The 65,944-nt window shown below is 37.2% G+C and overlaps 2 protein-coding genes across 6 annotated transcripts in view; one reads left to right on the top strand and one right to left on the bottom strand.

Moving 5' to 3' along the window:
- COMMD6 (COMM domain containing 6) overlaps positions 1-3,139 on the bottom strand; it is a 17,617-nt gene extending 14,478 nt beyond the window's left edge. The window contains exons 1-3 of one of the 2 annotated variants that reach the window (XM_080799244.1): positions 3,015-3,139; positions 2,739-2,871; positions 2,638-2,649 (exon numbers count right to left, since the gene is read on the bottom strand). In XM_080799244.1, coding sequence (XP_080655370.1) covers positions 2,638-2,649; positions 2,739-2,780 — 54 coding nt within the window. In that variant the 5' untranslated portion in view covers positions 2,781-2,871; positions 3,015-3,139. Of the gene's footprint in view, positions 1-801; positions 917-2,637; positions 2,650-2,738; positions 2,872-3,014 lie in introns of those variants that run through there. The other variant, XM_080799245.1, reaches the window with a different exon arrangement.
- A 12,431-nt stretch (positions 3,140-15,570) lies between these two features.
- On the top strand, positions 15,571-62,603 carry UCHL3 (ubiquitin C-terminal hydrolase L3). 4 transcript variants are annotated; one of them, XM_080799133.1, is made up of 9 exons: positions 15,621-15,957; positions 24,647-24,775; positions 27,477-27,633; positions 27,985-28,070; positions 30,066-30,113; positions 50,479-50,670; positions 54,925-55,000; positions 61,722-61,780; positions 62,386-62,603. In XM_080799133.1, exons 1-9 carry the CDS (start codon positions 15,907-15,909, stop codon positions 62,467-62,469), a joined length of 882 nt encoding a protein of 293 aa, XP_080655259.1. In that variant the 5' UTR covers positions 15,621-15,906; the 3' UTR covers positions 62,470-62,603. The 4 variants fall into 4 exon arrangements, with proteins under 4 accessions (XP_080655261.1, XP_080655259.1, XP_080655262.1 ...); XM_080799134.1 differs by having other exon boundaries at positions 15,847-15,948; XM_080799135.1 differs by lacking the exon at positions 50,479-50,670 and having other exon boundaries at positions 15,571-15,957.
- The last annotated feature ends 3,341 nt before the right edge of the window (positions 62,604-65,944 follow it).

Here is a 65,944-nt window from a genome sequence, read left to right as displayed (position 1 = left end):
GAACCAGAAGAGGAGTCAGGGATGAGGAATCAGTTTTTGAAGGGCCTTGCAGCCCATGTCTATGACTTTTTTCTAGTGTGACAGGAATCACTTAAAAAAGACTCTGAGCAGGAGAAAGACATGGTCTAACTTAGACTTGCAAATGGCTCATCCAAATTGCTGGACAGAGCATTAAGTTTAAGAAGAAAAGCAAGGAGACCCAATTGAGTGCCCACTGCAAAGCATTGTAGACAAGAGGATGGAGGGTTGGTGGTGGTAGCAAGGCAAGATGAATTTAGAATATAGTTTAAAGGTGGAGAAAACAGTTGGTATGCTGATGGGTAGTATGGGGGGTTGTGAACTCTCACTGGAGCTATCGTCTCAATTAACTTGGCTAATTCATACACTCATGAGAAATATTTAAAGACAGAAGGTGTTACAGGTCAAGCCTAAACACTAGTTTTATCTGGAGCATTTTAAAGAGCATATACTGCAAACATAATGACTTGAAGTTGGGTAATGGATTTTTTTCCCCTCAACAATGTTCTTGAATAATCATTTTTTTCCCAGCAGCACATTTAAAACTGCATCGTGAACTATGAATAAAAATGTTCCACTTAGGAGTTCCTGGTGGTAAAACTCATGGAAGCGTGCAGGTGCTTCCCACCCTTTCTCCCCCAGTGACTAGGTCCTTGAGGTTTTCACTCTCAGACTTATCCACAGTTCCTCTAAGCACTTTATCAATTATAGTTTAGGTTTTCCTACCCTGGCACTGGTTTCCACAGATTTCTATTCTCGTGACTTGTAATTCTCTGTATTCACCTCTGTCTCTCCAATTTGAAGGCAGCAGTTTGCCTTGGGACCTCACTTCTCTGATGGATCCGAGAGTTGTTAGCTCTTCAGTTTGTTCAGCTTTTTACTTGTTTTTATGATGAAGTGATGTCTTCCACATTCCAAGCTCCTTATATGTCAGACTGGAAACCAGACGTCTAAAACTCATTGTCATTTTCCTCATAAAGGCGTTGAACAATCTTGTTAGATGACTGCAAGGTTTATAACTTACGTTGTAAATGATGTCTTTTACAAAAATATTCTTCAGCCTCGTGTCTGAATTAGATAAACAACTGAATGAATCACCTTGCTAAAGTCTCATACATTCTAATGTTTTTAAATTATCTTGGGCTTTTTTTTTTTGGTCTTAGCTTCTTCTGTGTAAATAATCCTATAACCTGTGAATGATTCCATGGAAGGAATGGGTAGTTGGCTCAAAACAGCTCCCCTTTCACCCAACCAAATGTCCACATTCCAACCCCTGAAATCTGTGAATATGTTATATGACAAAAGAGACTTTGTAGATTCGATTAAATTAAGGATCTTAAGGTTGGAAGATTTTTCCTGATTTATCCAGGTAGGTCCAACATAATGAGGGTCCTTATCAGGAGGCAAAAGGTTCAGAGTCACAGAAAGAGTTGTGGTGATCGTAACAGAACAAGAAGTGATGATGTGATGATAGAAGCAAATGTTGGAATGCTGTGCTTTGAAGAAAGAAGTAGAAGCCACAAGCCAAGGAATGCAAACAGCCTCTACAAGCTGAAAAGAACAGGAAATAAAATCTTCCCTAGAGCTTCCAGAAGGAACATAGCCTGGGCAACACTCTGATTTGAGTCCCACAAAACTGATTTTGGACTTCCAACCTTCAGAACAGAGATAATAAATCTGTGCTGTTTTAAACACTGCCCCTCCCAAAACAGGCTCAATTTTTAAAAGCCTATAATCAACATAATTCAGTTTCAGGACATCTTGCTGAAATAAACATATTACTTAGTGTAAGTGAATAGATCAAAATGATTTGAGAGATTCAATCAAAGTGTACTATCAATAACTCTGAGCAAAGCCAGGTAAGGGGGTTGATTAATCTATTTTAGTTCCCCCTACCTCCCAGGAATCCTCAAAAGCAACAGCAGCTGGAGACAGTTGACAGGGAGCAGCCAATGGGCTCTCCATTGTACTCCTGTTTATTTATCTCAGCCCTTTCTTGTGTTTTGTTTGGACTTGGGAATCTCCTAACCTAAAATGCTCTAGTTTTCGTACTCTTCTTCTGGGAAATGTGTCATTAAGTTGTTCGTCTGAAAATAAGTTATTACCTGAAACAGGGCAGGAACACTTAGAACAAAGAGGCATAAAACATACTTAAAAATTCAAACTCTCTTTTTCTCGCGTAAAATATGTAGTCATTGAAAGGTTCAAGAGGTATACTTTCCTTCTTCAAAATAACTTTTTTAAAGGCTAAGGAAATGTTTGCGGTGCTATCTTTGTAGATTTTTAAAAATTTCTTCTATTTATCACATTCTAGAATACCGTGTACCTAGTTTTGAATAAACGGTCACCAAGAATAAGAATTGCTCGGTACTCTTCGTGCTGGAGTGGATGGAAGAGGTTCCACTACAACGGCAGCGGCTACTGTAGCAGGTGCAAAGTGGAAGGAGCAATGCAGGACGGCGGGATGAAAGAGACTCGGAGACACAGGCATTGGATTGCGGGATTGCTGGGGAAGGCTCACCGCGGCATCGTCCCCCCGCAGCAGGGGGCGGGCCAGGTGCTACCGCCCGCCCCTTGCCAAGCTGTCGCTCGCTGAGGGCGGGGCGGCCATTCACTCACCTGGTTGGTGACCTGAAATGAAGGCAGGAAACACAATTTAGGGAAACATCCCTCCAGCTCCAGAGCCCCGCTGCCCCGGATCCTCTCAGGCCCGGACTTACCTCGGACTTAGCATCCAGTCGCGGCTCGCTGCAGCCCTCCATGGCAGGGGACGAGGGCTCGGACACCGACTGACCAGGTGGCCTGCCCCCCCGGCCGCCAACACTTCCGCTTCCTTCTCCCGCCCCTCGCGGCCTGGCGCACGCAGCGGAAGTGGGGGGAGCGGAAACAAACATATTTGTGTAACTCACCCTTACTGTCAATTAAACATCAGTTTCAAGGAGATATTCATCAGTAAGACATCTATGTGGGGAAAGGTCCGAAGGTTATGGAGATACCTTGTGAGGGGAAGGACCGATTAACTTCAGGATGTCATCTTCCCCTTCTAACCTGTAGACGTGGACTCTTCCCGTCTGCGCTCCGCCACTCACCCCCCGGCGCTTTCTGCGCTCGGGCGCAGACTGGCGGCCGCTGGAGGAATTGGTCCCCACCAAGTTTAAAAACAGCTGGAGACCACGCCTCTTTCGCCGTAGAAGTCGTTGGGCTGGAAGATGCCGTTGGAAACTATAGTTGTGTGATTGGCTTTTGTCCCTCGGATTACTTCACTGGCCTAGCTGCGGGTGGGGTGGGGATGCTTTCCTTTATCACGCTGCCACTGACCAACGCCGGCTCTCAGCGTGACTACGGGATCCTTCTCATCTGGTCTTCCTTCTTTCCCCCTCCGCACCTCACATGCCTTCTCCGCAGTATCTAAAGCGATTTTTTTTTTCCTCGCCAACTTTTTATTTTGAAAAACTTGAAATTTTTTGGAGAAAAGTTGCAAAAGTAGTTCAATGAACATCCGTGTACCCTTCATCTAGATTCATCAACTTAACATTTTATCCATTTGCTTTACCTCTAGCTACATATACGGTAATGACGGCACTTCATCTCTAAATACTTGAGCATATAGCGCCTAAAAACAAAGACATTTCCTAAATTAATCACAATACTATGGCTACACTCAGGAGATTTAACATTGACAAAAAACTATGATCTATCACGTGGGCCAAATTCAAATATCCCCAGTGGTCTCAATATTCTTCAGAACTGTTCCCCATGTTAACCCACCGCCAGAATCTAATCAAGAACTACCCGTTGAATTTGGTTATCGTTTCTGCTCCGTCTCTTCCAATCCAGAACTGCACCGGCGAAATGTCCTTGGGACTGCATTGGTTCTTTGTTGGAGGCTCTCCGGGAGGATCCGGTTTCTGCTTGTTGCCAGAACTCAGTTCTATGCAGGTCCCACTTCCTTGCTGGCTTTTGGATGTGGTGTTCTTTGTGTCGGAGGACATCAGCATTCCTTGTGGTCCTCTTCATCTTCAAAACCATTAATAGCAGGTTAAATCCTCCTCAAACTTTGAATCTCTGATCTCCCCCTCTGCTTCATCTCTCCTCTGCTGTCTTCTCACCACTCTCTGAGTCCAGCTTGAGAATGTTCTGTTCTTAAGGTCTTAAATCATTATATCGAGCATTCTCAGATAATCCAGGATAATCTTTACCTCTTAAGGTCCATAATCATAATTTTACCTGCAAAATCATTGCAGAGAAGTACCCAGATTAGTACTTGATTAAATAATCAGTGGATGAGACTCTTGGGGGGAGGAGCATCTTTAAAATTCTGCCTGAACACAACCTCACAGGATTGTTGGAGAACTACATTGTTCTAATGCATGTAAAACTTCTAGAACCATGCCTGGCATGTAACACTGAGAATCTGTGCCAAAAAGCCACTGACTCGAGGTTATTGGACATAATTAAAAGTACTAACTGGCTTGGGAACATAGTCTCTGAATTAATCCAGTGATTTCTTTCTTATGAAAGAAAGTCTGGAGAGATAGAACACTGTGATGCATCCCACTGGTATGTCAATTCCATTTGTCAGGGATTATTTCTCTGAAGCTCTTGGTTGCCATCAGATTATGCTCCCTTGGCGGCATTATGTTCCATACAGGGCTGTGCACGAGCGCGCGCACACCCACCCCTTAATTACATAAAAATGTTTCTGAAAGGTGAAAAGATGACATATATTAAAAAGTTAATTATTGGGGCGCCTGGGTGGCTCAGTGGGTTAAGCCTCTGCCTTCGGCTCAGGTCGTGATCTCAGGGTCCTGGGATCAAGCTCCGCATCAGGCTCTCTGCTCAGCAGGGAGCCTGCTTCCCCCACCCTCTTGCCTCTCTGCCTACTTGTGGTCTCTGTCTGTCAAATAAATAAATAAAATCTTAAAAAAAAAAGTTAATTATTTTGTTTTTCTGTATCTTTCCTGCATTCCTTTTATTTTTTTTAAAGGTTTTTAAAATTTATTAATTTGACAGAGAGAGAGAGCATGCACAAGCAGGGGGGAGTGGGAGAGTAAGAGGCAAGCTCCCTACTGAGCAGGGAGCCCAATGTGCAGCTTGATCCCAGGACCCTGGGATCATGACCTGAGCTGAAGGCCCATGCTTAATGGAGTGAGCCACCCAGGCTCCCCTTTCATGAATTTCTTTTAGAACTGTTTTTTGGTTTTTTTCCTTAGACATTAGTGCCCCTTTTCAAAAATTGAAAAATTTGGGGAGAGTAAAATGTCTATAATGTTTAGGCCAATGTCTGCCAGTTGTTAATCTTGTATTGTGCTCCTGACACTTCAGCACATATGATCAACTGTTTACTTTTAAGACCTCCGGGACGCCTGGGTGGCTCAGTGGGTTAGGCCTCTGCCTTCGGCTCAGGTCGTGATCTCAGGGTCCTGGGATCAGGCCCCGCGTCGGGCTCTCTGCTCAGCAGGGAGCCTGCTTCTCTCTCTCTGCCTGCTGCTCTGCCTGCTTGTAATCTCTCTCTCTCTCTCTCTGTCAAATAAATAAATAAAATCTTTAAAAAAAAAAAAAAAAAGACCTCCATCTTATTCAAGATCAGAACTTATGCAAGTTTCAGACTTGGAAAACACAGATTTTATGAATAGAGTCAAAAATGCTAAAATTCAAGATGTATAGCCATACTTCTGTTTTATTTATATTTATTTTTTGTGATTACATGTTAAGTAGGACCTATGAGTAAGAAAACATGTTTTGGAGCTCCTAGCCAAACAAACAAAACCAGCACTGACAGATGTGTTGGAGGATGTCCCCAAAACTATGGCATGAACTCTGACCTCTGTATGTGTAATGGTGAAAACAAAACTGATACACATGAAGCAAGCAGTACTTCAATCAAAGCTTTTTTATTTTAGGGCTCTTCCGTGCCAAGTGACATTAACCCAGCTCAAACTAGCCTGAGCAAAATAGCAAAATCATCCTGTCACAGGGGTGACCTCTGAAATGCAGGGGTGGAGCCAAGTGCAGGAATCTCACAGAATTGTGAGATTTTAATAGCAAAAGGGCCCAATCTCTGTTTCTCAGCTGTGGTCTGACTCAGTTTGTCTGTCTGTTGGCTTATTCTCTTGGGTTTCTCCATATGTTGTAGAAGAGAGTATCTGCCCGTAGATATATGACTGCTAGCACCACTGAGGTCATAGCCTGTGTCTCATGATCCAAAGGGAAAGAGGAAGCTGCTCTTCTGTCTCAATTTTTTTTAAGATTTTATTTTATTTTATAGTGAGAGCACACATGCACACATGTGCAAGGGAGGAGGTGCAAGGCACACAGAGGAGGAGGGAAAAGCAGTGGGGGAAGACTCTCCAGCACACACACCCCCATACTGGGCTCAATCTCACAACCCTGGATCATGACCCGAGCCAAAACCAAGAGTCAGAAACTTAAGTGACAGAGCCACCCGGGCACCCCTTTCATCTCAATTTTTTTTTTAAATATAATGTATTATTTGTCCCAGGAGTACAGGTCTGTGACTCATCAGGCTTACACATTTCACAGCACTCACCATAGCACATGCCCTCCCCAATGTCCATAACCCAGGCACCCTAACCCTACCTCCCCACACCCCAGCAACCCTCAGTTTGTTTCATGAGATTAAGAGTCTCTTATGGTTTGTCTCCCTCCCAATCCCATCTTGTTTCATTTTTTTCCCTCCCTAACCCCATGACCTCCCACCCTGCTTCTCAAGTTCCTCATATCAGAGAGTCCATCTCAATTCTTAAAGGAAGACTTTGATTTGCCTATTTGGGTCGTATGCCCACCCCTTGGACCAATACTGTGTCTAGGGTGATGCATTACTATTTTTCCCCTCTGCCCCCTATTGTGGCCACGAGAGGTAGAATTGTGTAACTGGTGGTCAGTAGCAACAAAAGGGTTAAGAACACCTACCCTTTAGGAGACAGAGGTGAGGATGATGCAACAAAACTTAGATGAAAAGGTACTGAAGGAACAGAAACAATAGATGTCCACTAAATACATTTACTAATGCTATACTATACAATCGGTACATATGGTAGGCAAAATAATGCCCCCCAAAGATGTGTTAAAAGATAAACTAAGGGGGCGCCTGGGTGGCTCAGTGGGTTAAGCCTCTCCTTTCAGCTCAGGTCATGATCTCAGGGTCCTGGGATCGAGCCCCGCATAGGGCTCTCTGCTCAGAAGGGAGCATGCTTCCCCTCTCTCTCTGCCTGCCTCTCTGCCTACTTGTGATCTCTCTCTGTGTCAAATAAATAAATAAAATCTTCAAAAAAAAATAAAAGATAAACTAAGGCCTGTTAAAAATTTTTAGAGTTTATTTGAACAAAAAAATTGATTCCTATCAGGCAGTGCCAAACCAGAAATGGTTAGGAAGGCTCCGCTCACAGGAACTCAAGAGGAGATTTCATAGAGAAATGGGGGAAGCAAAGTAAGGAAGATATTGATTGGCAATGGCTTAAAGCCTAGTTGGCTGTGCGTGATTTGATTGTCCTTAGCGTTTTGACCTTGTAAACTTGAGGCATTTAGAGGTGTAGATTTTGGTTTGCTTCACAGAGGCCACCACAACATTAGAGCCATCCCAGTCAAATGGCCTCGTTGTTTAATTAACAAATAGTCACTTCCCAAACCCCAGAATTTATGAATATAGTATGTTACATAGCAAGGAAGGATTAAATTTACAGTTGGAATTAAGTTTGCTAATCCCCAAATCTTAAAATCAGAAGGTGTTCCTGGATTGCTGAGATGGGCCCTCTGTCATCACAGGGTCCTAATATGTGGAAGATGGTGACAAAGGAGTTAGAGTCACAAAGAAAGCGTCAGTGGTGGAGGACAACAGCTAAGGAAAGCAGGCAGCTTCTAGAAGCTGGAAAAGGAACGGACATGGATTATCCTATCCAAGAGCACAACCCCGCTGCCACCTTGATTTTAGCCCAGTACAACCCATTTTGGATTTCTGACCTTTGGACTGTAAGATAACAAGTTTACATTGTTTTAAGCCACAAAGTTTGTGGTCCTTTGTTACAGCAGCAGTGGGAAACTAGGACAGCACCAGAGGCTTTAGAGTTACATAGGCCTAAATCTAAATCTGTCTTCTACCACTCAGCTGTGTGACTTCAGTAAAGGCAGTCTTCCTGAACAACAGCTTTCTAATTCGTAAAAATGAGGCTATTCATATTTGACTTAGATGGTTTTTACTAACTCTTAAATGAGATCACAACATAGTGAAGCCCCTGAACATGGTTAAGTACTCAATAAACACTGGTTCCTATTATAACCATCATGATATTCAATCCTCAAAAGAAGACTGTAAGTGATCTTTAGCATACATTGTTTCCATTTTAAAGATGAGAAAACTAAAGTTCACAGGGCGCCTAAGTGGTTCAGTGCGTTGACCATCCGACTCCTGATTTCAGCTCAGGTCATGACTTCAGGGTCATGAGACAGAGCCCCACGTTGGGGCTCTGCATTCAGTGGGGAGCCTGCTAGGGATTCTCTCTCTTCCTCTCCTCCTGCTCCTTTCCCCCAGCCTCCTACTCTCTCTCCCTCTCCCTCCCTCTCAAATGAATAAATAAAATTTAAAAAGAAGAAAACTAAAGCTTTAGAATGTTCGTCAACATCACCTAGCTATTAGGGAAAACTCCAAACTCTGGTATTAATTTACAGTCTGCAGTCTAATCTCAGAGAACTCTAGAGGGATTCAGAACTCCCAGAGTATGTACTGAAATCCTTCTCAGCTGCCTTGTGCTAACGGAATGTTCGACTTGTACTCCAGGCTGTTCAAGAACATGAGAGATTGTGTGTGTGTCTGTGTGTTTTGGTGCAGGAGTGGAGGCCGTGGAAGATAGCAGTAGTACTGGATGGGCAACATAAGCAAAGAGGCAGGACGGGGAATAAGCCATGATCACTGATCCTAGACTCATAGTAGGTTTTAGAGCTTATAGCGGATTATACGAATTCTTAGCCTTTGGGCCAAACCTGGCCTACCCACATATTTAAAACCAAACAAAGAAAATAAGATGAGCTACATCAAAAACTGAGTCAGAATGCATTTAGACAGGTTTTATGTTTTCCAGTTTGTCACTATCCCTGCATTCTACTTTTCAATTCACCTGGCCAATTCGCATGTTTATCTGAAACCTGCAGGATACAGGCTTCAACTTTGGCTTAAAGGGACCTTGTAGAGTCTCTTATTTAAAAGGAGACCTAAGTCAGTTAAGTGCCTGGTTTATAGAAACACGGCTGGATTATGGTAGTCATGACTTCTGATCAAGTGGGGAGACGTATTAAGCTATCACACAGGCAGATGAGGTCAAATTATGTAAGGTTTGGATATGTTCTTTTCATTTAAAAAAATATTTATTTATTTGAGAGAGAGAGACAGAGAGAGAGAGTGTGTGCGCATAGGGAGGGAAGCAACAGGAGAGGGAGAAGCAGACTCCCCACTGAGCAGGGAGCTGATGATACAGAGCTTCATCCCAAGACCCTGGGATCATGATCTGAGTTGAAGGCAGCTACCCAAGGGACTGAGCCACCCAGGCACCCTGGATATGTTCTTAAGCATTGCAGAAAGCCTGTTTTTTGGGATGATGGTTTGGCAATGCAATGCAGGCTCAAGGGAGATGATGACAATACAGACACATACAGTAGGAAGACAACTAGACATATTCCTATAAAGACAAATGGTATAAGACAGTGAGTAGTCATGGTGGTGCACCACAAATGAGTTACAGGTGTATAGAGAAATTGATCCCCATAGCTCCAGGGAAAACTGGGTGGGCCTGAGCCTGGAAGATTCCCTGAGCTGGTTGACACTGTGAGGACAACCTTATTGGATTGTTAGGTGTTATACAAACACTGCATAACAATAACAACCATTGTTAGATTCTTATTTCTTTTCACATTTAACATCTCAGCAATTGCCCTGCTTATGGTGACAGGCAGCCAGACAGAGTTGTGACTCGGTTGTTTTTTCAAGTGCATGCATGAACTTGGTCATAGCCGATCAACACTTCTATTGAGTTATGGGTATTGTTGGCTGTATATTTACTATGTTTAACTGCCACTTCAGATGTCTTTAAAAAGATTAGGCTTTATTTAGCATTAAGTTACTAGGTATGGAAATAGAACAACTACTTGGCAAAAAGTTACTAGGTATGGAAATAGAACAATGGGTGTAAACTTGTATCAGTAAGGCAAATATGGCTTATTAGAGTAATGACCAAAAATCTATGTTTTCTCACAAAACAGCCAAATAATTTATTGCTCCTTTAAAAAGTAGATAGTCTTGAGTAGATAAAACAAAAAGGTAGCTTATTCTAGTTCAAGGTTGGATAAATTACCAAATCCCTCAGAGTATAAGAAAGAAATTTATGAGGATGAGAGAGCGCAGTTTTGAGAAGAAAATACTTTTGTTAAGACTTCAAACACCAGTTTGTTAGAAATATACTGCTGTTTTTGAATAAAAGCTGTTGAATTTTCATTAGTGGGTGAGAAAATGATACCATGAGTTTAGACAAGTAGGAAATGGCGACAAACCTTGATATTCTTTGACAACTCCCAAAATCAATCTGTTGGTGTTAAAGTCAATAAAAGGACATGAAATACATTGTCAATAAAAGGACATGAAATACATTGTTTATCTGTGGTGTATCACGTTGGGAAGCACTGGAATAGATAATAAATGCTACAGGAGCTTTAAGAAAGAACTTTAGGATAGATCCAAGATGAAAAGATGTGAAGTTATAACCCATAACAACTTGAAAAATGTCCAAACTCATTCACCAGCAGTGAAAATAAAATTAAATACCCTGACATCCACTAAGTTCTAGGATTTTTTCTCCCTTATAAGGCCCCTCTCTCAAGCTCCTCACTTACCTCCTTTTTTTATCCCCTCCTTTTCATCCTCTCTCTCTCTCCTTCTTCCTTCCCCACCTTCTCTAACCCTCCTCAGACTCTCCTCTCATGAAGAAAGGTGTAATAATGACTTTCTGTTGCTTGTACTCCTGCTGAAGTGGATGTCCTTGGGGCTCAGTCTCCAACCCAAGTGGTTCGTCAATGGTGTGAAACTTTTCTGAAGAGACAGTGCAGAGGGATTCTGGCACCTCCTGTTGCAACATACTTTTTATCTTCCTCCAATCCCCAGCTTATCTTCTGAGGACACTTCCCTGGCTTGTCAACAGCTTCACTGCTCCTGCCTCCTTCCTGCTTTGAAAAGAATTCTCGATCTGCTGCAGGAAATCTAGGTTGAAGTCTCATTCTGCCACTTGTGCAACCATGGGAAACAACACACTCTCCAAGCCATAGCTACCGTGTTTGTAATACGGTGACACCCTTATCTCACCTGCCTACTTGACAGACTGTGGTGAGGATTCAACGAACATATGAGAAATGTCAAAGTTTCTATTAAGAGTAAAGTCTGGGGACACCTGGGTGGCTCAGTTCTTGGTTGTCTGCCTTTGGCTCGGGTCATGATCCTGGGGTCCTGGGATCAAGCCCCGCATGGGGTTCCCTGCTCGGCAAGGAGCCTGCTTCTCTCTCTCCCACTCCCCCTGCTTGTGCTCCCTTTCTTGCTGTGTCTCTCTCTCTGGCAAATAAATAAATAAAATCTTAAAAAAAAAAAAAAGCGAAGCCTGAATCAAGTCTGAATACATATCACTGCTTCATTGCTAACATAACATCTCACTTAGTTAACATAGTTCAATAGTTCATTAATAAATTAAAGTTGCATTACCATATACATTTTTTTTTAATTTCTGGAGGTAAAACTTCAAATTTTACTTGGCTCTTAGAATTTGGGGCAAGTGTATCAATTACCTGGCTATTCCTTTTAACTTGATTATTTGAAGTTTTGGCAGGCATAGCAATTAGCTGATGCTATGTAAAAACAAACTAATGCCCCCTCCCCAACACACACAAATTCCCAATGTCCTGCTACAAGCAAACATTAGTCTAGCTTACAATTCTCAAGGGTTAGCAATGTGTTGGCTAGTCTAGCCTGAGCCTAGGTGAGGTGGTTCTGCTGTGCTCTTGGTATCTTTTACTGTGTTTCTGGGACCAGCATGCTAGCCCAAGCACATTCTTCTCAAGGCAACAGTAGAAGTGCAAGACAGCAAGCAGAAACACAAGCTTGTTAAGGCCTACACTTGGAACAGGCACACCATTATTTCTGCACTACTTTATTGACCAGAACAAGTTACATGGCTGAACTCAGTGTCAAGGAGTGGGGAAATACACAGTTGATTCTCATTATTTGTGATAGTTATGCTCTACAAAGTCACCATGAATACTGCATTACTAAATACAGAACCACTGCTCCCAGGAGAAATAGAGGTTCGGTTCCTGTGAGCCTCTGATCACATTTTCAACAGATCAATACATAGCGTTGTTTAATGTGTTTCTGTTTAGAGACACCTCACTTAATATATATTGTTGACTCATTAACATTAAGCTTCTGACCAACAATACCATAACTCATGCTTGAAGGAACTTACCTAACACATGCATTTTCTGTGTAAGGCACATCACAAGCTTCTTGTGTTTGGAACGCCAGACAGAACATTTGCACAATGCTTGGGGCCATACGTACTCTGAAATCATCAACAGGCAAAAATGCAAAAACAAAATGTCTCATTAAAAAATTGCAAAAAGGACATTTGTTTCTAGTATGAGACCTGAAACAAGAAGGAAGAATATTGCCTGCTCAACCTCAGCTGGGAACTCAAGTTTTTTTTTGCCACTGTGCATGTCTGCAAATGACGGCGGAAGTGACGTGAGTATGAATTGGGGGGGTTACAAATAATGTTAGCAAGTAGGCAAATTCAAAATGCAGAATCCATGAAAAACAAGAATCAACACTACTTTGCCCCTTACTGGGGAAAAAGTTCAAAGTTATATGGCAAAAGAGGTAGGTAAAAGGAGGGTTAAAAAAGTTGGGACCAATAATGCAGAATCTGGAGTTCCATCTCAGACTTACTGAATCAAAATCTGAATTTCAGATTCCCCAGATGTTTGTATGCACATTCAAGTTTGAAAAGTGCTGCCTTCAATAGGATGATGGGTACATTCATGTCAGAGTGTGGAAGTTAAACCCTACAGAGATTAGGGGCCTACTACATAATATTTGTATGAGTATTTATGAGTCTGGGGGCATACTGGGACAGCCTCTCTAAGGTGAGGAATAATTTACTTCATTTTGCAATTCCTATTAATAGGGAAGAGGCAGAGGACTTGAGCCTCTCTGGCTTTCTGAGAGCAGCATATGCCACACTTGAAAATATAGCTGCAACACATTTATTGGGCAACATGGATGGCTGCCAGTTTGAGTGGGTCCCTGAGCAAAATAGTGCTCTGTAGCAAGTCTATGCTGAAATGCAAGCTGCTCGCTGTTTGGCCCTATGTCTCAGCAGATCCGATGGTACTAGAGAGGTCCACGGTCAGTAAGGATGCTATGTGGAGTGTTAGGTAATCCTAACAAGAGAATCACAGTGCAGAACCTCAAGGTTCTGGAGCAAGACCATTCGCTGACAGTCCGTCATTTGAAAAGCAGCCCCTGGCACACTGCTGAAAGCCTGACCATACAACTCAGTATTATGCAACAATGACTGCTTATCATTAGCTGGACATTTCAGATTTACCAAGTGACTTATGGGTAGGTATAACAGCAATCTATCAGATAGATAAGGAGAGAAAGGAGTCAAAAGATTGAAAATTCCTTGGAAGTCAAAAAACACTGGCCAGAAGAACATGAATGGGAGAGTTGGAAGTTCTTCAAGAAAGACAAACTCAGTATAATAAAATTACCTTTTTCCCACCTTTTTTTTTTTCTGACATTTTATTTATTTATTTGTCAGAGAAAGAGAGAGAACCCAAGCAAGCAGGCAGGGAGAGCAAGTAGAAAAGGCAGAGGGAGAAACAGGCTCCCCACTGAGCAAGGAGCCTGACGCCGGACTCAATTCCAGGACCCAGAATCATGACCTGAGCCAAAGGCAGTCACTTAACTGACTGAGCCACCCAGGCGTCCCTCTTTTTCTCATTTCTAAATTCTCCTCTCCTGGAATGCCCTCTACTGGGTGCAGATTTGACCCCAGGTCAAATCTATGGAGTTACCATTGACAATTCCTGCTCATCAAAGGGATACCTCCCTAAAGCAGTTTCTCTTTAATCTGTGCCTCCCTCTCCATCTCCATGGTTATTGCCTTAATTCTCTCATCATTTCACTCTTACACATATCCTACATTACTGACAAATTATATTTCAGCATATCTGATGATTCTATTCGTTCCTCAAGTATTTATTGAGCATCTACTATGTATCAGACACTGGGCGAGGCTTTAGGGAAACAATGTGAAGAATTTAAAAAGACACTCCTGCAGACCTCATGGAATTTACAGATTGGTGGAGGAGAGAGATGAAAATCCTGTGTAAAACCCTTCCATGGTTCCCTGCTGTTTTCAGAATGAAGCCCCGATGTCTGGATGGGCTTGCTCCTTCTTACCTCTGCAGCATCACCTCTAACCTCAGCCCGTCAGTCTTTCTGGGTCTACAGCCACAGTGCATACTTTCCTTTCTTCAGAGCATCCTCCTTTCTGCCTGGCTAAAGTCTTAAGAGTTCACTATGTCTTTTTTTTTTTTTTTTAAGATTTTTATTTATTTATTTGACAGACAGAGATCACAAGTAGGCAGAGAAGGAGGCAGAGAGAGAAGAGGAAGCAGGCTCCCCGCCGAGCAGAAAGCCGGATGCGATGCGGGGTTGGATCCCAGGAGCCTGGGATCATGACCTGGGCCTAAGGCAGAGGCTTTAACCCACTGAGCCACCCAGGCGCCCCAAGAGTTCACTGTGCCTTAAGAGTTCACTCCAGGGGCGCCTGGGTGGCTCAGTGGGTTAAGCCTCTGCCTTCGGCTCAGGTCATGATCTCAGGGTCCTGGGATCCAACCCAGCACTGGGCTCTCTGCTCGGCGGGGAGCCTGCTTCCCCCCTCCCCCCTCTGCCTGACTCGCTGCCTACTTGTGATCTCTGTCTGTCAAATAAATAAATAAAATCTTTTAAAAAAAAGTTCACTCCATCTGTTTACCTTCTGCTGGAAGCCTCTGGACACACCCTCCCCCATTTAGCTGCACATCTCTGCAGTTCTACGCCTCACTCTACCACTATCACATATGTATCATACTTCACTGTGATTTTTCATTCTTCTGTCCACTTCTTCTACCCTGTGGTGAATGCAGAGTCTGATTCTTAACTGATGCTTGGCTTTTTTTTTTTCAGACGTAACTGAATAGGTATACAGAGGGCACCCTCCCCTCCCCTCCCGTCCCTTACCCCCGCCCCATTCTACAACATTAGAAAAGGCCAATATATCAACTGCACCGTGACAAAAGAGCTTTTGGGACACGACTCCTGGGCATCCTGGCCTTCAGTGGTCTTGATGTGTGGGTGGCTGTCCCGTCTCACCTCTCGGGCGCCCCCTAGCGCCTCCAGATGAAGTTGCAGGAATGGGAGGGCGCGGGCGAACATGCGGTCCCCGGCCCTTGCATGGCGCATGCGTAGCGCGCGAGCGCCTGCCTTGGATAGGAACAGTCCAAGTGAGAGGGGAGCCGGCTGTGGATTCAGGTTCTTTTTCCTTGTGCAGGAGGGAGGTGGCTTCTCTTCTCCTCTCCGATTGTATCTTAATTTGTAAGACTTGAGTGTGGCTCTGCAGAGAGCAACAAACGGGCTAGAATGTTGTCAAGCTCTGCTTCGTTCTTCAGCCCCCCTCCCGGGGTGGGGGCGGAGGGTTAGACGGTCCCAGGTCAAGAAGCGCGGGGGCGGAAGCGGCGGCTGCTGCGACGGCGGCTGCTGTCAGACCTGGAGAGGGGCCGGGCGGAGCGGCGATGGAGGGTCAGCGCTGGCTGCCGCTGGAGGCCAATCCCGAGGTGAGCGCGGCTTGGATCTGGGCCTGAGGCCGCGGGCAGGGGTCGAGAGAAGCGGGCTGCCGCGGCTAGTCGAGAGCGGTTTGTTTCTATAAATTGTGTTCTCTGTTTCGTTTTCAGGTCACCAACCAGGTGAGTGAGGTGTCTGTCGCTCGCGACCCCGGAGCCCTCCCTGCCCGCCTGCATCTGTGCGCTCACTAGGAATCTGGAATTAGATTCCGTGAGGGCCCCTCTTGCTCTGCTTCTGACGGGTGTGCCCCTTTACGGCCGTGTGCCTCCCACCTGGCTCCTGGAGATGCTCCCAGCTGTCTCAGAACCCTCCTCTGGTCCCATTGCCCAGTCATCGCGTTTCCTGGGGTCTCCGGGTCTGAGGCTTGTGGCGTGTTGATCCTGTATTCCCATACCTCTTCCCTCTTCGTTTTACTAGTGCCGATTCCATAATTTCCCAACCCTTGGACCTTCTGGGTGACTAATTTGTCTACACTACCTGACTCCAAGCTTTGTAAACTCGCCCACCCAGTCCTTGTAATTTCATCCACCGCCTGCACTATGAAATCACCTTCCAATCATCTTCTCTTGCTCCATCAAGTCACTTCTCTTCCCCGCCACGCCCCCTTTCTCTTCCAGTCTCTTAAAACTGGAATTCAGCTTTGCTTTGATACCATAGAAAGCGCACTAATAGAAACCCACGCCATTCTTTGCCCACCTACCAACACTTACAGTCCTCTGGGTATGGGAGGTTCAGGTTTGGGGAGGGAAAAGGGAACATCTCCCAGCCGCTCTTTAAAAGAACGGTAAGTGCTACCAGGTATAAACTTTTGATTTACTCAGGTGTATTTTGTCTTAACCTGTTTTTCATTCTCAACAGCTCATTGACTTTTTACTGCCCTCTTACATTATTATATGATATACTCCCCCCCCCCATAATCTTCCTTTTCATCACCAAAGAATAATGATTCATCATGTATTTAATTGATTTTTCGTTTTCAGACCTTGTAGAAAATTTCTTATATACCGAAAGTGGATAGAAATGCTTTATCTTAATGTTGACAGCAAATCCTTCACCTTATGCCGTTTATTTTATGCTTTCCGAATGACTCCAAACTCTTGTCTTTTCAGTAACCTAGAAACATACAAAACTGAAAACCAGCATATATCTTTTATATTACTCTTTAGGTGGCATTCCCTGCCCATTATCATGTACATTTTCTTTTGTTTTCCACCTTTGAAATTTGCTGTTCATTTTTTCCTTAAAACATTTTGACCCTTTTGTAAAAAGAGAAAAAAAAAATTGAGGGGCTGAAAAAAATCAGTATTTGCAACTTCTGATTTAGTGCTAGAGGAATGAGGTATTTTTCTCAGGCTTAATCCAAAATGATATTTACACCTTTTGTGAAAAATTAATTTACCATGCATGTAGACTCTGTAATTTTCCATTTATCTGTGTGTCTGTTCTTTTCTCAATACCACACTGTTTTGATTACTGTAGTTTTGTAGTAAATCTTGAACTTAAATGGCGTGGATCCTCCTACTTTGTTCATTTTTGAAATTGTTTTAGGTTATTTTAGTTCCTTTGCCTTAGCGTATAAATTTTAGAATCACCTTGTCAAGTCCTACCAAAAAATCGTTATTTTGATGGTGAATGTGTGTCTAAGTATATAGATTTAATTTGGAGAAAATTAACATCCTAAAAATATTGAGTCTTGTAATCCATTAAGATGGTATATATCTCATCATTTACTTGGGTCTTTGATTTCATTCAACAGTGTTTTATAGTTTTAGCATTTAAGTCTTGCATATATTTTATTAGATATATACTTGAATATTAATGATTTTCAGTACTGTTGTAAATGATGCTGTTTTAAAATTTTAATTTCTAACTGTCCATTGTTATGTATAGAGATGCGGTTGATTTATGTATGTTGACTTATATCCTACTACCTTGCTAAATTCATTTATTCTGGTGGCTTTTTTATGAATGTTTTGGGGCATTCTATATAGACCATCATATTCTCTGTGAATAGACTTTTTAATTTCTTCCTTTTCAGTCTGAGTGCTTTAATATTTCTTATTCCTCTGGTTGGGACCTTCAATACAAAGTTGAATAGAATGGAAAGAGAGGACATCCTTGTCTTGTACCAGACCTTGGGTGGAAAACGTTTGATTTTTCATCATTTGATATATTAATTGTAGGGTTTCAGTAAATACTTTTTCTCAGATAAAGAAATTTACTTTTTTTCCTAGTTTGCTGAGAGTTTTTACCATGAATCCGTGTTTAATTTTCTCAGATGACTTTTCTGCATCCCTTGAGATGATTATTTAAGGAAGAAATAATACCAATTTTACATAAACATAGAAGAAAGAGGGACACTTACAAATTCATTTTAATGGCCAGCATTACTGGATAAGCCATAATATGAGCAACTGCAGACCAGTATCCCTCATGGGATCTAAAAATCTTCAACAAAATTTTAGCAAAGAGAATGTAGCAATGTGTGAAAAGGTTAATATTTCAGGACTAAGCAGTTTATGCAGGTATTGCAAAGCTAGTTCATCATTCCAAAGTCAATCAGTGTAATTAACCATAGAACAGACTAATGAGCAAAACTATTTTTTAGATTTTAATGTTATTTGTTAATAAGATATAAACTTATTCAGCCGTGATGTGATCCAGCTGCTATTGGACTTCTCCTAGGTCATTGTAATAAATTATAAAATGCATTCACTAAAAAAAACCTGAGAACCCCCAAAATGTACTTTTAAAATTAATTAATAATATTATTCATATAATATAAATAATAATTTTTTATAAGAAGGAGCTGGTTATTCTTTGGTGATTAAAATATTCATGGTTTTCTGCTTTTCATTTCAGTGAGAAGATAGACAATAAACAAGTAAGCAAACAATTAGCAATTGTTTTAAGTACAATGAAAAAAATTAATAGGATACTGTTTCTCCATTAGGAGAAACATAATAGGTTGGATGGTGACAGGAGGCCATTCTGAGGTGACATAAACAGGGAAAAGATGTTATTTTAGTGTATGATTCTTTCCTATTTCTGGCTTGCTTTGGCATGGTTCAAATTTGTTTTAAAGAAGTAATATGCTTTTAGGGAAGAATGGCCAAATATCTAAGAAACTATTAGTTTTAACCAAATTTTTGTGGTTTTTTTCTTTATTGTTTATATATTAGTGACAAAACTGAGAGTAGAAAAGGAATAGAAATTTAATAACTGACTTAGAATTTGGAGAATTAATAAATTAAACCATAGATAAACCCCAACAGCATCTATCCCCACACTCCCTATTTCCCTAACTTAAAGGAATCTTAGGCCTTTTACTTGTTACAGTTTGATAGTTGCATATATTATTATTGTACTCTTAGTTTGAGCAAGTACTGTTTTATGTTCTAATGATACATAGTTTGTAGAAGAATGATCAGTCCATATTTACTGTATGGAGAACATTATTAACTGTCAGATACTAACTAGTAACCATGTGTCTCTGTAGATGTGGTAAGCAATGATTTTTCTTATTGATTAATATGCTGTCAGTCCCTTCTAAGGATATTTTGTCGTGTTGCAGGTAAGACTTACCTGGAATAAAATCAGTTAAGTGATAGAAAAAAATTATTCTCATTTAACTGATTTCTTCTATTTCTGCATCTAGCCATTATTACTAATATATGTTTATCAGTAGTAATATCAAGCAAGTACTAAATAAGTATAATTTCCATTAGAACCTAAATCATTAACAATTTAGTAATAAGGCAGAGTCTGTTGTTGCCGTGAGCAGGCCATTAAAGACTGGAGAAAGTGGCTTAAGAACAAATTTAAAAGGAAAGTGAATATTATTTTTCTATTTTCTTAAATTTGTAAAATCAGAGTTTTTGTTATTTGTCACCTAAAAGGAGAAGGAATTCATTATAAATTAGGGGTAGAAGGTAACAGTTTTTCATGTAGAGACATCTAACTTGTGTGCAAAAACCTGGAGGGTAGAGGTGGTTATAGACCCTTTGAGAATGTAGACTTTGTAGCTAAAGTTAGAGAACAAGATACAAAAAAAGAGACTTCAGACAGTGAGAAAATGAGGCTAGAAAAGTAAATAGGGATGAGAGCATCCAGAGCTCTGCATGTGGGTTCTGGCAATGTGAGCTTAAAAAAAAAAACATGTAAACTCTCAGACTCCATGTTCTCAACTGGTAAAAGGATTTAATAAAAGCTACCTTGCCAGTTGCAATAATGGTGAAGTACTTAAAGCCTATAGCGTGGTTTCTGTTACATGATACTTTTAAAAAATATTTAAAAATAATTTTAAATTTATTTGGTGGAAAATTTTATCATTGGATCATAGAATTAAAAAAAATAAAAATAAGTGACCTAAGGATCGTGAGAGAGCATGCATAAGGAGCAGGGGGAGGGACAGAGTGAGAGAGACAAGCAGACTCCATGTTAGCAGGGAGCCAGACTCAGGGCTCCATCCCGGGATCCTGAGATCATGACCTGAGCTGAAGTCAGACACTTAACTGACTGAGCCACCCAGGTGCCCCTAAAGGCACGTACTATACTCATTTTTCTTGACTGGCCAAAATTGTAATGGCACTGTGAAAGTTTGGTGAGCTAATCGGTTAGAATTTTGTTATTTTATTATCCAATGTTTAGAAAAGTCAAAAGAATGGTATTAGAGTTATAATACTGTTTAGCCTGCTTGATGCAAACTGGATGCTTCTAATTGTGTAGAGATGGCTTTGCAAAGGCATATATAGAATACTCTGTGGGTAGTCTGAAGAGATTTTTTTTTTTTGGAGTAGTTTTAAGATTGTTATTTTGAGTTTTCTCCCAGTTTTGTAAATTTAACTAAAATACACATGTGTGTCAGTTCTATAGCTTTTTGTAACTTACAAACTATATATACCTATTGTAAAAATAACACATTTTTTAAAAACTGGAAAATAAAAAAGTTGAGTTCACACCACCCAAGCTAACTGCAGTCAATATTTTAGAGAATTTCCATTCAGTCTTTCTCTATTTGCATAGGGTAAATTTAAACACGGGATTTGTTTTTGTTGTAATCAATGAAGGACAGCTTCATGATTTAAAAAATAAAGTAAGAGGTGAAAGTTGAAAGCCTCTTCCTCACCCTTTCTCAACTTCCCAGAGGTAGTTACTATTTTTTTTTTAAGATTTTATTATTTATTTATTTATTTGACACAGAGAGAGAGAGAGAGATCACAAGTAGGCAGAGAGACAGGCGGGGGGGGGGGGGGAAGCAGGCTCCCTGCTGAGCAGAGAGTCCCATGTGGGGCTCGATCCCAGGCCCCTGGGATCATGACCTGAGCTGAAGGCAGAGGCTTTAACCCACTGAGCCACCCAGACGCCCTGAGGTAGTTACTATTAATAGCTGCCTTTATTCTTTTTATTCCTATGATGACTTCCTGTGTGAATCTTACAGAAATCTGGTCAGAGGGTGCAACTAATGTACTTGATAATGACTGAATTTTTTTGTATCAATCTCATTTGATTAGCAATATGAGTAAAAAGTTTTAAAAAGTGTGATTTCAGTTAAAATTTAGCCCTTTATATGTTAAGTTAGTCATTCATTCCTCAGTTTGTTACTTATCAGTCCCACTAGAATTGCTGCCCTGGATCTTGGTACTTTGCATACTTAACAACTTTGGCTGCCATGGAGTCAGTTGAGGAAAAAGGCTTCTACTTCACAGAAATTGGCGAGTCTTGTCCAGACTATCACTAAATTATTTAAGTCTTACTTGCTGTTTGTGGCACAGATGTGAAATTACTCTGTTATGTGTACCATCTTGTTTTATAATTTTATGACAGCATGACTTTTGGGGGTATATAAAATTAACAAATAATTTAAATCCTCTCATTGGGGTTCATGATACTTTTCCTTTTAGAGGTCTCAATCCTGGGCAGGTAGTATTCTCCCAACCAAGTACTAACCACGCATGATGCTGCTTACTTCTGAGATCAGACAAGATCGGGGTGCGTTCAGGGTGGTATGGTGGTAGACTGGGCAGGTATCCTGAGTTGATTAAATGAATGCCTGGTTTTAGATTAGGCAAATATATTTTTCCTATCTATTTAACTTGACACAAATAAAAATGAACATATTTTAAATACATCCAGAGCTTAATGGACATATATAGACATAGAGATGGCAAGATTATCTGTTAAAATAGGGATATAATCTTCAGTTCAACAAGTAAAACTTTAGTGTCTTTGGTTTAGCCAGGTACAGTGCTAGGGGATGGATTAAAAAAATGAATAAGACACAGTTCCTTCCTTGACTTTGTCAGTTTTACTTCTTTTTGGTTTCTAGATAAAACTGAATATTGAGAAGGGCATTAACTAAGAATTTTGGAGAAAGTGGAGAATGGAGAGAAAAGTGGTTTGGAGTGAGTGGGAATCAGATGAAGAATAGGTATGATATAAAGGAATCCATTGATTTCTGTGACCCCAGACTGTGGGAAGGCATGTGACTTGATTAACTTAATTAGGTGTTGAGCACATTCCACCAAGAGAAGTTTTTTAAATTCCATATTATTTCTTATTAAATGTATCTAGGACCTTATTTTTCACCAACCATATTATCGTTAATTAGAGTTTCTTCACCAGGCAAAGAAGGAGACTGACTAGCTATTTAATGAGGAAGGTCTTTTCTTATAGAACCTGACTGTATGAGACACATGGCGCTGTTTATGTAACATGGCATTGTTTCTGTTGATTTTGCGAGATCTCAGCTGATGGTCCAGGTACATGCGATCGTTCTTCAGGGACAAGTACCCAAGGCACAGTCTTATTTTCAAATTTTAGACAATGTTAGGTCAATAGGTAACATATATATATTATATATAGATGTATTGACCTAACATTATCAATATGTTATTGACAATATGTTACCTATTGACCTAACAACTTAAGTTTTTTATATATATATATACACATATATACACATGTGTTACCTACTGACCTAACATATATATATATATATATATATATATATATATATATTTTTTTTTTTTTTTTTTTTAAGAGAAAGAGAGTGCTCAGAGAGGGGAGGAAGGGGCAGAGGGCAAGGGAGAGAGAGACTCCTTAGCAGACTCCATGCTCAGCACAAAGCCCAACATGGGGCTCGATCTCACAATGCTGAGATCATGACCTGAGCTGAAATCAAGAATTGGACACTTAACTGAGCCACGCAGGCACCCCACTAATTTATATTCTTGAAGTAAGATATAATGACCCACTTTTTTAGAGGGGGAGGGGCAGAGAGAAAAGGAACATCTTAAACAGTTTCCACGCCCAGCGGGGAGCCCAAAATGGGATTCCATATCATAACCCTGAGATCATGAGCTGAAATGAAGAGTCGATGTAAAACGACTGAGCCACCAGGTGTCCCATGATGCGTTTTTAATATGATTTTTTTTTCCTGTCTGCCTTTTTTTCTGTCGTCTAAACCTTATTTTGTGATGGTTTACTTTTATTTATTTATTTATTTTTAAGATTTTATTTATTTACTTGACAGACAGAGATCACAAGTAGGCAGAGAGGCAGGCAAAGAGAGAGGAAGGGAAGCAGGCTCCCCTCCGAGCAGAGAGTCCGATGTGGGGCTCGATCCCAGGACCCTGGGATTATGACCTGAGCCGAAGGCAGAGGCTTTAATCCACTGAGCCACCCAGGTGCCCCAGTGATGGTTTACTTTTATAAATCAATAGCTTCATTCAACACAAATATTTATTAAGACTTCACTAAGAAATTGACATCATTCTCATTTTTTCTCTGACATTTTATTTTCCTATGAAATCTTAAGAGTTTAAAAAACCACTAATCTTTTGTTACAGTTGTTTTGCCAAGTATGAGAGACAATGAAGTTGAATAGGTTTCACTGTATAGTAGGGGTCAGGAAGCCCATAGTTTACTTCTTATATCAAGGATTTTCTGGTGTTCATATAATCACTGGGCTTTTTTGGCTTTATGTACTTTTTGCTCATTGATATAATTTGTGATACATGTCTGTCTTTAAACCTCAAGCATCATCTTTGGTAAGTAGGATAAACTGTGTTGATCATCTAATATAATTCTTTATTTGCTAGGACTTAAATACACCTTCTTAAAAATCATGTATTGGGAATGAGTTTAACATATCAACCAAACTAATTTGTGTTTGGTGAAGTCCTGGTTTATTATGTTCAATCCCAGAGTAATAGATTTTTAAAAAAGAAATTTTGCTTAATATATTATAAAATTTTAATGTTTATTTCTTTTTTTTTTAAGATTTTTATTTATTTATTTGACAGACAGAGATCAATAGTAGGCAGAGAGGCAGGCAGAGAGAGAGAGAGAAAGAGAGAGAGAGGAGGAAGCAGGCTCCCCGCTGAGCAGAGAGCCTGATGTGGGGCTCGATTCCAGGACCCTGGGATCATGACCTGAGCTGAAGGCAGAGGCTTTAACCCACTGAGCCACCCAGGCGCCCCAAAATTTTAATGTTTCTTAATTGGTATAAATATATTGCTATTTCCTCCCACCCTGTTCATGGAAAACCTGCTTTAGTTCATTCTTACCAAACATCACTAATAATCGTACCTTTCATTCTCTTTTATGTATTAGCTACTCAGTAATACATGTTTATTATTTCCCTGTTAACACTACAATTTTTGTTTGTTTATTTTCAACTTTTACCAGTTTCTCAAACAATTAGGTCTACATCCTAACTGGCAGTTTGTTGATGTATATGGAATGGATCCTGAACTCCTTAGCATGGTACCAAGACCAGTGTGTGCAGTGTTACTTCTCTTCCCTATTACTGAAAAGGTAATTGTTGACTAAGATAATAAAGTTGCTGGTAAACGTAATGTTCTCTTTCGATGTTGAATTAAAAACATGCTCTTCTTTAAGAACAGATGACTCCCTTACATAAAATAAGGAAATCTAAAAGACATCTTAAAGGCCTAGTTTTATTAAAGAGATGATATTTAGATTTTGATTTATAGATTGACAATAAAGCTCTGAGTTAGATTTTAACTTGACTGGTTTTCTTCTTTTATAAAATATGATTAGTTTGCCTCAGCATGTTTCAATATCACATTTAATCACATTTCGTTGTATCTACTTTAGAAATGTTAGGTACTGGAATAATCTTAAATCTGTCTTAGAGAAGGCATGAATAAAGAATATTCGCAATTTCAGTATATAAAACATGTAATTGTTTCCAATATATATATATAAAAGAAGTCTTTAAGGAGGTAGGTATAGCTAATGACAGGGGTCACATTATTTTCAGAATAAACTCAGTATGTTTGGAAATCATTAAGTTTAAATACAGCTTAATGGGCAGATTTAGGATGTGTTGGGGGTTATGATTAGCTGTTCTTAGGGTTCTGTATTTAATTTCATATCTCCATATTTCAGGCCCTTCTTCTAGAATGTCTAGATACATGTATTATGGAGGCAGAACTTTTTTTTTTTTTTAAAGATTTTATTTATTTGACAGACAGATTACAAGTAGGCAAGAGAGGCAGGCAGGGAGAGAGAGGAGGAAGTAGGCTCTCCACGGAGCAGAGAGCCTGATGTGGGGCTCGATCCCAGTACCCTGGGATCATGACCTGAGCCGAAGGCAGAGGCTTTAACCCACTGAGCCACCCAGGCGCCCCTGGAGGCAGAACTTTTAAGTTCATGTTAAAACAGGTGTTGAGTCTATATCCTTCTGATTTTTATTTTAAACTTAGAAACAACAGGATGAAGTCAGTAGTTGTGAAAAATGAGGAAGTAAATGGAAAGATGTGGGAGAAGTGAAGTATTGATGACTTGGTAAATACATGCTCAGGTCATCTTATTTTTCAGGAATGAATGGAGCCAAGTCTCACAGTCAATAAGAATTAGGCTTTGTTCAGTCGTAGAAATTCCTGGATAATTTTCTTTATGCCATAACTAATTAGCCTCAATTCAATATAAATTAAAAATGCTGAAATACTTCTCTTTTCTACTTAAGGTTCTATAAAACTAATTAAGGAAGGGATCTTTATTCATATTTGCTGTTTATAATATAGGAATTCAAAGTTAGAAATTTCTTGTTGATTATCCATTATTAGACTAAACTAGTTTTAATGGTGAGGCTGTAATTATTCTGAAATTTGAGAAGGAGTTAGGACACTTAAGTTTACTCTCTCTTAGTCCAGCTTTATTGTAATTAATTAATTTATTTTATTACTAAAATAAGCCAGTTGATAGCTACCCCAGGATAGCTATCCCTTACTCCAATTGTAAGGAACAGTAAAAAGAAAAGAAAAGAAAACAGCTGCTTAAAGCTTAGGATTTCTTAGTTGGTGTGATACAAATGTGAGTTTATGGTCTGAATTGGAAATTTCCCAAAACATTGAGTTTAATGACCTATCTTTTTTTTTTTTAAGTTTCTTCTTATTTTAAAAAAATTTTTATTCACTTTTTTAAGTTAATATAAGGAGAATATAATGGCATCTACCACTTCAGGATCTCTCTTACAATTTGGTATATTCTCATTCCATTCATAAGTGATACATTAAAGTCACTCAAAAGATATCTAGTGGATATTTGAGGAATATGAAGTGTTTCAGGCTTCTGTGTTCTTTTTTCTTTTTAATATTTATTTGAGTGAGAGGGAGAGAGAGAGAGTGAAAGAGAGAGCATGAGCAGAGGAGAGGGGCAGAAGGAGAGAGAAACAGACTCCCCAGTAAGCAGGGAGTCTGACACAGCTCTATCCCAGGACCTCAAGATCATGACCTGAGCCCAAGGTAGGTGCTTAATTGGCTGAGCCACCCAGGTGCCCCTTAAACCTTTTTTTTTTTTTTTAATCTATCTATCAGAGAGAGAGAGAGAACGCTCATATGCACATGAGTGGATGGAGAGGGGCAGAGGGAGAGAGAGAATCTAACCAGGCTTCATGCCTAGTGCAGAGCCTGACCCCGGGCTCCCTCTCACGGACCTTGAGACCATGAGTTGAGTCAAAATCAGGAGGCAGAGGGTTAACCAACTAAGCAACCCAGGTGCCCCTATAAAGTAGATATTTTAAAAACATAAATGAGAATCACATTAATATATATTGACCTAGAACCACCCTATAATCATGGACAAATTTCTGAGTTGGAATAGGTAAATCTACTTTGTTCTTTTTTAAGTGCTTTATAGTATTCCATTAAGATATGCCATAGTATGTTAACCAAACCCCTATTGATGAATAGTTAGAAGTTTCCCAGTTTTATGTTTGATTTCTTTTTTTTTTTTTCTTAAGATTTTACTTATTTATTTGACAGAGAGATAGAGAGCACAAGTAGGCAGAATGGCAGGCAGAGGGAGAGGGAGAAGCAGGCTCTCCACAGAGCAGGGAGCCTGCTGTGGGACTCGATCCCAGGACTCTGGGATCATGACCTGAGCCAAAGGCAGCCGCTTAACCAACTGAGCCACCCAGGAGCCCCTATGTTTGATTTCTTTTTAATGTATTATTTTCATGTTTAGACTATTGACTTTTTTTTTTTAATAGTATGAAGTATTCAGAACAGAGGAGGAGGAAAAAATAAAATCTCAGGGACAAGATGTTACATCATCAGTATATTTCATGAAGCAAACAATCAGCAATGCCTGTGGAACAATTGGACTGATCCATGCTATTGCCAACAATAAAGACAAGATGCACTTTGGTAAATGATTTTGTATTACTGCTTGTCCCCTCACCCCCACCCAAGTTAAAAGTTAACTTCTTGAACAGTAGGTGGTGCTATAGTTCTTTCTTTTAAAGTATTAAAGGAAACCTTTTCCTCTTTCCTTTTATAATGGGAATATATATTGTGTAGAAGAAATACTAATCTTTCCCATTCTTTTATATGACCAGTGAACAAACAACTTAAAGCCTATCATTTATCCAAATTTTCTTACATTCCCAATTTACCAGTGAAAAAGTTTTTACCTGAAAAAGTTAACATGCTTCTAGTATTTTCATGTATCAGTGAGATAGCAAACCTTCTTAATTTGATCTTCTTTAACATTCTCAGAATCTGGATCAACCTTGAAAAAATTCCTCGAGGAGTCTGTGTCAATGAGTCCTGAAGAACGAGCCAGATACCTAGAGAACTATGACGTCGGTACCTTCTTTCTGTCTCAATCTCAGTTATGGGCAAAGTTTTGTGGAATTGTAGATTCTGTTTGGGGGTTTGTCTTAAAACTGTAGTTTTGAGCACTTACGGATTTTGTTGTGTCGTTACCTGAAATATCCATAAATATTGATAAATTGCCACTTTTCTACATCCAGAGCTGAATGAGAGAAAAAAGTTTTATTGACAAATTTTGAATGTTTTATGATTGGCTATTGCTTACCATTCCCAACCTATAATATATATATATGCCTGCCAATACTCTTTGTGTATTTCACTGGGAATTTGAAACAAGGCTGAAGACCAATGGAAAAAGCAGAAGTTTAATGGTAGATTCTAGACCACACTTTAGCTCTTTTATCCTCTTATTAATGTTTTTGCATGTGTGAAGCACAAGCCACATAATCTACTTTTTAATAATTGTACCATTTCATAGAATTGTTTTAGAGTGGCATTTAAATATCATTGGTTTTGAAATCTATTTTTCTTTTGAGGTTCTTTTTACCTTTTATTAACACTATTACATAGATGGTAAGTTCTCTAAAATTAGAAGCAGTGTAGTATACAGATTATTTGGCTAGAAAAATGACTTGAACAGACTTTGTGCCCAATAAATTCATTGATTGATTATGTTGTTTTAGCATTTTTATATACTTCAATTATCTTAATTTTTTCTTAAAAAAACCTGCAGATCTCATAAAATATCTTTATTTTCCACAAAAGTAAAATAAACAACATAAAAATCACCAGTAATCCCACAAATGAGAGGTAGCCACCATTAGTCATATTTTTTATAGGGAATATATATGTATATACACAATTTTTTTAAAACAAAAATTTGATCACACTGTAATATTGTTTTATAACTTGCTTTTTTCACTTAACTTATCACAAACGTATTACATACCAGTAAGTATATATTTGACATCATCATTTAATGGCTGCATAGCTTTCCATTGTGCAGTATTTTATTTCACCAATAAATTATTGTTGGAAATTTAATATTTTTCCTCTTTATTCATCATTTAAAAAATACTACAAGGTATATTATTATAGTGAAATCTTTGCAAATATCCTTAATTATATATACTTATGTACAGTTACATGTAAATCAACTCCTAGAACAGAAATTGCTGGATCCAACAGTTTGCATGTTTTTAAGGCTTTGACACTTACTGCCAAATTGCCATTCATAAAGGTATATTCACCCCAAATTTACTACTTTTGCCTATTTTCTTCATCTTTGCTAAGAGTGGGTATTGTAAGGGCATTTTTTTAAGTTCAGAAAGCTAAAATCTCTAGTTTCTGATAACTGCATGCTTTTTGCTCCCCATTTGAAACTGCTGACTGAAGCTGCATGATTAAGCATAACTACAGCCAGAGCTGCAGAGGGGCATGTAACCTGGAGAAACAGATGAGATAAGCTTTTTCCATCTCTATCTGTGAGATGCTTACTTTATTCTAGTCCCAGTTGAATAAAGTGTTAAGGTGTTAGTTTTTTTTTTTTTAAAGATTTTATTTATTTATTTGACAGAGATCATAAGTAGGCAGGGAGGTAGGCAGAGAGAGAGGGGGAAGAAGGCTCCCCACTGAGCAGAGAGCCTAATGTGGGGCTCGATCCCAGGACCCTGGGATCATGACCAGAGCCAAAGACAGAGACTCAACCCATTCAGCCACCCAGGCACCCTAGTGCCCAAGATGTCAGTTCTAACAAATAATTTAAATGACTCCCACTTCACATCTGGAAGTTACAAGTAATCAGATCGTCCCTTTCCTAAGTCTTCAGGGATTTGTGGGTTGGAAAGTAGAGAATTCATTTGGTTACCCAGAAATCATTCTTTAATATTAAACTCTTCCTAATTTTTTTCCAATTTGTTATCTCTTAATAAAGCTTTAGATGTTAGAATTTAGCATTGTTGTTTTCTTTTAAAAAATTGGATATAATCATTTTTTCCAGTTAAGATCTTGTGTTCTTATTACAGGCTATTCGAGTCACTCATGAGACCAGTGCCCATGAAGGTCAGACTGAGGTATTTCACATTTTTCAAAACTTTTCTTGCTCTGTGTAAGTTTAACCCTGGTGTTGTTGTATGGCATGTAGTTTTAGAAAATCACTTGCACTTTTTTTTTTCCTTTGAGGGAATCTGCTTATGTAAAACTAGTCATGAAGTAGTTCAAGAACATGTATCGATAAGCTATTAATAGGCACTTTGATATTGGCCATCGCAGTTTGATCATTTAGAAGGATTGCAGACTGTGGGCAGGTTGCATCTTCCTTATTAGATTCTTCCGACTTGTGCAAGTGTTTTGAGAAAAATACCTGCGTGGTAGTGCAAGCAGATGAACCTGTAGGATTTTCAAGACTTTTAATCATGCCCAACCTCCAGCAAAAAGCCCCATCATTCTCTTTGCTCACTAAATTTGTTTGGGGGAAATATGATGATTTCTGCCATCTTCATTCTGATAGTAGTTCCTTACCTGGGTCACCTCTCCTCTCCTTATTTCGTCTCTCTCATTCTGTCTCTCTCTCTATTTTCTTTTTTTTGTTCTCTTGGTTTCTCTCATGCTCTCATTCCCTCTCTATTTCTTTTCCTTCCCTCCAAGCCTCGTGTTCCTACTCTTGGAGTAAGTTTGTCAAAAGGTATTTCAGTCAAAACAAATAGAGTTTAATTAAAGTTGTTTGGTAAATTTATAACACATTTAAGCGCTAACACCAGAGAATTATAGATTTTCTTTACTCTTATCCATGTGTGACTTGAAACCGGGTTTTTTCACATACAGAGCTCATGTTGCCTTTATGCTTTAACATTACTTGGAAAAATACTTGAAAAATATCTGATCTAAAAATATTGTTCTTAAATGTATTCACTATCTCCAGAAAGTTTTTTTTTTTTAAGGAGAAAACAATTCAATACTGTGATATAACTGCAGTTTTTCATAGATTGGACTGGATAACTGAAAGTTTAGAATAAAGCAGTCTAGGAATTTAAACACTAATTCTCCCTATAGTTATATTATACCATCTTGGTTGCTCTCAAGTTCTGTTTTCAGGGGTGTGGACTATTGTTTTTTGACTAAGTTTACGCACACACACACACATACACACACTCACGTGGCATCTCTAAATGACTGTAACACTAGATTGGAAATTAATGAAATGCTCCCTTTTTTAATTGCTTTGTATGATCCTAAGTATGTTCTTCATCTTCACTATGCTTTGCTTTCTTGTTGGTAAACTTATAGTATTAAAATTAGCAATGATGATGATCAGCACAAGATTATTATAAAATATGAAGACAGTAATTTATAGTAAATCTATTAAATGCTTTAATACATGTTTACTTCAAAAAAGTTTCTCGGGGTGCCAGGGTGGTTCAGTGGGTTAAAGCCTCTGCCTTCTGCTCAGGTCATGATCCCAGAGTCCTGGGGTCGAGCCCTGCATCGGGCTCTCTGCTCAGTGGGGAGCCTGCTTCCTCCTCTCTCTCTGCCTGCTTCTCCGCCTACTTGTGATCTCCGTCTGTCAAATAAATAAATAAAATCTTAAAAAAAAATTTTTCTCTGCGATACCTTCTCTTGTCTTTTTCGTGGCTTTATCCATATTATGCTTCAGTAACTCTTTTTAGATGAGGTTCACAGTTTTTTTCCAGACCTAAATTCCACTTTTCTTCAACTTAATTTTTTTTTAAAGGATTCACATTCTTTTTTTTTTTTTTTAAGATTTTATTTATTTATTTATTTGACAAATAGAGAGAGAGACAGCAAGAGAGGGAACACAAGCAGGGAGAGTGGGAGAGGGAGAAGCAGGCTTCCTGCTGAGCAGGGGTCTCAATGCCAGGACCCTGGGATCATGACCTGAGCCAAAGGCAGACACTTAATGACTGAGCCACCCAGGCACCCCTCCGCTTTTCTTCATCTTAATCTTAACCTTTTAGACACCACCTGAATGACCTGAATAACCACCAGTATTTTAGAATGCATTAGTCCTTGTTTGAGCTTATTATGCTGTATTTTAAACTTCTTCTTCCCTTTATTTTTCCTGTTTCTTATAATAGTTGCATCATACATTTTCTCCATTATCACTAATCTAATATGAATTTATTTCATTTCTTCCTAGAAGATCAGCTTCTTTTTTTTTTTTTTTTTTTTTGACAGATAGAGATCACAAGTAGGCAGAGAGGCAGGCAGAGAGAGAAGAGGAAACAGGCTCCCCGCTGAGCAGAGAGCCCCATGTGGGGCTTGATCCCAGGACCCTGGGATCATGACCTGAGCCGAAAGCAGAGGCTTTAACCCACTGAGCCACCCAGGTGCCCCAGAAGATCAGCTTCTTATGTAGATTCTCAATCTTTAATCTTTAATACTCATTCATTTTTACACAGTTCTCCTGGATTACTTTTCCTGAATTGTAACTTGATTATTATGGGTACTCAGATTTTTCTTTTCTTTTCTTTTCTTTTTTTTTTTTTTTAGTGTATAGAAAGCAGTGATTTTCAAGGGGAGGTAGGGGTTAGAAGTTAGGATTTTCTGGACATCTTTTTCTAAATTTACTCTCAGAAGAATTAATTGCTTTTGCTCATTATGCATCTCCTATAGTTGAGGATCACTGGTAGAGTGACCCTATTTTTTTTATGTATACTATAGCCCCAATGTGTATTGGGTAAAAAAATGAAAAGTGTTTGAGAACCATTCCCCAGCATATATAATACATTTCAGCCTCTTATGCCTAGCTGTATTCAAGGTTTTCCTAGCCCTATCCTTCTAAGTTTTCAACAGTGTTTTCTCTTTAAATATTTCTCTCTAGCCATCCCTCACTTAATTGTTGCTATGCTTTACCTCTTGCAGTTTACTCTTGCTATAAAAATTCCTTCGTCAATCTCTGCTTTTCCTGCTTCTACCCATTCTTCAAGATTTTGCTTAAATACTACCTTCTGCATGAAACAATCCATTCCTTCTATGGGTTCTTTTATGTGACTTCTATTATTTGCATTTAGCTATTTTTATGTTCTTTTTCATTTATTTAAGATGTAAACTTTTTCACTTTTTCCCCCTACATTTTAACAGCCCTGAAATTAGGATGTAATTTTACAGTTAATGTCATAATTTACTTGCTTAGCTGTGCATAAAATATGACACATCATATAATGACTGATACCTTACATTTGATGAAATGGGGTGTCATATCTACCATATTACTGTGGCTCTTAGACCTAGGATTGGTATCTGGTTCATTTGGACATGCTCCAAAATATCCAACACCATTCCTTGCACGTGGCCACCACACATACTTACTGTTTCACCATAATTCCCTCAGAAACATCTTTAGTGATATAAGAACTAAACAGCAACACCCCCCCATCCTCGTTTTTTCCATAGTTCTCTGTGTAAACAAGACGTACCCATTAGCCATTTTTCTTCAATAGGGCACTATTCTCATTTTGGGAAGGGTTCAGTTCTTTGTTGTGGGGGGCTGTTTTGTGCGTTTCATGGTGGACTATAAATTACTGTATTTTAGTCACTATTTTAGTGACTCTTAGTCACTGAGAAAACAAAAACCCACAGCATACATTTTCAAATCCAGTATGAACCAGCTTGAAACTTTTGCCCCAGATACTATTTTTGTGATAGTCTCATTTCAGGTTCATCTGCCATCTATGGGCTTAAGAGTTTTTGACATATTATTATCTCCGTTGTCTCTGTATTCTAGCACACTGGTTTTTGCCAGTTTCTGGAAAACAACTAAGTCTTTCTGATTCATATTTGTTTGCTTGGGCTGCCATAACAAAATATCACAGACTGGGTGGCCTAAGCAACAGAAATTTATTTTCTCACAGTTCTGGAGGCTAGAAGTCAATATCATGGTGCCATCAGGGTTGGTTTCTGGTGAACCTCTCTTCCTGGCTTGTAGATGGGTATTTGTGTCCTTACCTGGCCTTTCCTCTGTGTGCATATGGAGAGAGGGAGAGAGAGAGATTGATCGATCTATCCATCGATGGACTGATCTCTGGTATCTTCTCTTCTTCTTGTAAGGAAGTCCTATCCAGTTGGAATCCCACATTATTAACCTTAATTATGCCCCTGAAGACCCTAACTCCAATTGGGGGGTCAGCGCTACAACATGAGCATTTTGGGGGAATGCAGTTCATTTATAACACCATCTTAGTGCTTTCTATTGACTCAGTACTCTTCTGGAAATATCCCTCCTATCTGTATAGTTAGCACCTTATCCATGAGGTCGCTTCTTAAAAGTCATTTTTTCAAAGAGGCTTTTCTTTTGTCACTGTTAAGAATATCCACTTCTGAATTTTCTATCATAAAATCCTATTTGTTTTCTTCATGGAACTTTTAAGTGATTTATAATAAGGTGTTTTGTTTATTTGTTTTTTTGTTTGCTTACTAGACTTATAAGCCCCATGTGGTCATGAGCCTTGCTTGTCCCATTCACCTTGAATACCCAGGACAGTGCTTGGCATATGTAGGCATTTATGAGAAATTACATATACAAAGGTAAGGAACACAGGATATAGGTTTGTATGCTGACTCCACTACTTTGTAGCTTAGACGAGATACTTTCCATAGTGTAAAGTGGAAACAGTAGCATCTACCCTATGGGATTGCTGTGAAGATTGATGGGTTAATCAGATAAAGTGTTTAGAATAGTTTCTGGCATGTAACAGACCTTCAGTAAATATTAGGTGGTAATTTTATTAGGCATTCAGAAAAATGAATATGGATGGTGGAGGATGAGACTCTAATATGGTTCAGATGAGGCAGAGGAAGAAGTAATAAGGTGAAGCCAGATCAAGGAGGGGCTTGGATTTTATAGGCAATGGGGATCCACCAAAGATGGTGCATTGTTTTCAGCATATTGAGTTTAAGGTGAATTTATGGGTCATCTGTGTAGAAGTTGGATATGGAACCTAAAGCTTTGGGGAGATATCTGAAATCTTTTGTATTTGGGCAGTAGTTAGAACCTTGAGAATTCTATAGAGGGAGAATAGTGGTGGACCACAATAAATCCCCAGGGCATGTTGGTGTTAAAGGAAGTGGTTAGAGGAAGAGGAGACAGTAATAATATGTAATTGCAATGGTAGTCGTCATTGACATCGTTGGTACTCTGTCAGAACACGTTCATGGAAGTAGGACAGGCAGGAGCCTTAGTGCATGTAGATAGAGATTTGTAGACTAAATGAGAGATCAGTAAGTCAGACCACCCAGATGCAATAATGTTTTCAGAAGATTGGCTTTAATATGCTACTATTGACCAGTTGTCTGTTTTCTTGTATGGTTTTCCCCATCCCACCATCCCACCATGATACGTAGGCATACTTTGGCTAATCCAGAAATTTAGACAGTAGCCCCACCTCACTTATGTTTCATTAACCTATACTGAAAATTATTGCTTTCATTTTTCACTTAAGATAAAAGAACAATGAGCTATGAGGAACTTAAATTATGTGTTTTTAAAATTGTGAACAAGTATCAATGATACAATAATGGAAGCAATCTGCAAGTCCAATGTGAAGAAAAGAAAAAATTCCAAAAAGGTATTTAATTTGCCTTTAAACTGTACTTTTATTTTGTTGCTGCTTATCTAAAAAGCACTTTCTAAAGTTTGTCATTTGTTCATATTAGTCTGGGAGCCAGTCCAGATAAAAAGTAGAGATCTTCTGATAATTTATTGTTTATTTAACTTTTTACAAAAGAATAAATTTATTTTACTGCTCAGAACCCTCCATTCAAGTTTATAATAATAAGGAAAAGTAATAGAAGGTGGCACTGTTGTTTTATTTATGGTTTTAAATAAGCATGGCAATATGGAAAGTGTAGCAAAAAATGCTTTTTGATATATATACATATATTTACTTCCAATCTTTTCTTTAAAATTTATCTTTTTTTAAAGATTTTATTTATTTTATTTGAGCGACAGAAATAGCGAGGAAGAGCACAAGCAGGGGGAGCAGCCGGCAGTGGGAGAAGCAGGCTCTCCGCTGATCAGAGAGCCCAATATAGGGCTCGATCCCAGAACCCTGGGATCATGACCTGAGCTGAAGGCAGACACCCAACTGATTGAGCCACCCAGGTGCCCCTCCGCTTTTTTTTTTTTTTTTTGAGAGAGTCAATGGGGAGAGTCAGAGGGAGAGGGGGAGAGAGAATCTTAAGCAGGCTTCATGCCTAGCATGGAACCTGACTTGTGGCTTAATCTCACAACCCTGAGATCATGACCTGAGCTGAAATTAAGAATTGGATGCTTAACTAAGGGAGTCACCCAGGCGCCCCTTTAAAATTTATCCTTTTTTTTTTTTTTTTTTTTTTTTTTTTTTTGAGAGAGTGTGTGTACAAGTGGGTGTAGGGGGAAAGGTGGGGGGAGAATGGAAGGAAAGAATCCCAAGTAGATTCCATACTGAGTGCAGAACCCATTCCAGGGCTTGATCTCATGACCCATGAGATCATAACCTGAGCTGAAACCAAGAGTCAGATGCCTCTCAGGTACCCCCCCTTTTAAATTTATCTTTAAAACAGTTAAGGGGCAGTTGGATGCCTGAGTCGGTTGGGTGGCTGCCTTCGGCTCAGGTCGTGATCCCAGGGTTCTGGGATGGAGCCTGCACAGTGGGGAGTCAGCTTCTCCCTTTTTCTCTGCAGCTCCCTCTACCGTTCCCCCTGCTTGTACATGCGTGTGTACGCATGCGCTCGCTCTCTCTCTCTGTGTCAAGTAAATAAATAGATAAATGAAATCTTCAAAAAGAATAATAAAATAATTAAGATCAAAGAATTTTGTGAGATCTTTTTTCTTTATATTTTATCTTGAGCATTTTCTTGTCTCTTCAAGACCTCCTCATAAAAAATTATTTGTGGCTGTATACTGTCATGTGAATGAATCGTAATTTACTTTGAATTTTTTTAAACCTTTGATATTTGTTTTGTTTTCAGTTTTTCAAGTGAAAACTATAATTTCATTAAATATCTTTATTCAAGCATTCATTCTAGGTTCTTTAAGTCACTTTTAGGTAGAATTATTGAGACAAAGGGATGAACATTTTTAAGATTCTTGTTACAGATTATAAAATTGTCTTTCTTTCATTTGATCAACCACATAACCTGTCTGAGCACCTATAATGCCAGGCACTGTTCTAGGAGCTGTATGTACAAGGAGGAATAAGACACATTTTGTGTCTTTAAGGATCTCTCACTTCAGTGGAGATAGCCTCAAAAATAACCCTTACCAGGGTTAAATTCTATTTTTAAATTTTAGCATGTGTGATAGAGGAAAATAATAAGTTTGTTTGCTAATGACAGTTCAAAGATCTTTATGAAAAGTTTACAGAATGAATTTAAATTGTGAAATTAAATTGTAATTTATTTATGATGAAATATGTAATAATATATTCTGGTTAGTCTTGTTGTACTGTAAGAGGAAGTTTAAGGTTAGGTAAGGTAAGCAAAGGGTAATTTGTGATTTCAGGTATGTATTCATATATGTATACATAGTTAAAAATAAAATGTGTGTGTGTGTATTTAATTTGCTTTTTGGCCCAATCAGTGCAGACTGTCAGTGGAGGAAAACAGTGTCAGGTTTCATTTTCACTATTGTAGAAGTATGGTTTGCATGGCTTCATTTTACTCTGCAGTACAGTTTTGAGTGATTTTGATTATTTTAGAATTGGGGTCAATTAAGATATTCACATTTATTTCTCTTCTTTAAGGTTTTTTTTCTTTCCTATCTTTGAAAGAAGCTAAACCAGTTAGGAAGAAACTTAGTTCTTATATAATGTACAGTTTAAGTTCTTTATATTCTTGGAAGAATCAGATGGAAACAAATGGAACTCTGATGAAAAGTATGCTTTTTAAGCTGTATAGTCCACTTTTGTTAAGAAATCTGAAATTGGCACTTTCTGATCTTTTTTCTACATTTACTTTCCACACCTCATTTTCTTTATTCCATTCCAGCAAGACTTAAGGTTAATCTTTTGGGCAACTTCATTTTATCTCATTCTTAAAATTGAGAAATTCTCTGGAGCACCTATCCTAACTTCTTATACTTTTGCCTCCATCTCTCTTCTCCATCTCCATCGTTTTTTATTGCTGTCATTCCTTCTGCATATCATTACCCAGATAGAAGCTTGATTTAAAAGTATATGTAAAGTTGAGTGGAGGAGCTGAATTTGAGGGAGGGAGTACAAATTAGATTTAGTCATAATTGGGAAAATGTTATTGGAGTGGTTCTTTTCATTCCTCTATTTTCTTTTTTTTAATTTAAATTCAATTTAGTTAACATAAAGTATATTACTAGTTTCAGGGGCAGAATTTAGGGATTCATCAGTTACATGTAATACCCAGTGCTTATTACATTAAGTGCCCTCCTTAATGCCCATTACCCAGTTACCCCATCCTCCCACCCACCCCCCCTCCAGCAACCCTCAGTTTGCTCGTTGTAGTCAAGAGTCTCTTATGGTTTGCCTCCCTCTCTGTTTTTATCTTTTTTTTCCTTCCCTTCCCCTATGTCCAACTGTTTTATTTCTTAAGTTCCACATATGAGTGAAATCATATGGTATTTGTCTTTCTCTGACTGACTTATTTCACTTAGCATAATACCCTCTAGTTCCATCCACGTCATTGTACATGGCAAGATTTCATTCTTTTTGATGGCTAAAGTAATATTCAAACACTAACACCATGTCTCCAATCATGTAATCAGTTATTTACTATCACTAAAAAATGATTATAGATAGATTAAATTAGTTGTTGAAGGGTAAGAAATGTAATTATTACTCTATCCTGTTTATGCTTTTCTTCCTCCCTTCTTAGGTTAACAAGTGCTTTGTCCTAAAATGGATCAAAATATTCTTTTCTTTCTTCATCCTCTTACTTATTTATTATTGTTTTTTGACAATATGAGGGTTTGGGAAATAGAGATATTAAGCTATTACTTATTTTATTTTATTTATTTATTTTTTTAAAGATTTTATTTATTTATTTGTCAGAGAGAGAGAGGGAGAGAGAGTGAGCGAGCATAGGCAGAGGGAGAAGCAGGCTCCCCGCCAAGCAAGGAGCCCGATGTGGGACTCGATCCCAGGACGCTGGGATCATGACCTGAGCCGAAGGCAGCTGCTTAACCAACTGAGCCACCCAGGCATCCCAAGCTATTACTTATTTTAAAGGAAAATTCTTTGACTGAACTCAGGAATGTACTCTTTCAGATCTAACTGGCCGTAACCCTTTATGTAAAAATGTCTTCAGCAATAGATTAGAGTCAAGGCTAGGTTTGGGATGGTGAGGTTTTTCTGTTTGTTTTGTTTTAAACCATAGCTTTCCAAAACAGAGGATAATGCTAGGATTTAAGATTCTTTTCATTTGTAATAAATGAAAACCTATTCTCACATTGCCAAAAAAAAAAAAAAAGGAATTTCTGAGAATTCGTTTGGCCAGCTTAACAATGGTAAGGTTGAATTTAATATGACATGTACAGATATAAGTCATTATATTAATAGAGATTTCTGCCATGGAGAATTATAAATTGAAGTGAGAAAACACAGTTGTTAAAACCAATAGAAGAAAAGTCTTTGAAGACATTCTTAAATGTGGACATCTTAATTTATTAGGTGAGCAAAATGAATACATATGCCATCATGCAGATTTTCCATGGACTATGTGGTGCTATTTTGTGTATTTTGATATCTAGCCCATGTTTCACTTTGATTGCCTTGCCAACTAAACATGGATACTCTGTAGGAAAGTTTGCATCTTTTGCATGAATCTGGTTTTACTTTCCTTTTTAAAAAATATTTTGTTTATTTATTTGACAGAGATCACAAGTAGGCAGAGAGGCAGGCAGAGAGAGGAGGAAGCAGACTCCCCGCAGAGCGGAGAGCCCGATGCGGGGCTCGATCCCAGGACCCTGAGATCATGACCTGAGCCGAAGGCAGAGGCTTTAACCCACTGAGCCACCCAGGAGCCCCTACTTTCCTATTTTAAATTTGGACCTTACATTTAGTGTAATCCAATGTATTGTATGGATAGTTACTAAAAATATCTACAGAACTCCGTTTAGAATTAATTTATAATTTTGATTTTAAACTTTTCAAGTTTTATATATGCGTACATGTTCTCATGCATGTGCACACATGTGCTTATACCTGTATGCACACACATTTGTATTTTACTTCTTTTCATAGCATTTGGCAGCCCTAGGGAAGTTCCTAATTCTTTTTCTGTCCGTGGACCATTTTTTTAAACTCAGTGATATTTCTGACATCTGAAAGGACGTTTATCTGAAAGGACATGTACATACATTCAGGAAATAACTATGAAATTTGATTGTGATCAAGTACATTTTTTATCAACAGGTCAATAAAAGGAATCATGATTTCTAATGATCATATAATGAGAAGCTAAAATTATTTTTAGAAGTTGAATTTCATTTTTTTTTCAGTATTTTATTCCAGTTTCTACCCTGTGAAGAGAAGGAGATACTGTGAAGAGAGTGCACATTTTTCCTTACTAGACATGCACAGATATAGGTTTTAAAGCCAAAAAATTCTCGCTATGAGGTGACTGGGGATGCTTGGAGTTAGGCATCATTTTGGGTGCCGCAGTGTCAACTGAGGAAGTTTTCTTTGTAACTCTTTAGTGTCATTTATGGGTGAATAAAAATAGAAATTGAGGTGCTTAGTAGCTTCCAAATATTCTCATCTTCTTAATTCTCACTGCTTTTGAAAGTATGTTTGCCATCTTATTTTAATGATTAGTATAGTTATACTGTACTAATCCTCTAAATTCCTTAAGATCCATATATGTTACCCTATTTTATTGGTGGGAAATCTGAGAAATTACTTGTTCAAGGTCACATAGCTAGTAAGTAACCATGCTCTGAAGGCAACAGAATGTGTACGTAAATCAAAATCCTAACACAAAAAAGAAGAAAGGGAGGATTTTTAATTTTAAAAATTTGTTTTTGTCCTAAAAGCAAACTTAAATACAGCTAATAGTTTTTTATTTAAATTCAGTTAATTAACATATAGTGTATTATTTGTTTCAGAGGTAGAGTTTAGTGATTCATCAGTCTTAAACACTAAGTGCTCATTATATCACGTGACCTCCTTAATGTCCATCACCAAATGATCCCATTCCCCTCCAGCAACCCTGGAGGTTTGTCTCCCTCTCTGATTTCTTCTTCTTTTGCTTTTCCCTCCTTTCTCCTTTGTTCCTCTGTTTTATTTCTTAAATTCCACATGTGAGTGAAACCATATGATAATTGTCTTTCTCTGATTGACTTATTTCTACAGCCAATTAATACAAATATGTAATGCATTATAACTGTCCAGAGTTGTGCTGAATACTTTATTCCTTGTTACCTCTATATCTAAGTTAGCTCTTAGTAGATATTTCCTTATATTAAACATAAAATCTCACCCATAAACCAAGACAGTCTTTTGATTATCATATCATGTATATTTCAGAAAACAGTAATTATTTTAAGTATCTACCAGCTAATGATCCCTTCATGTTCAGAAAATTACATGGTTAAGGGGTGCCTGGGTGGCTCAGTGGGTTGGGCCTCTGCCTTCAGCTCGGGTCATGATCCCAGAGTCCTGGGATCGAGCCCCACGTCGGGCTCTCTGCTTAGCGGGGAACCTGCTTCCTCCTCTCTCTCTTTCTGCTTGCCTTTCTGCCTGCTTGTGATCTCTGTCTGTTAAATAAATAAATAAATAAATAAGTTTAAAAAAAAAAAAAAAGAAAATTACATGGTTATAATGATATTTTTCTTAATAATAGGATGCCCATTAAAATGAGAAGATGTTTTGGGTGTAAGCCAAAATATACTTCGTTTATTTTAGCATTTTAGAATAATTCAGATTTGAGCACTTAACCTACCAAACCTTGATTTCTTAATAGACAAGTTCTTTTAGGTAGACCCCCTGCCCCCTTTTTAAAAAATGTCTGTATCATTTCTTTTTAGCCTTTATAGTGTTTCTAATTCCTTGGTTAATGTTAAACAATTTAAATCTTTTTTTTTTCCAAAGATTTTATTTATTTATTTGACAGACAGAGATCACAAGTAGGCAGAGAAGCAGGCAGAGAGAGAGGAGGAAGCAGACTCCCTGCTGAGCAGAGAGCCCGATGTGGGGCTTGATCCCAGGACCTGGGATCATGACCTGAGCTGAAGGCAGAGGCTTTAACCCCCTGAGCCACCCAGGCGCCCCTAATGTTAAACAGTTTAAAGAATAGTCTTCATTTTTCCTACACACAGAGACGTGTATTAGTTGAAAGAAGGTAATTTTCCTTTTTAAAGGGACACACACTCTCCACCTTTTTATTAAAGGTTTAGCTCATTTCTTTTTAGTCTTCATGATATTTCTATTTTTTTTATTGTTATTAAACAGTTTAAGGAGCAGTTGACTCATTTTCTCATATACAAGGTAACATGCATGTTACCTGTGAAGGAAAAGTAATTTGGCTTCATAGGACCCGGGAATTTTGGTTCTGGGTTTTTTCTTTGTTTTTTTTCTGAACTATTTGTAAGTTTTGGAAAACAAATTCTTGAGTTGTGTTTGGAGAATATAGATAAAGATAGTAATAGATTTCCCTCTCTGAATCAGATAAATTAGTTGACAATTGATGGGTGAGTGGCTTTGTATGTAATGAAAACACTGAATTTAGAGCCAGGAGTCACGTGTTCTGCCTCTCACTTTGACAGTCACTAGTTGAATGCTCTGGGCAAGTCAATTAAGTCCTTTTGCTTCTGAATATTAAAAAACCCCAACATTGTCATGATAAACTCACTCTCTGTATTTTATTTATTTATTTATTTATTTATTTTTGGTGTTTTATCTTTAACTCTGAGGATTTAAGTCGAAATGAGAATGCTTAAAAATCTCTTAAAATGAATGTTTATAACTAATTCTAATTTATTAAATTCCTAAGAGTTTTATAAAGAGCAAAACATTTACTCTGCTTTTAAGATGCCTGGGGTTCTGTAAAGTCTATTCTAGATGTTTCCAAACATCGTGTAATAAAGAGATAGATTTATAGTATATGTGAAGTGTTCTATATGTAGGTACATTATATGGTTGCATTACCCACACAGCAGAGGGGATGCAGGTTCGATGTTAAAGTCCTGGCAGATGTTGATGTTTTTAGTAATTTTAGTGAAACACGTAATTTTTAGCAATTTTGGATTCCTCTACCAGAACTGAAAAACCGAGGGAATGAGCTCTTTACTATGACTCTTCTGAAAGATTCAAGAATAAATTATACATATTTGATATTTTCCAATTAGTATGGAAGACAATGAAAAATCGGATATTTAGTCTCAAGATTCAGTTTACAGTTTAAATTTTCATATGTTGAAAGGAAGCCTATCTTGACTTCTTAAGTATTTGTGTTGACAGTTAATATGAAAATTTATAAGTTGGTGTAATTCTTTGTAATTCTAGGAAGAAAGCCTAGGAGTTTTAAGAATCCATAATTGCATACTTCATATCAAAGTTATTTCATCTCTTGAAATGATATTGACAGCCTTTTCCTGAATTATCATATAAAATTTTATTAGAATTGAGAATATATATGATGCACACCATTATGTCTAAATTATGAATTAGATTATCTTTAGAAATCATGTTATTAGAGAAAATATGTATATATTATGTTCATTTAGCATTAGGTAGAAATAAATTGACTAGACTAAACATTTAGAATTAATGCTTCTAACATTTAACACCTTAATATGTTCACTTATTTATTAAAAATAATAGTAAGCTGGCACTTGGACTATAAAATAGTAACAGCTTTCCTGCCTAAGACCTTCACAAGGTGGTTAAAAGTAAACAGTCATAATATAGTATTGTACCGTCCTATTTTTTATTTTCTACAACATAAAAACATAGCCAGATACAGACACACATGCATACAAACTTAAAGTGTGGAACTCATTCAGCATGGTATACATTTTTCATTCTTTTCTCTTATATAAGTTTACATTGGAAGATGTGATGAGTAAAAAAGGCTAAAATCACGTATAGATAATCTGATAGAACTTGGATAACAATTGTATCTCCATTTTTAAATAGAAATGATCATAATTTTTACCTTATAGGGTTATTGTGAGGATCTACGTCATCTATAGTTTAGAACATCTGGTATATAACGATAATCACACAGTGTTAGCTATTACTATTATTCATTGCTGAACATATTAAAGATACTTGTGTGAACATATTTATAGCATAGTTTATAAATGTAGAAAACTACAAACAACCTAAGTATACAATTTTATATATATATATATATATATATATATATATATATATTTATGGTTCATCTATTTAACCATATTTAAAAAATAATATCTTGCCTTGAAAAATGATATAGATACATACTTATTGGGGTGGACAGATGCCCAAAATATATGGATAATGAAAAAAGCAACATGAAGAGTATGATCCCTTTTTGTAAAAAGAAAAAAAGAAACAAAATGCTAAAAAATTTTAACAAATTGCTAAAGGCCAAGTATAGACTAGTATGAAATTATAAAATTGCTGTAAGGGGCCCCAAAAGGGAAGCTCTCATTCACTCCACAAACCTCACTGGTACTTATAAGATAGACTAAGGACAAGACTAGAGAGAGACTTAAGGTACAAACCTGAGGAAGGGAGCAGTTTCTACTTCGGCTAAGCCTCCAAGCCTTGGTTCTTCTCCCCTACAGAACAAAACCTAAACATGCTAGGACAAAACACCTTCTTTGGGTAAGGGAATAGATAAAACAACCTTTTTGGAGAAGGGGCAGAAAACAACAAGAGAAATAGTCGAAGGAGGAAAGCCTGGTTCTTGATACCAGGGATAGACAACCTAGCTATAATGGTAGAAGCAATGGCTAAACCAGAACAATAAAGAATATCTCTACCTTCCCACCATTAAAGACCAGTAGGCACAATAAACAAGTGTCAAAAGTGTGTGAGTGAGTCAAGAACAAGGAGAGAGACCTCTGAGCCCATGCTCTGAGAAAAAGCCTAAAGCTGTGGGTGGAACAAGAACACTGAAAAAGAAAGCATCCAACAGCCTAGCTGCTACCCTAAGCACAAGGTAATGCTAGACAAATTTTAAGCTGGCAGGTTGCTCAGGTTAACTGTAGCACAATAGAGCACAAAACAGCTCAACTCCTGACTAGACTAATTCAATTCCACACACTAAAGGTGTAGCAGAAGAGGTATGCCCATTCTCAGGCATAAAAATTATTTACCTCAGTCTGCTCTTACACAGGATTTATAACTTTTAACCAAAAACTACAAGACAAAGAAGAAACAAGAAAAACAACAATACATTGTTATTAGACAAACCAGTCAACAGAATCAGAGTCGGATATGATCCAGATATTGGACCTGTCAGATGTAGTTTGAAATAACTATAAATAATATGTTATAGACTTATGAGAACAAAGTGGACATGTACTAACAAAGAGGGAATATCAGCGGAGAGTTGGAAACTATAAGAATCAAATGGAAATGTTAGTAATGAAAAATATGGTACCAGAGATGAATTCCTTTCATGGGTCCACCAACCAGTAGACTTCACAAAATTGAGGGGAGATTCAGTAAATGTCAAGACACATCATACTCATACTAGATTGCAAAAGTAAAATATACTGCTGGTGGTAGGGGGTACCCAGGGCATCTAAGAGTTGTAGGGCATTTCAAATGATCTAATACATGAAAAGAGAATCCTAGAAGGAAAGAAGAGGCGGGGGTGAGATGGGGACATGGGACAGAAAAAATATTTCAAGATCTAATGGCTGCTTTTCAAAGAATAATTAAAGACCTCAGATCACAGCTTCAAGAATCTCAAAGAGTACTAGGTAGGATAATACCCCTATCCTGTGAAAACCAAACACACATATATACACTGAGGTACATAATACTCAAACTACTGTAAACATAAGTAGAAAATGTTCAAGGCAGTCAGAAGAAAAAGATAGGTTAGATACAGAGGAACAAAGATAAGAATTACAGCAGGCTTCTCATGAGAAATTATGCAAGCCAGAACACCATGGAATGATATTTTTAAAGTGTTAAAAGAATTAAAACAAAAATATCTTTCAAAACTAAAGGACACATTGAAACAACCCCAAACGATTCATTAGCAGCTTACCTGTACTACAATTTGGAGCTACACAAAAACTTGGGGAGGGCTGGAAATGGAACACGGGAAGGTAAATGTAAAATAAATTTTGTTCTTTTAAAAAATTGCTTTAGAAGATAGTTAACTGTCTAAATATAAAGTAGTAGCCATGTATTATAAATTTATAGCATACATTAAAATATATGGCATTAGCACAAAGGATGGGAGAAAGAATTCAGAATACTGCCATAAGGCTTTTAGATGACATATGGTGTAATATTATTTGAAGATGCACTGTGACAAAAGAAACATATTTTAAACCCAAGGGCAATTACCAAAAAAGATAGAAATATAAACAATAAAACAATAATACATATAAAATGGAATCATAGAAATAATCCAAAAAAAGGCAAAGAAAGAACAACAAAGAACAGATGGTGAAAGTAGAGAGCTGACAAGATGATAGGTTTTAAGTCAACCATATCAATGATTACATGAAATTAATAAAATATAAATGGTCTTAATGTAAACCCATCAATTGAAAGAAAGATTACAACTGGTAAAAAAGCAAGACTCAATTATATGTATCTATAAGAAAGTCACTTTAAATGTAAAGACTTGGGAAGATTAAAATTAAAATAATGGGAAAAGATTACAATGCAAAGAGCAATCAAAAGAAAGCTGGAGTAATATTGAAATTAGATGACGTAGACTTCAGAACCAGGAATATTGAACAGTGATGAATGACATTCTAAGGATAAAGAGATCAATTCACCAATAAGACAAAGTATGTGTATGTAGCTGAAAATAGAGCCTCTAAATATATGAGGCAAACACTGAGAAAACTGAAGGAAGAAATAGACAAATGCACAAATATTTGGCTATTTTGGCAGTCTCCTCAGTAATCAGTAGAACAAGTAGACCCAGAAAATTAGTAAGACGTTAACATAGAAGACCTTCACAATGTTACTAAGCAACTTGGCCCTATTAATATTTATGAATATTCCATCCCAAAACAGCTTAATATACATTCTTTTCAAATACACATGGAATGTGCACCAGGATACACCTGGATCAGGAAATTAACAATTGTCTTAAAAAGTTGAAATCATACAAAGAATGTTTTCTAGATTAATAAAATTAAATTAGAAATCAGCAATGAAAAATATATGACAAATTCCCAAATATTTAGAAGTGAAACAATATACTTTTAAATAGTTCATGGGTCAAAGAAGAAGTCACAGAGGAAATTAGGAAACATCTTAAATTGAACAAGATTTTTAAAAAATCAAAATATACAGATTTCAGGTAAAGCAGGAACTAGAACTCTTTAACATTAAGTGCTTATAGAAGAGAAAAAACAGGAGTTACAGAAAAATCAATAGCACTAAATGCTTACAGTAGAAAAGAATAGGCAAGGATTCAAGATAAATTCATAGTATTAAATGCTTATAGTAGAAAAGAAAAGATCTTTTCAAGTCAGTAATCTAACATTTTACCTTAAGGTAGTAAAAGAAGAGCAAATTAAACCCAAGTCAAACAGAAGGAAGAAATAATAAAGATAAAAGCAGAAATCAATGAAATTCATTATTATACTAAAGATCCTGGCAGGAAAGCAAGAAGAAGAAAGGTCATATGGGTTAGAAAGGAAGAAATACGTGACTGTATTCATAGCATGATCTTTTTATGTAGAAAATTGTTTATTTAAAAATGGGGGATGGAGACTGTTGAAATGTTAATGTCATAAAGGACAAGGAAAGACTGTTGGAAATATTCCAAGTTAAAGGATACTGAAAAGACAGGACAAGTAAATTCAGTAGACCTGTTCCTAGGTCACGAGGGAAAATGCTCTAAAAGAAATGAATAGGTCAACTAACAAATTAAAATATGGGCAGACTAGACAAGATATTATAGTGATCTAAAATTATGAAGGTGGTAACTACACTGCTGTTATATAAGAGAATTCTCTTTGTAGGAAATACCTTAGGGGTAAAGGACCATGATATATGTAACTTACCCTAAACCCCCAAATGGTTCAGGAAAAAAATTACATAGAAAGAGAGCATAAATACAGAGGACAAAGCGAATGGGGGCTAGGATGTTGTGGGCAAAGAGTTCAGCGCTTCCTGCGCTATTTTTGTTTTTGCAACTTTATAAGCTTGATTTTTTTTTTTAAGTTCTTAAAAGGTTTTTCAAAAATGGCAAAAGAAGAAGGCCATTACACTTGAAGGAAAACTGCTTTTCTCCCAGTAGAAAATTGTGAGGGATTAGGTAAGGTCTGCTTATAGGAAAGAGAATGTTTGCTTTTTGCTATAAAACACGATTCCGCAAACTCAATGTTCCTCTCCTGGAATGCAGCTCTCCTTGTGTGCAGCCATCCATCTAGGCCCTCTGTGTCGCCCTCCCGTGAGCGTGAGCGCATGCAGACCTGTAGATGATCGTGCTCCTGGCTGTGCTAGAAGTCAAGTCCCTTTTCTCTGACCCAGGCATCCCAAGTCTTCTTCCAGCATCCCTGGAAAAGTAACAGGCCAGCTCTTTTGATTGAAAGGGTAAAATCAAATCCTAGACCCGGCGGTCTAGTTCTGTGAATATGTCTTCCTTGTCCCTATTTTCTGTTCTTTTTTCTGACACTGAATTCTTGGCCAGGAATCCCTTTCCCATTTCACCTCCCCAAACCTTCCACATTCTTTCGATATTCACCTTCCAGTTCTACTTCTAGCTTAGTAATCTCTCCTTCTTGCTCAGAAGATTGTTGTTTTGTTCCCCTGCTCATTAGTCATCTCTCCTTCCCTTTCTTTCTCCTATTTTAATGTAATCAGATTGAATATGTCAAACTTCTGATTAGACTGTGTCTGTGGGAGCAGACCATTTACTCCTGTATAGAGCCAAGAGGATTTATTTATGTATTTCTGGTTGACTGGTTCTTATTAAGAGCCACTAGTTTTTTAAACCCTTATTGCAGTGATAGCTTTATTTTAGGTTACTGTACTGTTTCCATAGATTGAAGATACTAAGAAGGATCACAGAATTTTTAGGGTTGAAAGAGTCCTAGAAATCATTCAGGGAAAAACCCTTCATTTTCCTAAAGAGAATAAGTCATGGTTAGTGATCATTATCGCTTCCCAAGGACTCATAACACTATTCGTATTGCTGCTTCTCACTATGGTTATAAATTATTATAATTTTTTCACACTGCCTTAAACTTTTATTTCATGTACTGGTAATATTTATTGGAGGTAGCAATCATAAAATTAACATTGGATTACCATTAATAAGTTACTTATTGTAAGCATGTGCATTTTGTGAAAAACTGTTGGGCCGGATTCAACCTTTGTGGTGTAATTATGTTTGAAAACATGATTCTCAAAATATCTAATTTTAAGAGGATTGTACCTCTCCTCATTAGAATCTGGTCTATTAAGTTAGTTATAAAATCTTTCCCTTGGAAAATGAGGGTCCACATCAAGGTGATTCTACACAATGGATTCTAGAACCAGATTTCCTGTATCCGAATCCTATCCCTGCCACTTGCTAGTATAGTGGCCTGGGTTATATTATTTAACCTCTGTGTGTTCTGATTCCTCATTTGTAAAGTGGGAATATGGTACCTATCTCATGGATTGCTGGGAGATTAAATGAATTGATAATGTAAAGTGCTTAAAAGAGTGCCCAGGACAAAATAAATGGTACATATTTTAACAAACACTATTGATTAGTGAAAGATGGCTAATAGGCTATGATAGTTTCCATTTAACTTGTCAGTGTAAGAGAATACTTAATGCAGGTTATCAGCTTCAGAGGATTGCTGTACTCCTCTTTATATTTTAAAGGTTTTTTTTCCCTCTTTGAGCTTATTCCCACTAAAGAATTCTTTTCATCACTGCCTATCACCATATTGTTTTCTTCTACACAGTATTCTTTGTGTTTTGTATGTGTTACATGTTGTGTGTTCTGTGTGTGTGTGTTCTGTTTTTTAAACAATTTGATGTGATAATTCCATTATTAGTGGCTTTTAAATAATTTCATGAGACTGCTACACAAATGAGAGTAGGTGAATATTTTAGATGTATCCTTACAGAAGCTATGGCATATAACCTTATACCTTAGTTATATATTTCCACTTTATCCAGTTTTAACCAACATTCATATATGATTCTTTTCTAGATTATGGTTGATTAAAAGTACTAGACCATATAAAGACAAGTATGACCATACGTTGCTTTTAAGAAAAAAAAAATGATCGCCCAGTAACGTGGTCTAAGTAAAATGTTCTCTTTTTTAATTATGTAGTCCTCCTCGCCATCCTCATCACAGCCTCATTCTAGCCACTGCAGAACGAAGGCCTCATCATTGTGTCACCATGCATCCCTGCCCTGGGTCAAACGTAACCATGTAGGCCCTGCAAAAGCTACCAGTCCATCTCTCCGTCTTCGTCGCTGGCGACCCTTCTTACGCCTACCATCTATGGGTCTCCATTCTGTTGTAAGTGTAGTCAATCTTCCATCTCTTCTTCCAGTGACAAGGATAGTCCATTTTTTTCCTTACACTTCTTCAGTCTTCCAAGTGCTTTTCTCTTGGTTCACTCAACCATTAGCTTTTTCTCCCCCAATAAGATTGCAAGCATACCTCTATGCTTTGCAGTCTAGCTTGACTTTCACCAGTGCCTCGGTGAACATTCATCTTCCCACTCCATATCCCGCCAGCATTAGGATGCCTGCCTTTTGATGAATACTGATCGACATTCATGACAATGTTTAAGTTCCTGTCTGTTGTTAAAGTGAATATGTATTCTCTTAACCTTCATCTCTCTGATTTCATTTAGTTGACCCAGGTCAACAAATGCTGTGTACCTTCTGCGTTCTTTGCCATCTCTTTATTTTTTTCATGTTTCTGAACATGACTATAGTCTCTTGTCATGCTCTGGGGTCACTTTACTTACTCTATCCTTAACCTAATCCTTCATGGTGTAGGGTGTTTCATCTAAGCTATTTTATTCCCTGAGGTGTCTCAGGTACTTGGTTTAATCTTGATCCAATCTTCCCTACCTATTCAGTTTCTAAAGATCTTTTTCCAAGTAGGAGGTGAAGATTTTCTCCTTGAGAATTGCTTCCCACAAATTTTATGATTTCTCCTTCTTAGGTTGATAATATTAAAAACTATTAAAAAGTACATTTGTTCTTATAATCTTGCCAATTATCTTTAATGTTGAGGTTGATGATGGAATTCTAATAATTCTCATGATTGAAATAAATTGTAGGATTAGGCAACTCCAGCTCTTTTCTTTCTGATGTTTTAGATTGTTAATAGCAATGACTGTGGTTTGGCAGAGTCTACCTAGAAATGCTGTATCTGAAAGATTTGATGTATGCTATCCATTTATAAGAAACTTGATGCTTCTGGAAATCCTAACTTTTGAAGCCAGAGGAAGTCTGATTCCTCGTACATTTAATGCTAAAAAAATTAAAAGGTGTCAAACATTCTTTCTTTCCCTTTATTTACTCTTCCAGAGCTAGACACAAACTGTGAAGTAGTCTTGACATGTTTCCTTAAATATCTGTTTCTACCAAATGTCAGTATGGTCATCAAAATAGCCTTTCATTTATGCTGAGTATCAGTCAATAAACTGCTGTCTATTTCATTTTCCTCATTGGATCACAACATGCATTTGCCATTTTTATTCATTTATCGATTTAATATTTGTTGCTTCCCTACTGTGCCATACACTGTTTGGCATAGTAGGAGATAAAAGGTGAATTGATCAGAGTAAAACCCCAATTTTGTAAATTCTGTCTTGGGCAAAATTGATTCTAAATATGATTGATTCCTTTGTACTTTTAAAATATTCTAAATATAAGTGAACATATCATAAAATTGGTGTTTCCAGTTTTATATGATTTTACATAATTTTGATCTTCGCTCTCCATATTAATTCTGTTGCTTTATAGCTTCATAAGTATTTTCATAGCATAGCATGGATTCTAAACTACCCCACCTGAGTTTGAAACCAGATTCTATCACCTACTAGCTGTTAAACTGTTTTTTTGAGAATAAATGAGTATATTATCTGTCTGATAGAGTTAACATGATGATGAGTTGGTCAGTACTTCGAAGGCACTTAAAACAGTGCCAGTGCCTCCAAGTATAAATTAAATTTAAAATGTTATTTTCAACAATTTGAAATTTATATTTAGTATTTAATTTATTTCTAATTGATTTGTTATATTATTTTTAGTTGTCAGAGATAATAATACATGTTGTATTGTAAATTAGGGACCTTTTTAAAAAAATTTTATATATATATATATATATATATGCATAGGCAACATGATCCAGTCTATAGCTTCTAGATTCTGCCTTCTTGGTCATGTTTTGAAATGGAAGATTTTGACTTTATTGGTCTTGTTCGAAGTGGAACAATTTTGAAGCAGTTGGATAATTGCAGATTTCAGACTCTCAGACTAATGAATTTGATCAAAGGGAAAGGCTTGCAATAGGTACCAAGGTTCTGTGGAAGGCTTAGAAGTTTTGAGCTTTACTTACCTTTTATAATAATAGTTTGAAGGCTTTTCATGCCCTCTTTAGAGCTGTATATTTTTAGTATGCACTGTTGAATAAAAGGTATAATGACTCACCATTATGAGTCACTAGCATTAGTGATTTCTTATATTTGTGATAATGTAGTATTACTATTGCAACATTACATAATGCTTTTATAGCACTTAACAATTTACAAAATACTTTAATGCATTTCATTTAAACTTTAAAACAGATTTAAAAACCTAGTGTACACAGGGTCTGATATATATTCAGGTCTCTGACCCCACTTATACTCCTTTTTCCTCTAGCATGGTTGTATTTACTAACAAAATATGAAAAATAGAAGCTATAAGATGTATTTTTTTTTTAAGAAGAGATGGTGTTAAAATAGTTTATAATTTTTGAAAATTAAAATACTTGATATCCTATTGGAGAATTGTCTTAAATTGAGTAAATGAGTAATGAGTAAAACAAAACTCTTTTCTAGTTGGGTCAAAAATCATTTCTAATATTTTTTTGTTATAGATTGAATTTATAGTTTGTAGAATTGCCTAGGTTTAGCCTTGAAAAATTGGATTCTCTTCTGGTCATTAGTAAAACGAGGATATTGGATTTGAGTGATCAGTAATATTTTTTGATTCTCTGACCAGGAAAGTGAGGGAACTCATTATCACTATCTTTAAATATTTGAAGAAATATCATGTTCAAGAGGGATTAGACTTTTTCTAAGACCATGGAAAACACTGGGAGACATATATTAGTCTCAGTATGAAGGATAACTCCAGCAAAACTGTCCAAAGACAGAATGGACTGCCTCAGAACCTAATGACAGTCCCCTGTTCTCCTAGGGGCCACTGCAGATGGGGCTGCGCAGGGGAGGAGGCTACTACTGGAGCAGCAGCAAAAGTAGATCATTTTGATTCCTACCAACAGTGGAATTCTTTCATTTTCATTTGAAGTTAGGAATACCTAGTTTGCCATATTAATGTTGTGTTGAGATTCTCCCATTCATAAATGGAAGGAAATAATCTCTGCAGAATAATATGAGATTAGATGAGTCCCTCTATCTGTACGTGTTTTAGAAATATTCAGTAAATCCAAAATAGTAATGTTTATTCTGTCGCTTTCAATTTTTTGCATCTGAACACTTCTTAAAGCTGTTGTTAAAAAACTACTTAAAAATTATAAAATTATTTGAAGGTGAAAAAAGTATAAACTTTACATTTTAGACATTATTGTGTTACAGGATGTTAATATGAGATGTGATTTGACTTATGCCTTTTTAGAATATTTGCCTCTAAAATTTCTGCTTGCATTTAACAGTGATTGTATTTTATTCCAGACCATTTAAGATTTGATACATAGCGAACACACAGTGTTAACTGCGCAGTTTACTGCATACCATAGTGCCATTTAATCATGTATTGATTTTAGGTAACTTATTTACATTTCTTAGAAATGTAGCAGATATTGCTTAATGCAAATCGAATTTGGTAAACTGAAAAAAAAGAAAACAAAAAAAAACTAGGTGTAATTTTAATTTCAAGTAGTTCACTAAGAAAGCAGGCAAAATATCATAGGTTACAGTTAATTGCATTTTAATTTGCTTTTATCTCCCCCCCTTTACTCTTTTGGGCTAGTTTCCTGCATTTATTCATTTTTAAATTTTTTGAATCTATGATGAACAATGAGACTTGTTTTATTCGAAGACTGTATTACATTTTTCAAAAAAGAGATTATCAAGTTCACATCATTAAGAATTCACTTTCTTGATGTCTTAAAATTTAGCTTGGAAAGAGTTTAACTCTTACACTATTAATTTTTTTAAACTTTGTTATTTCAAATATCAAAAATTAGACAAATGAGTTCATGCATTCATTTCATTCAGCAAGTATGCATTGTGCATCTACTATGTTTCAGGTGTTGTGCTAGGCACCAGGGCTTCTGAGGTTGAACAATATTAAAGGTTCTTAGATCAGTTGAGATTAAGAAAGATATGCTTTTAGTCGATGTTTTCCTGGTTAATGTCCTGAGGTCATTGTCGTGTTCATTCTTTGTCTACCATATCAAAGATTAATAAACTTTGAATTATACTGGTTAAATGTTCTCTCATATCATTTCATATTTGTATGTATTTACATGTACTTCATTGATTTGACTACTAACGTGCATCATATGTATTTTTCCCTCCTATTTCAGGCACCAAGTATAGATGAAAAAGTAGATCTTCATTTTATTGCATTAGTTCATGTAGATGGGCATCTCTATGAATTAGGTAAGAACTATTTCAATTTACTCTGGGGAGGGAAATGATAAGTGGGAAAGTCTCTATGATTCACAGGACTGTTGATGTTTATTGTGTTTAAATATTACTTGCCCTATAACATTGAATAGACATAATGAAAGTTTTCCATTTAAGATTTTTTACTAGAAAAAAATAAAAATTTTTTTGATGTTTAAATAAGTTATAATTCAAGAAAGTATGCATACCTCCTTTGTATTTCAAGCAAAGCAGGGAAGTAAAAATCATAGGAAACTCCTATAAATCACTTCAGCGTTCTTTACTAAATTATTAAGTTAGTTATCATCAACATCTGGATGAACTATCTTGATCTGGAAACAACTTTTAAAATATAGTGTACTATTCATAAAGACTAATTTTTGTAATCACTAATGAGTATCACTAGTTTTTAGGTTTTTATATTATCTCTTTGTGTTGCATCTGATTTTTTAACTTTACGGGAGTCTGTGTTTTCTGGCAGCACTTCCCTAAGACATATGTCAAAGTAGTTGTGATTAATTATTTGTCATTTTGGCCCAAACCTGCACTTATTTTTTAGAAATTTAACTGTAGATAGGCTATTTTGGGGAGTTTTGGAAGAGATCCTCATAATTTTAATTGATCCATTCAGATATAACAAACTTATTATGATTCTTTAATGGCTGGTATATGGTACTTCTTGCGAGTATTGTGAGTCCTTCTTGTCCTTTTCCATGAGACTTTCTTCTTAGGTTAAAAAAAAGCCAAATAAGGGGTGCCTAGGTAGCTGAGTCAGTTAAGCATCTGATTCTCGGTCTTCAGCTCAGGTCTCGATCTCAGGATTGTGAATTCAAACCCTGCTTTGGGCTCCACTCTGGGCATGGAGCCTACTTGAAAAATAAATAAATAAATAAATAAAAGGAAAGAAAAGAAAAGAAATTAATTCAATTTAAAAAATTTTTAAAAAGCCAAATAAAAAGAGAAGTCTTTTTCAGTTTCTAGGTAACATGATTTTTAGCTCTCTTTCTTCTTACTTGCTGTCTATGTATTAACTTGCCACTTTGATTTTCCTCAGCTTATTTAAAAGCATAAGAATTCTGAAAGAACTTCTGTGACTGTAAATGAGGTCCATAAAATTTAGATAGATTTTATCTTTGGAATATAACAACAGAATAATACACTTAATTAAAAAGAAATGGCTCTATTAAAGGGGACAAGGAAAGCAAAGAACATAATTTTGTAGAAACTTACAACCCCGTGGGCTTTGTACAGTACTAGAGTGATCTGAGTTGGAATCAAACTGAAATGAAAAGAACACATCGTTACAGACACATACGACAGACCTGCAAGGCGGTGTGGAAGACCAGCTCTGTGAATTCAGTCTACAAAAGTCTATCTAGAGATAAGATGCAATAGTGATTGGGGATTTCACACATCTGCCTGATTGCAGGAAGCTGAGTTCCTACTCTGAATTTTGAATAATAAAGAATAACTAGTGGGAAGGGAAGTAAAGGGAGTGCTGAGACTTGCCAGACACATTTTGTTGACTTTAAGAAAGTACACTTAGGAAAGGCCAGAAAAACGGTATAACCGGAGCCATAACCGGAAACTATGGAAATGATGATGACTTTCCGAATGAGAGACTTATCAGTAGAACAAACAGTAACATCTGAAAGATATTTAGAAAGAAGAAATCTCTGATCATCTTAATGGGAAGGCGTTGACTAAAAAACTCACATTTGATTAGCTAGCTCCCTGAGCTCAGAGGCCAGAAAGGACAGTTAGAAGGGAAGATGTATATCAAGAGTAAGCTATCTATGAAGAATGGTTTTCTTGTACATGCCAAGATCAGTACAAAAGGAATTTAAAATTGGTTTGAACACCAGAAAAGGAAGACCATCAGAAAAGAAAGACAGAACTGCTGAGGTCTTGCTGGTCAGGTATTCTTTAGCAAGAAGAATGATCGCGGCTGATAGAGAATTGGAGCCTTTGGGGGATTACATTCTTTAAATGAGTTTAAAGAATTTCAGAGTTCTAAAGAATACCAGTAATCTTTTAGATGCTATAGAGAACAAGGTACGAGAGAAATGAAAATGGGCAGTTGCTGATTCACTGCAAGGGAGATTGGCAGTAACACTGATGCGGATTCCTAATAAATTCTAAAGGAATGTTGAGCAAGAAGACTATTGAGTTAGTGAATATAAAACAGTGACTAAGAGAACAGCATAGGTTTTTAAGGAAAAAAAATCATTTTGAAGTAGCCTTATTTGTTTAAAAATAAGGCTATGTGGGGCGCCTGGGTGGCTCAGTGGGTTAAAGCCTCTGCCTTCGGCTCAGGTCATGATCCCAGGGTCCTGGGATCGAGCCCCGCATCGGGCTCTCTGCTCAGCAGGGAGCCTGCCTCCTCCTCTCTCTCTCTCTGCCTGCCTCTCTGCCTTCTTGTGATCCCTGTCTGTCAAATAAATAAAATCTTTAAAAAAAAAAAAAATAAAAAAATAAAAAAATAAAAATAAGGCTATGTGATTGTAGGCATGTGCGAGTTAATTCCTGCAGGACAATTACTCAACAAAGGATACTGGGTATCTTTAATATATTTATTCCCTACTAAATTATAAAGTTAACTGATGAAAAGAACTGAGTTATTCATCTTTTTGTTATCACCCCTTCCTTTTCTTTAGGGCTTCATGTCATTAATGGCACATGTAGGGGAGGAGAAGTACATATTTTTAAATAGATATAATTACTCTTTATGGATAAATTAGAACAATGGATTTGGTAGTGAATTCAGAACTCATTGAATCATCAGATTAGAAAACTGGTAACTAACAATTTATTTTCTCCCTGGACAGGAATACTCTGAAACATTAAAAAAATTTTATTTTGAAATAATTTTAAATTTTTAGAGAAATCATAGAAATTAAATACAGAGTTCCCACAAACCTTTTACTCAAGATTCCCCAGATTCAATTAATGTGTCTGAACCATTTGAAAATAAGTTGCAGACACAGTGACCCATTATTCTTTAATATTTCTGTATATATTTCTTTAGAACAAGTGGACACTCTCCTACATAACTGTAGTGACTGTCAAAATCAGGGAATTAACATCAATCCATATTATGATTGAATTCACAGACCCTATTCAAATTGTTGTGATTTTTATGATATCCTCTGTAGGTTCAGAATCCAATCCAGGATTGTGTGTTGTATTCAGTTGTCACATTTGTCTCCTTGAATCTGGAATGGTTCCTCAATCTTTTCTTTTCTTTCGTGTCTTTGACATTTATTTTATTTTTAAAAAATATTTTATTTATTTATTTGACAGAGGAGAGATCACAAGTCGGCAGAGAGGCAGGTCGAGAGAGAGGGGGAAGCAGGCTCTCTGTTGCGCAGAAAGCCCAGTGCAGGGCTTGATCCCAGGACCCTGAGAACATGACCTGAGCCAAAGGCAGAGGCTTAACTCACTGAGCCACCCAGGCGCCCTGTCTTTGACATTTATTTTTAAGTGTACAGTGTACATTAAAGTGTACATTTATTTTTAAGTGAGATTATTTTTCAGTTTGGGTTGTCTGATATTTCCTCATTATTTATCTATTTTTGGCACATATACCACAGAAGTGGTACTGTGTTCTCAGGCCATCATTTCAGGAGGCTCGTGATGTTGATTTGGCCCATGGCTGGTGATGGTGATCTCTATCCTTTGGTCTAGGTTTTATCTGCATTTCTCCATTATAAAGTTAATGCATTTGTTAAACTTATTAATATGTCAACATGTTATAGTTTTTAATTAATAAGTAATGAATAGATATTTTGTCAGGAGATACTTTGAGCCTATGTAAATGTACCATTTCTCATTAAACCTTTATAGATTTAGCATCCATTGATGATTTTTAATTAATTGTCACTATGATGGTTGCCAAATGGTGTTTAAAAAAAGATTCCTCCAATATTAGAAGCTTTCCTTTTCCCCCTCATTCATTCATTCATGTCAGAATGGACTCATGGATTCATATTTTACACAAGAGGGTACATGCAGTTCATTATCATCGTTTATTTTGATGCTTAAATTTTCCCAGGCTTGGCCTTGAAGGGAATCCCCTCAAGCTGGCCCTTTTGACCTTTTGATAGGTTTCTGTCATTCTTCAAGCACTTTCTGTCTGGTAGAAAAAGATGTTCTAGACTCACCTTTGATTTTCTGTGTCCTGGCCCTGTTACTCAGTTGCTTCTCCATGGAGCCCTGGTTCCTTTTAGTGGAAAATGGTATTTAGAACCAATATCTGGGTGGTGGTGTGCTCATTGCTACTAAGATATCATTGCTCCCAGGCCCTCTCAGAGGACAGAGGTAGGAAATGTTTGTATGTATTAGAAAAATACACTCACGTACATATATATGAATATGAGTATAAACATACCCACAGTTACCTGTTTATATATTAAAAAGCATTCACTTACAGTAGCACTTCTAAATCTAATAGTATATAGTTTATTCTAGTGTTCTCCATTACCCTTTGTGTATTTCTTGATTTAGCCATTCCTCTTGTATATAAACAAGCTTTCAGCCACCCCAGCCTAAAAATCAGACCCAGACACAGTGCTCCCTGTGCTTTCCCCTCCTCCCCCAGCACACTGATCCTGGCCTGACCCAGTCCAGACAAAGAGCAACAGCTCTGCGAAGTGGGGAGCCACCTTCTTTCTGATGTTTTGCAAATTCCTGAGTCCTGCGCTCTTTCTCCTGTCTCCTCATTAAGACTGTTGTGCTCTGCGTGGGTTTCCCATTTGTGAACTGGCAGAAAGCTATTACTGTCGAGCTCACATACAAACTACCAATTTCCAGATGTCTAAGAACAACTGTTTCAGCTATTTCTTCCAGCTTTTTTGTTGTTTCCAGTGGAAGGCCTCACCCAGTACCAGTTATTCCAGCGTGGCTGGAGGTGGAAGTAGCCTCAGTGCTATTTCTTCACTTCCCACAAGGAAGATCAGAATTTAGCTTTCCAGTGTCACCATTGTTCCTTACCCACCCTCCCAATCTTGCCTTTCTCCTAGTCTCCCAGTTCTGCTAGAGTTATAGTATTATGACCACAGAAACATTTATTCTTAGCTGAGCCATAATTAATGTACTTTTTAAAAAAAACTTGAGGTGCCTGGGTGGCTCAGTTGGTTGAATGTCATGGTTCAGGTCCTGATCTCAGGATCCTGGGATCGAGCCTCGAATTGGGCTCCCTGCTCAGCGGTGAGTCTGCTTCTCCCTCTTCCTTTCCCTCAGTGATCTCTCTCTCTCTCACACTCTCTCAAATAAATAAAAATAAATAAATAAATTTTTCTTTCTCCATTTTTAATAATTGTCTCATTTTGCCTTTTGGTTTGTTTGGTTAATCTTCCCTCATATTTTTCTTTCACAGTGGTATCAGTCCAGCTCTATCACTGTGTATGTATATGGATTCAGATATTTTTATTACATTTGGAAGCCACGAAATTATAGAAGGGATTGCGTTTTATGGATTGAACTTGAAATATCTTTTTTTTTCCCTAAAGATTTTGTTTATTTATTTGGGAGAGATAGAGAGCAAGAGAGAGAATATGAGCAGGGTGGAGAGAGGGAGAAGCAGGCTCCCCGCTGAGCAGGGGCTGGATCCCAGAACCTGAGATCATGACCCGAGCTGAAGGCAGACACTTAACCAACTGAGCCACCCAGCTGCCCCACGAAGTGCCACTTATGAGATACAGCAGATTAGGATTTGCATATAGAGTATCAGTTAACTTTGGGTTAGGATGAGTTTATATAATGTTGGACTTTTTCCTTTTTCCTTTTTTCATAGCATTCATTAAAGTAGTAGTTTATTCAAAATGTTTATAATTATGTCTAATTAACATTGGTGGTCAGTGAAATAACCCTAGGTTATTTAGATTGTTGGTCTATATTGCTTACTGCCTTGGTTGTACACAATTATTATTATATATTACTATAATATATTATATATTAATATATAATAATAATTGTGTACAACCAAGGCAGTAAGCAATATAGTATATATATAATATATATAACATATATATTATATATTATATATATTATGTATTATACATATATATTATGTATTATATATATATAATATATAATACATTACTATATAAATCTTGTGGTGGTTCCCTTTCATTGGTATAAGTATGTCAGTCTTGGGCACCTTCTGATTTGAAATAAATTTTTCATATTCCTGAAGGTAGAAACTAGGGTTGTTCCTTTTTAAAAACTGACTTAATTAATTTTGCATTTTTTTCAAGAAATTAAAGCCAATGACTATTTTTTTTTAAGATTTTATTTATTTGACAGAGATCACAAGCAGGCAGAGAGGCAGGCAGAGAGAGAGAGGAAGGGAAGCAGGCTCCCCGCTGAGCAGAGAGCCCGATGCGGGGCTCGATGCCAGGACCCTGAGATCATGACCTGAGCCGAAGGCAGAGGCTTTAACCCACTGAGCCACCCAGGCGCCCTGCCGATGACTATTTCTTATAAATTCTGTTTATGAAGAGAATTTAGGCTTTCAAACATGGAAGCAAGGTTCTAATAACATTTAATATAAAGAATACTGATAGGTAGCACATTTAAAATATTTATTTTAGGATAGGTCATTTTCAGTATCTTTTAACTTTCGTCTCACTTGTGGGAAGAGGAAAATGAAAGTTGGAAGTACATTATCCTATATAAGCGGCTAAACCTTCTACTGTTTATTCATTTTCCACAGATGGACGGAAACCATTTCCAATTAACCATGGGGAAACTAGTGATGAAACTTTATTAGAGGTAACAACAAAACTTGTTGGCCTACTTTAAGTGTTACCAATGTTCTTGTTATCTTTAAAATATTTCTAAAGATCACTTGAATAACATATTCTCTGCATTTGAATGCTTCCGTGTCCTTACCCTCTTGAGAAAATCCAAAAAGAAAATTCTGAGTTAGTGTTAAAAATCTACACCAAATGAAGAGAGTTTCAGAGTTCTTTTTGTGAACAAGTATCAAATTTGAAAAAGATAAGAATAGTATGGAAAGAGTAGCATATCTTTTCCCATATTTCACTGATTCCAAGATACCACCATCTTTATCTTGATCCTGATTTTAGAGATTTTTAGATTTATGAACAAATTGTGTGGCTGAGATAGTAATTTTCAAGTTAAGTTTCTTTAAAGTATTTTAAGAAAGAACACTTACTATATCTTCAAGTTTTGTACTAAGGAAATTAGGCTACCAACCATTCACTCTTTCTGGTCTGTGCTTTAAATTATTTAGCATTTGGAAAAAGACATCTGCACTAAAGATTAGTATGAATTGGGAAAATATGAAACATTTATCACTTGAAAGGAAAACACAAGCTTATAAACTGAAAAATTACACATTTTTCCCCCCATAGGATGCCATAGAAGTTTGCAAGAAGTTTATGGAACGTGACCCTGATGAACTGAGATTCAATGCAATTGCTCTATCTGCAGCATAGCTTGTCAGTGACGGAAACACCAAATACTGTATTATTTGCAACAAAAATTAAATTTCTGTTGCCATACACTAACTCAAAAATTTTGATATTTTCATTAACTTGACTGATTAAACTTTATGTGAATTAAACTTTGACTTAATCTGCGTTTTATTTTTGTCCCACATTAAAGCTGTCATTCTTTTCTCCCCTTTGTTTCTTGTGAATGACTTACCTTGTCTGGGGACTAGTGATGGGCTTCTTATTCTCTTAAGTTTCATGGGAGATTTTTGTCTTGGGCACAGGTACAGTTTCCATCTGCATAGTGTAAATATATGATATATCGCATATTTTGACATACTCCCTTAACAAGCAGTTGTGGAGTGTTGACTTGTCATGAGCTGGACATGGTCCTAGGTGCAGGAGTTACAGCCGTGAACACAGTCCACAAGTTCCACAGTCTTGGAGCCTATGTGCTTGTGAGAAGAGATGAAGAACACATCAGTAAGAGACACACCAATGATGTTAGGCCAAGTCAGATTTGTGTTAGAGAGTGACTGAGTGGCTACTTTAGAATCTGTAGTCAGGGAAGGCTCCTATGAGGAAGTAACTGTGAAGCTGAGATCTGAATAGCAAAAAAATAAAAATAAAAAACAAAAAACAACCAACCCGAGAAAGGTGGTAGGGAAGAATAAAAGGAAAAACTAATACAGAGTCCTTCAAGTAGGAAAATCTTACTGTGTTGTAGGCCCAGGAAAAAGGCTCATAAGACCAGAGCATAGAAAATGAAGGGGAAGGTGACAAGAGAGAAGGTCGTAGGAGGAGGGGCTGAGTGATAGAGGACAACAGAAAAAGGAATTTGGATTTATTGCAAGTGTGATGGTAGACCATGGAAGGTTTTAAGCAGGAGAGTGACCTGATTTGATTTATAATCTCAGAAGATCATCTTGACTCCTCTGTGGATAATATTTTGGGGAGGAGGTAAGAATGGAGGCAGAGAGATTTGTGAAGTCAATGAGAGACGGTGATGGCTTAATCTTTAAAGAAGTGATAATTTAGACAGAGCTATATGTGTGAATTTAATGTGTGTTCTGAAGAGGGGAGGGCTTCAGCTGCATCTTAAAGGAAAAGTGGAAGGCAGAGGAAAGGTGGAAGATTATTTATGGAGCTGGGTCAAAACACAGGTTTGGTGTGATGGCAATGCCCTATATTTGGGCGGGGGGAGTATTAGTTACACAGGTGTATGCAATTATCAAGACTCAGTGAATTGTTCATTTAAAATCTGTACTTCACTGTATATTCATTTTACGTCAAAAAAAGAAAAAATCCAGAGTTGGGTTGGAAGGATTGTAACAGGAGAAAGACCAAATTGGTCCGGAATGAAGTTCTAGAGCAATCATTGAGTGTAAACATGTATATCTGATTCACTGAGGTAACCTAGATTTCTGAGGCAGTGACCTGAGATAAGTGGTATTTCAGGAAGGGTAATGGGGCAGTGACGTAGAGAATGGATTAGATCTATGTTACTCGAAGTGTTACATCAGCATTACCTGAGAACTTGCTAAAGAAGAGTTATTTCAGACCCCACCATAGACCTACCAAATCAGAACTTGCGTTTTCGACAAGATCCTTGGGTAATGAATATGCATATTAAGTTTGGGAGGCACTAGATTAGAAAAATAGACTATAAGGAGGAGGGTCCCTTTAGACGACCTTTAAACTCTCTATGGTGAAGAAGGCTTGAATGAAATGATGGCAATAGGGATGAAGAAATCATCTGAAACAACCAGTGTTGAGAATGATGCTTCTGTCCTGCCAGTAAAACCAAGTGTTCCACTCTTCTGTTCCATCATTTATTTCCATTCTGTGCTCCCAGCTGTCTTGTATATTTTCTTAAAATTTCAAGTATTCCTAAACAGCTCTTGGTTCCCTTGCTGACTTTTTCCGAGTATCTAATTTATTACCAAAAATCTACATCATTTTTCAAAGTTTGCAGTGATGAATACTAATTTTTCAGACTTAATGGGCAAGAAGGGTTTGAAGTCAACTATCTGTTGAAAACATTGGGTTAAAGGTCATTTTTAAAAATATAGTTTTTTTGGGTGGGAACATTGCAGAACTCAGAGCTTTTTAAAAAAATCTATGTATTATGAATGTCATTTTCTAGATGTTTTATGGAACAACCATTTAGGACAGGCATTCTTTTGCACACACATTAGGATGCTAGTCCCTTGTGAAACTCAAAATTTGAAAATTTTCTCTTAGATTTATGTTTAGGATTTTAGTCCTACTATTGTATTAACTGTAATACTTTGTTTAGTCACTTTCTTAAAATTTAGCACTTACAGAAGAAATTGATGATTAATTTTATATAGAAACTTGTAGAGAGACAGGGTGGTCAACTCATGGGACATTTCTGGAACTTGTTAATGATTAATACATTTGGGGGAAATGGAACTAAAGAGAACTGAAACTTTAAATGTTCTTACTTGGACTTTTGGGAATTAACAAAACATCACCTTTCAGCAGGTATAACGGTTTGCTTTGAAGTACTGAAATAGAGTTTATGATATCCATATTTAACCTCTAATATTTTCCGTGTTCATTTGTGACTAAAACAGAGGTTATCTGTATTCTGTGGTGAATCAAATTTTAACATGTCTTAAGTGGAAACCATCTTTAATACTGTATAAAAATTATTCAAACATGATTTAAATTTAGTTTCATTCCAACTTAGATTTGTGTACAGTGCTTATTAGGTAAGCTTTGTAACTGGGTTGTGTATAACATATAACCTGTTTATCTCATTTAAAATAATATAGTTTAAGAGACATTTTCAGCTGTTGTCTGTCTACTGTAATATCTTTCAAAGTAGCATCTCTGGGCTTATGATTCTTACATTGGTGCTTGTGAGAAAATTGCAAAAAGTAATATTTTCATCACATCTAAAACATTTTTCTATCTGTAGAAATTTCCTTTAGCGAAAGCTCACATATATGTAAATATGTGTATATATACACACATATATGTATTTGTATATATGTATATATTTTTGTGTATATATCATCTGGGAACAAATATATAGATACACATGTGCATGTGTATGTTCACACATCCGTACCTAGAATAGGCAGGTAACTTTGATCTAAATTCTGTATGGATTATTTAAATCCTTAGCTGAAATTAAAGTAAAACCACTTTGAGAAGTATGTAATCATTACAGAAGGTTTTTAGATAATTTAGAAGGATTTATACACACATGTATAAAGTTTAATAGTTAATGTCTTTATTAAGATTCTCTGGTAAGATCTTAAAATGAGGTTCCTTGTACTCTCAACAAAATTACCACTAAAAACCAAGTGTGGAAAATACTGAGTTTTTAGACAGCCATTAAGTAAGCTTTGTCATTTTTTTTTGCTTCTTTTGATTCCAGAGTATGGCCTATTGTGTTGTAGATGATTCAGTATAATGAAGAAATTTAGTGCCCTGGTGCCAACGG

This window comes from Martes martes (assembly GCF_963455335.1).
Source record: "Martes martes genome assembly, chromosome: 3".
Lineage (NCBI taxonomy): Eukaryota > Metazoa > Chordata > Mammalia > Carnivora > Mustelidae > Martes > Martes martes.
This window is presented reverse-complemented; position numbering and strand designations above follow the sequence as displayed.

Excerpts from the sequence above, each read along its gene's own strand:
- UCHL3 (XM_080799133.1), top strand. The coding sequence starts at position 15,907 with ATGGAGGGTCAGCGCTGGCTGCCGCTGGAGGCCAATCCCGAGGTGAGC. Across the intron at positions 50,671-54,924 it reads CTATGGGTCTCCATTCTGTT|GCACCAAGTATAGATGAAAA; the intron begins GTAAGTGTAGTC and ends CTCCTATTTCAG. Across the intron at positions 61,781-62,385 it reads GTGATGAAACTTTATTAGAG|GATGCCATAGAAGTTTGCAA; the intron begins GTAACAACAAAA and ends TTCCCCCCATAG.